Raw genomic sequence first — 72089 nt, 5'->3', positions numbered from 1 at the left:
TAGGCTCCTCAAAGACCCTGCTCCTGAGAATCATTGTCCAATGGGATTCATCTAGGTAGGGTCTACAGGACACATTGGTATACAATATCCCCAAAGAGGACCCCAGAGTTCCAAAGTGGTGGGAGAAGCCTAAGCTTGGGAGTTCATAAAGCTGGGCCTAAGTCCAGTTTTGGCCACTAAATGGCTATAGCCACTCAATGATGAGTACCATTCCCCATCTCAGTTTCTATATCTGTAACATGAGGGGATTAGACCAGATAGTCTTTTCAGGTCTCTTCCAGCTCTGCCATTCTATTCCCCTTCAATATGCCACACAACTCATGACCTCACTTGCCTTCCTGGGAATGAGCTTCTGGAGTGAACGCATGTGAAACACCTACCTTACAAGATTCCTGAGGGAATCTTATATTGGAAAAGAAGTCAGCTGAACCCAAGGCTTTTTAGCATTTCTGGCTCCTTTTCAGGTATTTCTGGCTGCCAATGTATGGATAATTTGTGAAAGAAAAAAGACCATGTCTTGGGCATGAGAAGGGATGTTTAGCAGCATCCCCCACTGGGGGTCTAGACCTAGCACCCAGCTACCCACCTAGGCCTAGGCTAACCTCAAACTCTGGTCCATTTGGTCCTACTGTCAAAACGTGGCAGTATCAGGCAAGAAGCAGGCTATAAGTTCATTCTCTGGTTTCTTTCTGCCAACCCTGCAGAAGCATGTCTGCAGGGGAGGGGAGAAATAAAAACCTTCCACCATGGCCTGAGGAATATGGGACTCCTAAAGAAGTCTGTTGACTTTCTGCCAAAGACACTTTGGAAGTTATTATACTTCCTACTTCCAATCTGCCTGGGCTGGTGTATGACAATGCTGGCCTGGAGACATGGCTAACTTGTCAGGGACTTGCTTTCTGATCTTGGCTCACCAGAGAAGAACTATGGTTATACTCTCTAGGCCTAAGGTTCCACTCGCAGTGGAGAATGATAACTGGGTTCTGCCACAACTGGGCCCTGTGAGAGGGAGCCAGCTTTCTTTATGACTTGAGCATTTCTGGCTACCCAGCCTACCTTCCAGCAGAGCTTGGATACGGCCTACAATGATTTCTTGGCTTGGTCCCATCCAACTGGGACAGAGGAGGGGAAAACCATGTCCTGCTTGGAATGTGCTCAGCCCTCCTATGGCAGCCCCCCCTCCCAAAGCCTTTCAGGATCCCTCTGGTGGTTGGCCTCATTTGCCTTCAGCAAGCTGGTGCCTGGCCCCTTGAGGGAAGGAGCTAGGCCTCAGAAGTGGCTCCAGTCTCAGCACTACACAGCAGAGCCCTGTTTTTTAATGCAGACCAGAGCAAAGTGTAAACAAATTAGCAACATACGGATCCCATTTCTCTTCCAGTACACATCGGCTCAGTTACAGAAGGGGAAGGAGCTCGGATGTATTTTTTTCTGGCACTCTTCTTTAGGCACAATGAAGTAGGCATTCTGTTCTCCAGCCCCTAAGCACTTCCCCACCCCCTTTGCCTTTTCTGTAAGAACATCTTTAGAGCCAAGAAACTTTCTGGATGGCTTCGTGTCCAGTGGAAAAATGGTTCTGCTTGTGGCTAGCACTCTAAGTCATCCTTCCTGTTGTCTGAATCAGGGTTCTGAGTTCCTTTAGATGGCATGAGATGGGACAGAGTGTAGGCAGGGCTGGGGAAGCCTTGGCAAGCCTATGCAGGGGCTTCCTGTCTTGAGGCCCTGCTAGAAATAGATCTATCAGACAGCACTCTGAACTAAATCCCATGCTTTGCCCCCACTGGACCTCTCCTTGAAGGTCTCCCTTAGACCTTCTTAACTCCTCTCCCTTAGACAAGGCCCCCAGACCAGGCCAATCCCCAAAAATCTGACAGAAGAGGAGCAGTTGGCTTAGCTATGTGTTCCAAGTGGAGGCAACCCTTTTAAAACTAAAGCTTTTGCTCATATCCAGTGAATATAAGCAGATGAAAAGCAATCTTGCCATTTGCAACAATATGGATGGAGCTAGAGAGTATTATGCTAAGTGAAATAAGTCAGTCAGAGAAAGACAAATACCATATGACTTCAGTCATATGTCAAATTTAAGAAACAAAACAGATGAACATAGGGGGGAAAGGGAGAGGCAAATCATAAAACAGACTCTTAACTATAGAGAACAAACTGATGGTTACCAGAGAAGTGGGTTGGGGGATCGGTTAAATGGGTGATGGGGATTAAGGAGTAAGCTTGTTGGGATGAGCACCAAGTGTTGTATGGAAGTGTTGAATCACTATATTGTACACCTGTAACTAATATTACACTGTATGTTAACTAACTGGAATTTAAATAAACATTTCAATAAAAATAAAAATAAAAATAAAGAAAAGCAATGGTGATATAGTTGTCTTAGAATCATGAATGCTAACACCACATCATCTCTATAGCAGAGGCCTAATCCTTTGCTGTATGAGGACTGAGTCCATCTATGGAGAGCAACTGCCTGACCATAGAGAGTATTAGTTAATTAAATGGTCAGATAAGAACTATTGCAAAATATGTGGAAGCTTCAAAAAGAAAACAAAATTCTTCACTAGGTTGTGCCAATATTGTCTAAGGGCAGACGGCTGGCCATGCTGACCTTCCCATGGCCTTTTCTCTTTTGACACTTTGCCTTCTGTTACAGAGGCTTATGGCCACAGCAGAACCTAAGAGTTTTAAGCCAGAACCTGTCTTACTTGGCCAGGCCCACAATTTCTTTGAGGCTCCACTTCTCATCAAGCAGCCAGGCTGCTCTGGGAGGCTAAGCCATACCATGTCCAGCAAACAGGAGCCAGGCTCTGGAAGTTAAAGGGACTCCTTACTTCAGGATCCCCAGGGAGATCATCTAGGGTCTGGAGTAAAGGGTCTTGGGATATCCAGACCTTGGGTAGGGTTGGGGATGAGGTTTCTCAGGAAACTACCAGCCATTTTCTGAAATATGAAGGGCCCTGAGCATAGAGAAGGATAGTAGAGTCCCATGGAAGATCTTGACCTTCCAGGATCTTGGCTCCCTGCAGACCTTTGTTGTTACTTGGGATAAAGCTTTGGCTACCAGCCTACACATGGTGTCTAGGTGAGCAGTAGGTAAAACTGTTCTAAGGCCCTGACTTACTCCTTGTAGCCTCTTCTCCAGCCATTGCATAGGTTGGTTCTGGCATTCTTTTGAGCAATTCTCTTTGATGGGGTACTATGATTCAAACTAGAGTCATGCAGACCTAGAGTCAAATCCAAGTTTTGCTGATCCCCAGTTATGCTACACTGGGTAAATTACTCCTCTGAGCCTCTGTTTCCTCATCTGCAAAATAGGGATAAGAAAGTCCTGTTCTTTGTCTGTTCTGAGGGTCAGTGGTAAGTGGGGTTATGGGTTATGGTGGGGGTATGCAGGTCTCAGGAGGGTGATGGGAGAGGGCAGGTGGATTGCTGGTCAGGCTGCTGAGAATAGCTCTTGGTGTTTCTCCCACAGCTCACTAAGCCTGCGTTATTTCACCTATGGGATTCTCTTTGGTTGTGGCTGTTCCTTCGCCTTTCAGCCATCTCTCGTCATCCTGGGCCACTACTTCCAACGCCGTCTGGGTCTGGCCAATGGTGTGGTGTCTGCTGGGAGTAGCATCTTCTCCATATCCTTTCCTCTTCTCATCAAAACACTGGGGGCTAAGATCAAGCTCGCCCAAACCTTCCAGGTGCTGAGTACCTTCATGTTTATTCTTACGCTGCTTTCACTCACCTACCGGCCACTCCTACCCAGTTCCCAGGACACCCCAAACAAGAGAGGTGTCCGCACCCTGTGCCAACGCATTCTGTCTCAACTTAGAAAGTACTTCAACATGCGAGTATTCCGTCAACGTACCTACCGCATCTGGGCCTTCGGGATTGCTGCTGCTGCCCTTGGCTACTTCGTTCCCTATGTACACCTGGTAAGGAATACTAGGGTGGACCCACCTTACCTCCAAGAAGCTGCCCTTAGCCTGCCCGAGGTCCAGAGGGTAGGGGTGAAGGACAGTGAAAGGGCAGACCTGGGACCTTTGGAAAAAGAGACCAAACAATGTTTGAAGAGATGCAGAGTGAGAAAGAACAGACTGAGGGAAAACCTCAATGGGAAAAGGGTAGAGTTCCTTAGGGGAAAGACCATGCTTTATCAGTGGGGTTCCCACTGATAAATCTAGATGATAGGTTTTCAGGAGAAGATAAGCATCATTGGGATGGAAGACTGGCCCAGATGACCCAAGGATAGGGTTTCCTAAGAGTGTGTTCTATGGAATGCCGGTCTTTGTGGTCAAATGATTTGTTCAGGAATCAACATATAATCAATATTTCTAGCTTCACATTGTTGCAATCTTTTAAAGGTACCAAAAATCCAGCAGTAAAAGAAATCCATTTAGCTTTATTTAACCATTATCCACCCAAATTCTACTTCCACAGAACTGTCAGTTGTAGTCCAGTTATTATCTTCCATAGACCTCATGTTTCTTAAAGCACACTTCTGGAAGCAGTATGTGGAAGTTGGTGGATCTTCTCCCCTGGTGACCTGCTGTTGCCCCAGGCTATCAGTTCTGGGTCAGGGAATGGGGAGATTTGGGGGGAGCCCTTGGATTTTCTTAGTTATTAAGGCTGTCTGTAGTCTGTCCTGCCAGGGCTTGGAAGGGGCTTGGAGATACCCACTCCCCTCAGCTATTGCTCAGAAGCCCAGAATCCAAAGAGCCAAGGCATACGAAGCCTTTTAAGCAATTAGAAGCAGCCAGAAACTTGTTCTGGAGCTAGGGCTACAAAGAAGGGGGTTGTAGGGGAGGGAGCTCTTGCCATGGTCCAGGAAAGTAAGCAGTAGAGGCGCTTGGATATGCAAACAGTTAACCAGTCAGCTCTTTTTCTTCCTCCTGTCCCTGGGGGTCCTGGTGCTATGCTTTTCAGATGAAGTATGTGGAGGAGGAGTTCTTGGAAATCAAACAGACCTGGGTGCTCTTGGTGTGTATTGGGGCTACCTCAGGCCTTGGGCGCCTTGTGTCAGGCCGTGTCAGTGACTCCATTCCTGGACTTAAGAAGATCTACTTGCAGGTGAGTGTGACCACCCTGCCCTACCACAGTAGTGTGGGGAGGGCCTGCCACAGATGCTAGGTAACCCCCTGCCTTTGGGATAGAATGGTAGGTTGTGTCATTACTGTGCCCTGGGCCCCAGCTTTGACACGAGCTTATTGTTCAACATGGGAAAGTCGATCAAATTCTCTGAGCCTCAGTTTCCCTTCTTTCAACTGAAGACTGTCATCCTTGTTCTGCTTCCTTCATCAAGATGGAGTGAGGATCCAGTGAGAGGAGTGTGTAAATGGAAACTCTAAGAACACTTTCAAAGAAAGCATTTATTAATAATAGCTCTTCCATCTGAAATAGGGAAACTGAGGCCAGGAGTTAGATGTTGTCCCCATTGAGGACTGATCTCCTTGCTCTCCCATACTCTCTTGGAAGGTCTTGGGCATCTGTAGTATTCTGTGGCCCAGTGTTTCTCTCCTTTAAGTCCAGGTTCAAGCCATTCACTCCTTATACTTCCATGGTCACTTGTACCAGGCATCGGCTCTCAAATGCTATCTTCCTGATGGACACCAAAAAAGTGCCAGAAAACATAACCTTACTTCCCCTCTATGGGCCTCACTTTCCTCATTTGTGCAATAAGAATAATTCTCACCTTTCCTATCTCACCTTGCAGGCGAGGATCAAAATTTCTTTTGACAGGTGTGACCAGGGTTTGGGAAGTAAAAAATGTTAGAGCCATGTAAGATTTTAATCCTTTGGACAGTAACACAGTGCCTCATATTGTGGGCAGTAGCCACCTAGATGCTAGAAAGGCCACTTTCTGTGTGAATTGGGCTCTGGTCTGGCTTGAGACTACTGTTGAAGCTGTCTCTTTGTCTACCTGGCAGCAGTATTGCCTTTCTGACCTTGTTCATGCTTTTTGCTCCTGCAGCCGGGTTTACCAGAATGTACATGAATGTGGAACCCTGTGAAGGGGCAACAGCAGCCCCTCAAAACATGCGGTCACAAATGATCCATTAAAAAGGTGGTTGAGTTCTGACTCTCCTGGTAAAGCCCTAAAAGCCTTTCCAAGGGGCCCTGACATAGTCGGGATTTCTCTGTCTTCTGACAGACCCAAGTGTTTTCCTTAATACTCTCAGATGTCTTAGACAAGAATATGATTCAAGTTTTCTGTTGTGTTTAACTCTGTGTTAAATTTGCAAAAGCTGGTGAATCTGCTTTGTCAGAGCTAGGGGTGCCCTTATGGTTCATCCAGTCCAACTTCTCATTATACAGAAACTGAGGGAAAGACTCATATAGTCATGGCAAAGTTGAATTCATATGTAGCACTTTTCTCATATTCCACTTTACGCTAAGTGATGGATGGCAGAGCTATGTCCCAGAGATAAATGACTTGACTGAAGTCAACTCAAAAGACTGTGATTGAGGTAAACCAGTTATGAAATTCTGAATTCCTGTGCAAATATCAGCGAGTGCCTTATCTGGGTAGCTTTTTGCATAGGAGAATGTGTGGCTTTTTCAGCCTCTTCCATATGCCACCCCGGCAGGTCTTCCCTGTCATTATCAGTTGCTCCAAGATGCTAACCGTGCTGGAAATCAGGGTAAGCTAGCATTTGGCCAGGACTTTATCTTAAGGAAAAGAAGCAGCCCCTGCCTAGCCATATAGCTCATTTCTCACCACAGTCCCTAGGAGAGAAATAGGGCCCAATCAGCTTTTGCTTTCTATTGTGCAGAGGGAGTTCCAGGGGAGGTAGAGGCATTGATTAGTCAGAAGCAGAACTAGACTTAGGGCGTAGGGCTTCTGCTGACCATTCCCCCTACCTACCCAACACCTTCTCTCCCCTTTTCCAGTCTTACTTGACCCAGTTTTACCACTTAGAGTAATACAAAATAATCTTAGAATGTTATAGCTAAAATATATTTTTATCAATTGTAGTCCAACTCCCTCATTTTACAAATTGAGGAACTGAGGCCTAGAAAGGGAAAGTGATTTGTCCAAACTCATCTTGCTGGCAAATGTCTCAGGCAGAGAGAACAAGACATGGATAAACTTCTTTCTCTTGAGCTACTCAAGATACTCCATCACAGGAATTTGCCTCACTTTCTCCCTGGGTCAGATGTAGGAGTATAGGCCTGGGAGAAGAAAGGAGTGTATACAACTTCAGATTCTGAAGAGATATCCACTAGACCCTGTGGTTCCTACTACTGGCAAAGACCCAGACACATGTATCTGGCATCAAGCCCCTGGACAGTCTGTTAGAAAGAAACGGTGACAACCTGCAGGACAACCTCACTTTGGGCCAATTCTTGAGGTCTGATTCTCAGTTCAAATAGGGATTTTAATTTCTAAACTTGGCAAGGCCTCATGGAGGATGTTAACAGGCAGCTAGATAAAATTAGTAGTAATGACAGATGACTGAAATCAGTTAATGGGGTCCTTTGTGTTTTATAATGGTATTAACTCTTAACTGCCATACCATTATGACTTGGTTGATAGGTGGGTCTTGTTTTATCTTATAGTTGTGCATGAATCTCCTAGAGGAGAAACTGGGATATCAGGGTTCTTATTCTTAGATTCCACCTAGGTATCCCAAAACAGCCTAGGCAAAGTTCAAAAATCTTCCAACAAAGAGATTTCCTCAGATGGCACAGCCAGGACATTTCTTATCCTCTCTAAAACCCAACTGATCAACCTAGCAAACCCACTGCCAATACAACACAGAAAATCTTCAGGGTTTGAAACAGCCTTGACCCTCCTACCCCATCTATGTGGTGATGTGGTGACTTACCCTTCTTGGGTAAGTTTCCCTGCCTGTGTGAAGGATTAGAAAATCCTGGGTCCTGTCAAGGACTTGGTAAACGGATCAGGTCTTAGCCCTGACCCTGGGATGACCTGGCTCTGCTGGCTAGAGTGGGTGGGAGGAGGGGGTTTATTTCTCTGCCTACAGCCCTGGTCTTCAGTCTGGCTCACTGACACAGGTTGCGGATGACCTTAATCAAAAGACCAGCTGTGTTTCCAGTTGCTCTTCTCTCTGTTGAGTGGGAAAAACTAGCCTTTGGAAAGGCAGTTTCTTTGTTTTGGAGTCAATTTGCTCAGTCCAAAGAAAGCCCAGTGGCTAGTCAATGCCCCTGAGCTGGCTTCAGGCTCCCTAGAACCCCTCCTAGTGTCTTGGTTCTCCTTAAAGTCCCCTTTGTTGCCCTTTGCATGGTGCCCAGCCAAGTCCAGAGGACCCCACAGCCATGCTATCTGAGATGGTGGTGTGTCCCATGTCCTAAATCATAAGGAACCTGGGTGAACCTCCCAATGGTTTCCTTCATGACAATGTGTTTTCTAAAAGCAGCCACCCACATAAATGGGCACTGGGTCCTTCCTCATTTCAGGAAGCTGTGACTTCCATTCATGCCCCCATCTAATCATCATCCAAGTTATCCTCACTTCCTTCCCTTCCTCTCCCATATCTTGGATCTGAGAACACCAGCATGGTCTGATTCTGACCCTAATGCCTGGGGCAGCCAAACGCAAGATCAGAACAACAGCAATTTCCTTTAGCTTAGAGTCCAGTGAAAAGACAACTTCTTAAGGACAGGGGCCATACCCCCTAATTTTTAAAAAAAATTTCGATGGAATCACAGTTAAACAGGAGCTCTCTTAAAAACCTTGAATCCTTCAGTGCAGGACTTAGAAGGGGCCTAAGTAAGTATTTAGCCTAACTGCTCTCTGTTGACAGCCCCCGTTCCAATTTATAGATGGTAGAAATGAAACCCTGAGAAAGGAGATATGATTTGCTATGTGGTCTTGACTGACAAGCACAACATGACCTAAGGCCCTTGCTCCTCTAGGTCATCTCCTTCCTGCTCCTGGGCCTGATGTCCATGATGATTCCCCTATGCCGGGGCTTCGGGGGCCTCATCGTTGTCTGCCTCTTCCTGGGCCTGTGTGATGGCTTCTTCATCACCATCATGGCCCCCATCGCATTTGAGCTGGTGGGCCCAATGCAGGCCTCACAGGCAATTGGCTACCTCCTTGGCATGATGGCCCTGCCGATGATTGCTGGGCCCCCCATTGCAGGTGAGGCTGATATTACAGGGAGGGCATGAGTGGGGGAGTCCTGTCTTCCCTGGGCCCTAGCAATCCTGAGCACCTCTGCTTGAAGTCCCTTTTACTCTTATTTTCTATTTAAGCAGCCTTGTTAGAGTGCATGAAACCCCTTACCACTATTGGTGGAAGAGGCTAAGTACAGTATATGTGCATGGATTCATTTTTTGGGAATGGGCTTTTCATGGCTCTCTATCCGTTTCAGTGGGGTTTTATTTTAGACAGCCTGGCTGATTCCAAGAGGGTAGAGAGAGAAATGGGTTTGGCCTTCTTGATCATTCTATTGGTCCAGTATCTTCTCTCTCTCTCTCTCTCTCTCTCTCTCTCTCTTTATAGGAAAGGAATTATTTGCAAGGTAGTTGGGCAGGAAGAGAAGAGAAAGTGGACCCCAGCTTTATTAAGGCTTAGAGATCCCCCCTCCTTCTCCATTGGCTTCTGAACTGAGCCTGTAGAAGAGATTTGATTAAAGCCAAATCCCAGGACTGAGCCAGTGAAGCTTACTTCCAGCAGGCAGCAGGCAAAGTGTTGGCCTGCAGTCCTTCAGTACTCCCAGTTTCCTTCTCCACTCTCCAAGAAGGGCATTGTTGATATCCCAAGGAACATAGGAAACAAAGAAAAACCAATGAAAAGAGAACTCCATTTCTTTTCTTTAGGATTTATTGAAAATACTGATTCATGGGCTAGCCTCTCTGGGCTGGCCAACTGGGCTAACTCAACAAATATCCCTTGAACACCAATTCTGTGTAAGGCGTTGCAAGGGCATGTCATGCTGTGTGACAGTGACAAAAGCTTCCACCCAGGCCCTTGTGCAATAGCCACACTGCTCACTGGGAGAGGGGAGCCTCCTCCCAGCCTCTGATCCCAGAGGTGGATCCCAGAATCCACAACTCTTTCTACTTTTCTTACCATCTAAGCAGCCAAAGGTTTACTTGCCTTTCCTCAGTAGTATTTCTGGGCTCATCTTTACTATGAGGTATGCCACATTAGCTTCTGAAGGCAAGCAGGGGAATCCTTGCATACCATGCCAACCATATTCATGGTATTGGCAACTTATAAGAACCCAGAGGGGCCAACCATAACTGTAACCGGGATGAAGAATATATATATATATATATCCTTCTCAGGGTAAATGGGAGCTTCAGAGAAAGAGAAAATAGGAACTTAGCTGAACTGTTCCACAAGAATACTCTAGTCTAAGTTGGGGGTTGAAGGGTATATCACTATGAATCAAGACAAGGCTTGGCCATCTTTTGTGGAACTCTTTTAAACTAGGTTCCCTCCTAACTCCATACCTAGGAGCGACTGGAAGTTAAGCTGTAGCTTCATGAAAGTGAAAAAAATGAAGAACTTTAAGAGAAGCTTCATTAGCCCCTTTCATAATAAGCATTAACCCCAAGGGCCTGCAGCCCCATTACCTCAGGGAGGAGCCACCTGACTTTGCAACGGAGGTTTTATTTATTTATTTTTTCACTAGGAATGTTTAAATTGAGGGGGGATTTGGGTCAAGGTAGTGCAGGTCAAGGTTCTCTGGATAGGCATTGTTATGGCCCCTGAAAGAGGCAGAGAGCACCTTTGGGCAGGAGGGCAAAGCTGAACTTGACTTGTCTTTCTTGACTGTTTCAGGCCTCCTCCGCAACTGTTTTGGGGACTACCATGTGGCCTTCTACTTTGCTGGTGTGCCCCCCATCATTGGGGCTATAATCCTCTTCTTCGTACCTCTGATGCATCAAAGGATGTTCAAGAAAGAGCAAAGGGATTCCAGCAAGGATAAGATGTTGGCCCCTGATGCAGACCCCAATGGGGAGCTGCTGCCGGGTTCCCCCATCCCTGAGGAACCAATCTAATGCATTTTCCTTGCCATTGTGTGTTCCTCCCCAACCCTTTCCCTTCACCCCACCCTGCTCAGCATTTACATTTTTGCCATCAGCACACTTGTTCTCAAACATGCACACACAGCAGTTCAGCCACCTGACCAGCCCCTTGGAGCCAAAGCTCATGTTAAACTCATTAACCAAATTTTCCCTGTGAATGCCTTTAAACTTGCCAGGGTCCTTCTCTCAGGATCTAGGAAAGCTTGGGATCCCCCTTGGCCTTTGGAACATCTCCATATACTTTCTAATACCTGGAGATGGTACCTCCCGGCCCCAGCTTGCTAGTCACCCACTAAAAGCAACTTCCAAAGGTGCTACCGTGTCCCTAGGAACCTGGTGGGAAGACCCAAGCCTCTGTGTGCTCAGGAGTTCCTTGCCATCTGTCCTTGGGAGCCATTGGTAAGGGGGCAGAGAAAGGGCAGAGAGGTAAAATCAGACAAGGAGATTTGCTTAGTTTCACAGTCGCTGAGGGCTGTGGCTTCCCAAGAGCTATGGGTGACATCACTTTAAAAGTGTACAAATAAGCCTCCCTACCATATAGTTGGTTAACAGTCTGCTTCCTTCTTCCCTTCTTCGTTTTTCTTTTTTCCTTTACTGCTTCTTTTTCTATTTCTTTTTATGACTGTCATAGATGCATGGGTGCTTGAAGACAGAAGGGACCTAGAGCTTGGGCCAATCAGCCTCACCTTGGCCTAGCCCACCCCTAACATGATCATCAATTCCACTCATCTCAGGCTGAGCCACATCTCACTTTTTGGCTCAAGCTGCTATAATTATAAACTGGAAGAGTCAAATATCACATAGGGAAGGGAATTTAAACACCATAAAGTTCCACTCACTGATTTTTACAGGTTTCCCAGGCCAGTGCATTAACCTGTAGGCACTTCCAGCTCCCCATCTGTGTATTCACCTGTCAAAATGTGAAGAAGTTCCTTTCATCTCAGCAGGCAGAGGAGGACTGATGATGGGGGAGGGTATGGTTGGGGGAGGGGCAATAATTATTGACCTGGCAAAGGACCAACTTCTCCATCTCTCATTAGTCATGATAGGTTAATATTTCCACCTGGTCAGGGTGGGAAAGGGGCTGTTTTAGGGAAAATCCCATTCCCAACCTGGATCCCCAAAAGGTAGAGGCAGGAGCTACATGTAGGATTTAACAATTTCTTTTAGGAAGAGGAAACCATCTTAACCTTTACCACCCAATATGTCTCCCACGCTGGGTATCCTGAGCCACTCTGCTTAGTGGGCATTAAAGGTGCCAGGAAAGTAGGCTCTGGACCATCTTAATCCTTCTGAAATAGGTGCCAGATGCTTCCCTATGCTCAGATTCTGAGCAACACTCTTACTGAAGAGCATTCCCAGCGAGGCTGTGTCCAAGCTAGCACAACTCACCTCCTTAGGAGATCAGCCTCTCTCCTTACTTGGCCTCTTTGTGTCTCTTTCTCTGTATTCTGGGCCTTTGTCTGTTGTGCTCCTGTTACCCTAATCTTTCATCACCTTTTTGTCAGGCATCCTTGGCTGTTACTTGGAGCTAACAGTGACTTACCACCCTAAGCCAGGGCCACCCAGGGCCAGGAGGATGAGGTTGCCTGTGAGAGGCTCCAAAGAAGACAGTGGTCCCTAACCATGACATTTTCCGTTACAAACAGGCAGCTGGGACATGGTTGGCCTATGATGGCCTCATTCAAGGCCAAAGTCCTATGCCCCCTCCATTGGTCCTAGTCCAGCTTTTATCAACTTCCCAAAGGAAAACTCACTGGCTCTTAGCCCTGTGGGTAGGAAGGGGCCTAATTACTATCCTCCTGGCTTAAACAGCAGTGGAACAGGAGAAGCTGAGCCCCAGGAGCCTTGTAACTCCAAGGAGAGACCACTGAAAATGTTGGAGCAATAAAGCCCCTGTGCCCATTCTTCCTGTCCCTCCCCCACCAAATCATTGGAGGGCAGGTCTGCAGGGCCTCCTTTGTTGTTCAAGGTGAAGAAAGCTCTTAAAAATCAGGCTGCCAACCACTTCTCTCCAGATGAAGGAAAGACATTCACAGGTCCCAAATCTGCCCTATCAGTTGTCACATAACATAGTGGGGTGTCAGTTTACTTCTTCCACATATGTGCATGTACATGTGTGAGCTTGTGTGCTTTTGGAGAGAATGTCGGTTGGTGAAAGCAGCTCAGTATTAATATTTAGGGTAGGATGCAGCCTCTAATGCACCACAGTTAAATCTAGGAGAACGAACAAAATTTGGGAGCTTGAGATCTGGGACATTTAAATCCTCAAAAGGTTTGGAACAAAATAAACAGATCTAAAAATCTAGATTTGGTATGTGTGTTGCCTACAGGGTGAAATAGTCTTAACCTAGTTAACAGCAGGAAGTTTGGTTTCAAAACTGAAATCTCATTTCAAATAAAATTTATGCCAGAGTCTATACTCTCTGTAAGAGCAGAAATTGGAAACGGATCTATAGGGGGTTTGGAGTTGGGCGGACTTTTCAGGATTAGATTTTTAGGGAGCTCTGAAGTGGAAAAGTAGTCACTTTACAAAATGAGAACACAGTTAGTAGCAGAAGCCAAGTGGAGGCCTCACGAAGGCCACCACCTTGCTACATACATGCCATGTTGAAAATGGGCAAAGACCTTAGGAACAATCCATTTTAATCCTCTCCCTTGTTATTGATGGGAGAACCTGAAGGAACTGGTATAGCTGGTTTACACAGCCGGACAGCAACAGACCCTGGAATTGGTGATGCGGAAGAAAGACCTACAACAACGACAAAGCTGGGAGTAACTTTGTCCATCCTCTGCATTGATTTAAGTGGGGAAACTGAGGCCTAGATACAGCAAGGGACTGAGCAGGTTCACATAGTTCATCAGTGACAGAGCATGCTGAGACTTGAATTCAGGTAATTGACTTCCAGTCCAAACCCCTTATTTTACAGATGAGGAAACCAAGTTAATAAGGGAAATGACTTGTCTACTTCATTTAACAACGATGTAGCGAGCCCATTTCCACAAGGGTGTCAAAAGGACAAGCTCCAAGCAAAAATGAAATCTGAGCAAAGTTTGATTTTAGCATATCCCCCCCTTTTTTTTTCACGATTACCCTCATTCCCAACCAACACATACTTCTGGTGTTCTCTCTTCCCAAGCACTCCAGACTTTCATGCAGCCTTGGCCTTGGAAAGCTGGTCCCACTTACTGCTCTTCCACCCCCAGGAAACCAAGAGGTACAAATAAAGTCCATCTCTCTGTGGCCATACACTGAACAGGGGAGGGATAAAGAGAGAGGACTGGTTCCCTTTGAGAGAGGGTGGTTTACTACTCAGCTCTTGGTGATTGTTGTTTCTCCCCTGACTCAGTGCAGACATCCTCAGGCTGCCACCCTCCTCATCTCCTCCCAATGAGACTAATTACTCTGTCCTGCTGCCTAGTCCTAGGTTCTCCCACCCAAGTTCTGCTGCCCCCTCAGCCCCTTCAGTAGCCCCAAGGCCCCAGGCTGTGTTTGATCACTCAGATCATCAGATTTCAAAGCCGTGGAATCCCATAATTTTTATGAGCACATGCTCTCCTCCAGGGCCTTTTCATGTCTGAAGAGGGAGCCAGCAAGCTCCCCGCCACTTCTCCACAGCAACAGAGCAGGCCAGCTGAAAGGAATTATGGGTACCCCCAGGAAATCCTTGATGTCCGACAGCTGGTGCCTAGATAGGGTGGGTGCTGGTTTGAACCAGAACCCTTGAAGGAAGTTCTGAAAGTTTAATGGGCTGAAATGTACAGGAGACTCCAGAGGCACCAAGAAAGGGATTAGATAACCAACTCCAGCAGGGATTGAGGAGGTTTTGCTTTAGAAGGCTCTCAATTCCTGCCTTTCAGCTCTCCCTAGTGGTCACCAGAAGCAGAGTTCCATGACTGATTTTCAAGTCATAAATATTTTCTAGGGACCTGCTATGTGTCAGGCACTCTGCTAGAACTCGGGGATTTCAGAATGAAAGAAGCAGAGGTGGAGAGAACTAAGAGGAAAAAAAAAAAAAAAACACAAGAAGGAGTTTGTACTATCTTTTATCTGAGATACCTTTTTCTTTTCTGGATCCCAGCAGCCCAGAGCATACTGACCTCAGAGCCTTTGGGACAGTACAGGAACAACCAGGGCCCTTCCAGGACCAGGCCCCAGCATTTCCACCTCCTCACTGCCTGGCGATTGGCCTCCTCCTGGCCAAAGCCACCTGGAAGAACTATGCACTCCTCAGCATTGGTTTCCTGCTGAGCCAGAGCCCAGCCGGATAAAATTAGCCCATTGCTCACATCTAACAAGTGTCAGAGCTGAGCCCAGCAGCACTCTTGCCTGGCCAGTAGGACGCCTGGATTGATAGCACCTGTCGAGGGCCCCCCAGCCCAGAGCCTCCCTGCGACCCGGGCCTACCTGCTCCAGGGCTGGGAGGCTAGAGACAGGCGAACACTACCCTTTTTCCACTGCACAGCCACCCTACACTGCCCTTGAAATGACTGGGCTCTGGGATCCGGGGATGGGGTGCTAACCGGTACCACTTCCCACCAGGTCTCCCCACCCACCCGACACTCACACTTGGGGAGTGCCTGGTGATGGAGATGGGGCTGGGGTCCCTGGGGCCCTGGCTGCAGCATCCCTTGGTTCTGCCACTGGCCTCTGGTCTCCATGGGTGGGGAAGGGCACAGCTCCTGCCCCACCGTGGCCCTCCACCCACTTCCGTGTCTGGGAAAGGTAAGAACCTGGGAGACCCGCCGTGGACATAGAACTGACCCTGCTATTCAGATGGGAATCAGGACCGCCCAGGGGAAGGGGGCGGGAAGGAAGGCGGGAAAATCTAACCCCAGGCCCTGCCAACTGTTCCGGGAGCCAGATGAATAGACTGCCCCTGCCATGTGTCCAGGGCTCAGGTCCTCCTCGATCCCCCGCCCCCACTGTCCTGCCCGCGCCACCACCACCAGGGACTGCAGCGTCGCCGCCCCCACGGAGCGCTTGATCCAGAGCCCTGGGGGTGATCCAAGCTGGATGGGCGGCCCTCTTCTCTCTTCCCCCTACCTGATCTGGCCCCAAGGCCCCAAAAGACGGAGTCGGCCTGCAGCTGGCGAAGGATCTAAGTGATTCTAGGCAAGGGGCTCTCGGAGATGAGGGGGCTGGGGCTGGGAATCGCCTCCAGGAAACGCTTGGTCCAAAGCAGACATCCTCCTCCGCCCTCCTTTCCAACCTCCAACCCTGGGTCGGGCCTGCGGGGCTGCCTCCTCCACGCAGGTCAGCACAATGGGGCTGCTTCTTCCAAAGAATTGGCCCACCCGTCAATCCCACCACTTTCCCGTAATAGTTGTCCCAGAACCCCTGGGGAGGCGTGGCCAACCACGCTGGAGGGAGCTCCCAGCTCAGGTAGGCTCCCTCACCACACAGTCCTTGGGTACCATGCAGGGTGAAGGTGAGCCCCCACCAGCTGCCCTAGGTTCACACAGGCGAACTAGCTAGCGGGATTTCCTAGGCTTGAGAAACCTCCCCCAAACCTGAACGGAGACCCAGGAATGGACCAGGTCGACCCTAAGACCCAGCTCCTCAATTTGCTCCCCATCCGACACTCCTCCACCCACTTGCTTCCTCCAGCCACTTGCCTAAGTAGGAGTGAAGGAGAGGGCCACTCCCCCCCCCCACACACACACCCACATACACTCTTCCTCCTCTAGGGTGGAGTGTTCTGGGAGGCGCAGCCCTGCAGTTTCATCTGCCTCAAAGCCTTGCAAGGGTCAGAGTTTCCTCCTGTCAGAGGGAGATCTTTCAGCTCCTTGCCTCCTCATTCGTCCTGCCCCTCCCCCACCGAACACGGACACAGATGCTCCCTTCAACAACAGGGTGCCCTCACTTTTGGGTGGGCAACTTACAGTTCACAGATGCTCCCATATCCCTCATCACATTTGACCCCTCCCCCCAACCCTGAGAGGCAGCTGCTCTTATACCTGTTTTACAGATGGGGAAAGTGAGGCCCAGAGGGGAACTAAATGCCAGTTTTCAAACCCCTTCTCCAAGGCTCTTTCCACACTTCCTTACAGAAAGTAGGGAAGTAAGTGAATCTTTCTTTTCGCCTGACTTCTCGGAAACTCTGCTTGGTGCTCCTGGAGACAGTACCTGCTGCCCCCAGGCCCACTCTGCCCCCTCAAGGAAAACTCTGGACAGTGAGTGGCACCATAGCCCCAGGATGGAGGCATGAAGGCTGAAGAAGATGAGCCAGAGTCCTTGTGCACCTCCCCACCCCACCCCACGCCAGCCTCTCCTATGGAGGGAGAGGTATGAGGAGGGGAGTATGGAAGAGTAATTAGGAGTCTCTAATCTGCCTTTCCCTGGGAATACACAACATTGTCTTCAGGGTTCCTCTGTGTCTTAAAATGGAGGTAAAACTCCAAAATGAACTCTCCTATGCCTTACTCCCTCAGTCCTCTTATTATTCAATAGAATAATCACCACTGAGTGCTAATTTCCAGGGCCTTGTTTAATTCCCACAGACCCCCAAAGGACCTTTTGTCTGGTTTGGTTATTGCATGGGGGGAGGACAGTTCCTGGGAGGCCCTGCTTTTATGGGAAAGGATTTGTGTGTCTAAGTGGTCAACATAGCTAGTTCAAAATGTCCCTCTTTTGTAGACTTCCAGTGCTTTGCTAAGCCTCAGAGAGGGGATGGGAAAGAGTAGCAAATAACATGCAATTAAAGGCAGGGAAGCTCCTAAGGCAGCACCTGTGGAAAGGAAAAGTGGAGAACATGCCTAAACTTCTGTCCACATACTTTAGTGAGGTGGACTTGTCCTGTATATGCCTCTCAGCAATTGTGGCCATTACCTTCTTCCTCATCTCCCCTGCCCCCAGGTGAGAGATTCCCTATATCTGCAGGGGAGCTTGGTCATCTGGCAGCCCCCACCACTCGGAGGTGCCACATTGTTTGGTAGGCTCTAAATTCCCTGATCCCAGTAAGTCCTAGCCTAAGCCTTCCTTTCAGGCTGAACAGCTTCAAGCATCCAAGCCAGGTCCTTCCAAGGTTAGAACTCACCTGTCAACCAGGCTGGGCCTGGAAATCAAGGAAAGCCAGGTTTCAGGGAAAGTCAAGTTCTAAGCAAAGCTATTTTTAGTTCAATAGCTCTATAAATAGTTGTAACTAATGAACTCCAGGAGCCCTTTAAATATACTGACAGAGCATAGGGGCTACAAACAAACTCACCTTAATTCCCTTTTTCTAGCCAACTGAGTTCTTTCTTCACAATCATTAGTCAATACAATTAAGGGCTGTCATACCAGAAGGAAATCAAAGATCCAAAGAAGGTCAGGATTAAACCAGTGGAGAACTTCAGATCCAGAAATTTTCACACTGTATTCTGTGACTCTTAGGGGATTCACAGAGTTACCTCAAATCCACTGAATTTCTGGGAATGGTTTTTCCCTATCCCACCTACGAAAACAGATAAAAATGCTGAATATTATACATAAAACAAATTTAAGAAGACTTTGAAAGGTGGAGATAAGAAGTCAGACCAGCTAGGGACCTCAGGACCGGAGGGGTGACTCACTTGAAGTGAGTGCTCTAGGTTTCTTTTTTGCCTTATATATCCCAGACTTGGTGCTGGAGAAGCTAGAAACCCAAAAATGCCAATGGGCACTGACATAAAAAGTCAATGAAAATCTTTCCCTCTTTAGCCAAAGAATCATGAAAGGGTCAGCCTAGAAAGATAGAAAACTTCTACACAATAATAATTTTACTTCAGTCAAACACCATGGAAAAAACTGTGGTCCCAGCCTCACCCCAGCCAGCAAAGGCAAAGTGGAGAGCTTTCATCATGCTGTACCAAATAACCTCTCCTCCATTCATCACCATGGTGGTGTCACAGTAGGCCAAGTATGGAGCTCAGACTTTCATCCCAGCCAGGCAGAAACACATGGTATCCTTGTCCCTTGCATCCCTGGTGGTATAAGAGGAAATCTAGTGGGGTGCCTGAACTCCCACCCCCACATAGCAGTAATGAGAAGCCCCTCAACACTGGGGTATCAGTAGTGGCCCAGTGGGGAACCTTAACTTGACAGTAATGAGGTAGTGTACCTTTCTTCCACTAGCATACTGTCAGAGGAGGCCTGCTAAAACACATTTTTTTTTTTAAACCCCACAGTTTCATTACATACTACTAAAAATGTCCAGGTTTCAATAAAAAATTCATTCATGACACAAGGACATCATATCAGACCCAAGAAAATATCAATTTGAGTAAAAAAAAAATAATGACAACAACGAAATGGCATGTTAGCACTATCTGACAAGGAACTTAAAGCAGTCATCATAAAAATGCTTCAGTGAGTATTTATGAGTATGCTTGAAATAATTCAAGAATTAGAAAGTCTCAGCAAATAAAAATAAGATATAAAGGGATACCAAATGGAAGTTTTGGAACTAAAAATAGAATAACAGAGATTAAAAAAAAAAGCTCAATGGATAAATTCCACAACAGAATGAAGAAGAAAGAGGAAAGAATCAGAGAATTTGGAAAAAAGGCCAATATAAATTATCTTGTCTAAATAAGAGAAAGGGGGATGTCTGGCTGGCTTAGCAGGTAGAACACACAACTCTTGATCTCTTGATCTAGCGTTGTGAGTTCAAGCCTCATGTTGGGTGTGGAGCCTACTTAAAAAAAATAAAATAAACAAGAGAATGGAAATAAACTGAAAAAAATTAACAGAACCTTAGGGAACCGTGAGACTACAACAGAAAAAAAAAATTAATATTCATGCGATCAAAGTCCCAGAAGGAGAAAAGAAGGAGGGTGTGGCTGAGAAAGTATTCAAAGAAATAATGGCAAAAATCTTGAAAGCAGTGAGAGAGAAATGACACCTTAATTATAGAGAAAAAACAATGAGAATAATGGATTTCTCATCAGAAACCATGGAGGGAAGAAGGAAGAAGGGAAGAAGTCACAAATTTTTTTAAGTACTGAAAGAAAAGAACTGTTATCTCAGAATTGTATATTCAGCAAAAATATCCCTGAGGAACAAAGAGCAAATCAAGACATTCTCAGATAATGGAAAACTAAGAGAATTTGTTGCCAGCAGACCTACCCTAAAAGAATGGCTAAAAGAAGTTCTACAAACAGTAAAGAAATGACAAAAGAAGGAATCTTGGAGCATCAGGGAAGAAGAAAGTACAATGAAAATAGTAGAAATATGAGTAAATACAACAGATTTTCCTTATCCTCTTGAGTTTTCTAAAGTATATTTAACAACTGAAGCAAACATTATAACAATATCTGATGTGGCTCTCAATGTATGTAGAGGAGTCATTTAAGGCAATATTATAAATAGGGGACAGTGAAGAGACAATAAAGGAGGTAAGGTTTCTATACTTCACTGAGGGTGGTAAAATATTAACACCAGTAGACTATAGTTAGTTATGTACATATCAAACCACTAAAGAAACTATGTAAAAAGTTTATCTATAGATAAATAGAATAGAATTCTAAAAAACTTAAAAATAAAACCTACAGGAAGGCAGGAATAAAGCCAGAAATGAAGAACAGATGAGACAAACAGAAAACAATAAAATGTCAGACTTAGGCCCTGACATATCAATAATTACATTAAATGTAAATGATGTCAGTATATTAATTACAAAGATTAGTAGAGTAGATTAAAATGACACAGTATTTGTTGTCTACAGGAAATTTACCTCAAATATATAATGATAGGTAGGCTGAAAGTAAAAGGTTGGGAAAAGATATATCATATATACATTAATAAAAAGAGATGAGAGTGGCTGTATTAATTTTTGATATGGTAGACTTCAGAGCAAAGAAAATTACCAGAAAGAGAAAAGGACAAAACATAATGATAAAATGTTTAGGCTACCAGGAAGATACAGCAATCCTAAACAGTGCTTCAAAAAAGTTGAAGCAAAAACAGAAAACAAAGGGGAAATAGACAATTCCACAATATAGTTGGAGACTTCAACACTGTATCTCAAAAACTGATGGCAAAACTAGACAGAAAAAAGTGAGTAAGGACTAGAACTAAAAACACCATCAACCAGGAAGATCTAATCAACATTTAAGGAGCACTCTACCTCACAACAGCAGAATATACATTCTTTTCAAGCACCCATGGGACATACACCAAGATAAACCATATTCTGAGCCATAAAACCAACTTTAACAAATTTAAAATAATCGAAGTCATACATTATGTTTTCTCAGTATAATGGAATCAAATGAGAAATCAAAACCAGAAAGACAATAGCAAAGTCTCTAAAAAAATGGCAATTAAACAACACACTTCTTAACAATGCATAGATCAAAGAGGAAGTCTCAAAAGAAATAAAAAAAAAAATACAGGCAACAGGGTGCTGGATGGCTCCGTCAGTTAAACCTCAGACTTGGTTTTGGCTCAGGTCATGATCTCAGGCTTGTGAGATCAAACCCCACCTTGGGCTCCAGGCACAGTGCAGAGTCTGCTTGAGATTCTTTCCCTCTCAGTCTGCCCCTCTCCCTGCTCATGCTCTCTCTCTCTCAAATAAACAAATAAAATCTTAAAAAAAGATAATCTTTGATAATAAACTTACAATTTAAAAAAAATACAGGCAACTGAATGAAAACCAAAATGCAAAATACTAAAATATGTGGGACAGAGCTAAAGCAGTACTAAGAAAGAAGTTTATAGCACTAAATGCTTACATTCTAGATTGGGAATTATTTCAAATCAATAATCTAAGTTCCTACCTCAAGAAACTAGAAAAAGAAGAGCAAAGTAAACTCAAAGTGAACAGAAGGAAGGAAATAATAAAAGGTAGAAATCTATGAAATCAAATATAGGAAAACAATAGAGAAAAATCAATGAAACAAAAAGTTCTTTGAAGAAATCAGTAATATTTATAAAACTCTAATAAGACTGATTAAAAAGAGAGAAGATCCAAACCACCAAACATCTTGTATGAAATAGGAGATAACATTACAGATTCTGCAGCCATTAAAAAGATAACAAGAGAATACTATGAACAACTTTACATTCATAACTTTAATAACTACAGGGAAAAATTAGACAAATTCATCAAAATCCACAAACTACAAGAACTCAACCAAGAGGAAATACGTTACACAAATAGTCCTATAACCACTAAAAAAATTGAATTTATAATTTAAAACTTCCCCAAAAGAAAAGCTATATGGACTCATTGGAAAATTTTACCAAACATTCTTCCAAAAAAGAATTAACAGCAATTTTATACAATCTCTCCCAGGAAACTTAAGATGAAGAAACACTTCTCATCTAATAATATGAGGCCAGCATTACCCTGATATTAAAATCAAAGACAATACAACAGTAAAAGAAAAAGAAAATTATAGACCAATATCCCTTATGAATATAGATGCAAAATTCCTCAAAAAATATTAGCAAACCAAATCCATTAATGTATAAAGAATTATGCACCATGCCAAAATGAGATTTATTCCAGGTGTGTGAGGCTGTTTCAATATTCAAAATTCCATCAATGTAATGTACCACATCAGCAAATTAAAGATGAAAAATCATATGATACTATCAATTGGTACGGAAAAAGCATTTGACAAAATCTAATACTCATTTATGATTAAAGACTCTCATCAAGTTAGTAATAGAGGGGAACTACTTTAATCTCATAAAGAACATCTAAAGCATCTACATCTAATGTCATACTTTATGGGGAAATACTATGTTTTCCTGCTAAGATCAGGAACAAGGCAAAGATGCCCATTCTCACCACTCTTATTTAAAATCCTAATGGAAATTCTAGCCACTGCAATAAGCTAAAGAAAAGAAATAAAATGTATATAGATTGGAAAGGAAGAAATAAAACTGTCTCTATTCACAGATGCCAGAACTGTCTACATAGAAAATCCCAAGGAATCTACAAAAACTTTATAAAACTAGTAAGTGAGTTTAGCAACATTGTATTATGTGAGATCAACACACAAAAATCAAACACACTTCTATATACTATATGAACGTGAAGAAACTGAAGTTGAAAACACAGTAACATTTATAATCATTACAAAGAAAATGAAATACTTAGGTACACACCTAAAAAATCATGTACTAGATCTGTATGCTAAAAATGTCAAAGTGCTGGTGCAAGAAACCAAGGAAGATCTAAATAAGTGGAAAGACATGCTGTGTTCATGGACTGGAAGATTCAACATGGTAATGATGTCTATTTCCCCTAAACTGATATAGAGTTTTAATTCAATTCCCATCAAAATCCTAACAAGATTTTTTTTTTGTAAATATGGATAAGATTATTCTAAAAATTATCTGAAAAGGTAAAGGAATTAGAATAACTGAAACAATTTTTAACAAGAAGAATAAAGTGAAAGGAATCACTCTGATTTCAAGACTTATTATATAGCTATAGTAATCAAGACTGTGGTAGCAGTAGAGAGATAGGTATGTAGAACAATGGAATAGAATGGATACCCCTGACATAGTCCCACACAAGTATAATCAACTGATTTTTTACAAAGGTACAAAAGCAATTTAAAGGAGAAATAATAATATTTTTAACAAATAGTGTTGGAGCAATTGGATATTTATAAGCAAAAAGGAAAAAAAACTCAAAATGGATCATAGACTTAAATGTAAAATGTAAAACTATAACACTTTTAGGAGAAAACATAGGAGAAAATCTTTAGGACTCAGGGCTTAGAGAGGAGTTTCTTAGACATGACACCAAAAGCACAATCCATAGGGGGAAAATTAATCAATAAATTGGATGTCATCAAAACTTAAAACTTTTGCTCTGCAAAAGACTCCATTAATAGGATGAAATGACAAGCTACACACTGGGAGAAAATATTTACAAACCACACAAACCACATATCTAACAAAGACTGATAGCCAGAATATATAAATTAAACTCAACAGAAAAAACCCAAACAATCCAATTAGAAAACAGGCACAATATATAAAGAAATATTTCACCAAAGAGGATATATGTAAGGCAAATAATCACATGAGAAGATGTTCAACATTACTTGCATTAGGGAAATACAAACTATGATCACAATGAGATACCATTATATATTTGTCAAAACAGTTAAAATAATAAATGGTGACAAGGACAAAAGCTGGAAGGATGTGGAGAAAATAAATCTCTCATACACTGCTATGAGATTGTAACATGTTACAGCCACTCTAGAAAATAAGTTAGCAGTTTCTTTAAAAGCTAATCATACATTTACCATGAGACCCAACAGTTACACTCCTGGGCATTTATCCTTGAGAAATGAAAACTTATGTCCACACAAAATCTCTACACAATTGTTCACAGCATTATTTGTAATAGGCCAAATCTGAAAGCAACCAAAATGTCCTAAAATATAGATGAATGGTTAAACTGTGGTACATCCATACAATGAAATACTATTCAGCAGTAAAAAGGAACTAACTACCGATACATGCAACAATCTGGATGGATCTCAAGGGTATTATGCTGAATGACAAAAAGCCAATTTTAAAAGGTCACATACTGTGTGATTCCATTTATATAACATTCTATGAATGACAAAATTATAGCAATGAAGAAGAGATTAGTGATTGCCAGGCATTAGAGGTGGTGGTAATATGGGGGGAGCAGGTGTGAATATAAATTGGTAGCATGAGGGAGATCTTTGGGGTGATGGAATAATTCTGTATCTTTATAGTTGTGGTGGTTATATGAATCTACATGTGATAAGATGGCATAGAACTACACATGCACATTGTACCAATACAAATTTCTTTGTTTTGCTATGTACTATAGTTACCTAAGATGTAGTCAATGGGGGAAACTGGGTGAAGGGCATATAGTATCTCTCTTTATTATCTTTCCAATTTCCTGTTGATTTATAATTCAAAATAAAAGTTTAAAAATTTAATTAGCTGGGAAAAAATAGTCCAAATCCCTTATTTTACAAATAAGGAAACTGAGATGCCAAAAGGACAAGTAACTGGCCCAGTGTTTTACAACTGTCAATGTAGCACTGAGACTTTGCAACTTTTATTACTGTCCTGAAACCTAACCTCTCAAAACTCATTTTCACCAGTGTACTTTCCAGCATCAACTTGTCCACACTTCCATCACATACTCTTATACCAAAGTTCTTCCAGTTTTTGCTGGTCAGATTTCCCTTAAGAGTCTTCCTACCTACTGGCATTTCCCCTCTAGATGGCTTAACCTTTTTGTTTTTGGCAGCCATACACTGCCAAGGTAGATTTTCTGATCTTGACTCCTCTTTACACTAACCCTTAGGATCTGGCTCAATCATGCTCAAGATTTCTTAGAAGCTTCTTGCCAACTTCATGATCTTTTCTGTTGAGAAATGGCCCATTCATTAGTTAGGCCTAGCAGTTCAAGTCCACTGCCAATCAGTACATGGTGCCACCTACTGAAATAGGGAAAGGATATTCCACAAGTCTAAAGTACCTGTAAAATAGTCAGGTTGAGGTGTCCAGCAAACAACTGGGGAACTAAAGTTCCAGGGAGAGGTCAGGCCTAGACATACAGATTTTTGAGTTGTTGGGGTATGGAGAATAGTTAGAACTATGAGGAAATTTCTTCTGTAATAGGAAGATAAACAATTCTTACATAAAGGAACAATACCATAGGGGTGGATAAAATCAGTGTTAACTAGAGAAGAATCAAGGGTCCAATAGTTCTTTTTTCTCTGAGCAATTATCTCAGGTGGTTGAAGCCTTGAACTGTCCTGAGCATGTTGAGGAAAGCATCAGGGCTTTGTGTGATGGATGGGGTAATGCAAGAAGGGATTCCCTCTAGATGAATTGTCTCAGTGGTCTTTTTGCAGGCTGTTCACTCCTTTCAGAACAAAGAAAAATCTCAGTTCAAGTCAGAACTGGGGATCGAATTACAAACTGCTGGATAAAGTGTCTAAAATGTTGCTAAGGGATACCTGAAAGCTGCTGTTCCTAGACAAGAGGACCCCAAATTATAAGAGAAACAGGAAAAATTCTAGGTAAGATTCTGGGAGTCACTGGTCTCTGGCAAAAGCTTTCCCTGGGCCTAAGATCCACATTTTCCACATTTCTTTGCCTTCTCAGTATTTTCCAACTCTATCAAAGTTTTTTTTTTTTTTTTTGTATCACTCAGCATGTGTGGAATCTTTGTTGAGCCACATGCAAGTTTTAAAAGAACCATTGTGAGATGCTTCTTTTGGCGTTTATCCTATTTAACTGATTTTTTTTGTGTTTAGTTTTTTTTTTTTTTTGCACCTGGCATATCTAATTACTTGCCTATCTAGCTATGGTTGTAGATGCTAAACAGTGGCTATATGCTGAGCAAAAAGAAAAAAAATAAATAAAATTGCCGTAGCAACAAATCTTCAGCCATTGATTTGATTTGTTGTTTCACAGGCAATAATGTGTAATCCTAGTTTACCTGGTAAAGCAGGAATCTGTTACATGGTTTTTTTTGTTTTTTTGGTTTTTTTTTTTACTGTCTCACAACGTACAGGTCCCATCTTATTCTAGAACAACTCTGTCATCCTGCCTATCTCCTTCACACACACCTAGTAGGCTTTCTTGGACATCCAAAGAACATTGTTCAGATGCATTTGTATTTATTGAAGCTGGTTTCCCAGACAACATGCTCAGTGTTCTTTAAATGTCTCAAAATCAGATGTACAGACTTCACAGCCATTGGAGGCTGGTTCAGCCACCTCTTCTACACTGGGTAGTACTGCTTTCCTATCTTACTAATATCTTAGATAGAATGTTTCTTAAAGTGCTAGAGATTTTACCTATGTGATCTCTAAGCTTCTCAACAAAGTAGGCGTTATCCCTGCTTTGCAAAAAGGAAAACTGTGACTCAGAGAAGTGTCATTTAAAACCACACTGCTTGTAAGAGGCATTATGAATCTAAGTCTGATGGGCTCTTAACCTATGTTCTTTTCACTGCATCTTTAGGTCTCCAAATAACCTCTCTAATGGGTCATTTGCTTAATACAATCATTGTTGCTCATTATTGTTAAGGCCCTGGACCTTATATTGCCTCTTAAGCAAAGTTTCTGGGGCCATGTGTCCGTATCCAGACACAATTCTAATAATTCAGTTGGATCTCCAGGTGAATAGATTCTTTTGAAGGAGCAAAGATAGAGGGAAGTTTCAGGGGGCGAAAGCCAAGAGTCAACTTTCCCAGGCAAGTGTCTTACACAGGAGTAGGATCCATATCAAATATGCTATTTGCAGAGTTCTTTGTCACAATAACAGTGATATAGGAACTTAGTTTCCACACCCATTGAACAGGGCCTCTTCCCAAAACTTGTTGCTTAGCCTGAGAGGATCTGCAAATGAGTCTGTTCCATGTGCACTCACCTGCAGCCCTGAAAATCTCAGGACTGGGGATCCAGAGGGTATGTGGCTATGAAATCACCATCAGACCCATCCCAACAGTTAGTGGTGGCATGGCAGAGGGATGACGTAAGCCTGCAACATGGACCTACCTACTGGACTAGGGAAGCAATATTTGCCACCATAACAAGCAGAAGAGGAGCCAGTTTCCATGTAGTTGGTCTTGATTCTTATGCTGTAGTCCATAACTGCCTTTCCTTTGGCCCTATTTTATTTGGCCCTTTGCTCTTATATCTGAAATCCAAAAGATGAACTTTGACACCAAGGTTGGGACCCCTACTGCATGGTTAGGTTAGGGCCTCATATCCCCTAAACAACTAGAAGCAGCCAATCTGGAGTTTCCATTTTTTCAACTACCAATTCTTTCTCAGGATGGTTTGCATGTAGACCTGCATCGATGCAGGCAACTGATCTGGGTGACTGTCACTCATAAAATGCCAGGGCATATTAGTTAATCCACAAATGTATGTTAAATTTACTAGATTCATCTGAGTTTGTTGAATTTAGTTTGCCCAACAGTAAAATCACTGACAAGTAAAGAAGTCACCTAGAGGCATCCAATGAAAAGGATTTTAGTAATCGGCTCTTTAAAAAATTAAAAACTGCTGTCCCTTTGGTTCATTATGTGGGCAACCCCGCCCCCTACAGTTATTAGCCAAGAAAAACAGAGCAATGCTGGCCCAGTTATCAGTGAGAAGCTAGTTCCATCTTATTTGTTGCACTGGGTCCCCGTTAACTGAGGATTTCTCGGTGATGGCAGAAAAAATCATTCAAATTGGATTATAATAACATAAAGAGCCGCCTTGCTGTTTATATGAATCTCACAAACCAAGTTTCAAAAGCTTAGAGCACTGTAGAGGCTTCTCCACTGGGTACTGTGGACCCAGCTTCATTGTACTTCCACTTGTGGAAGGAAAGGGGCAGGGAAGGGAGAGTCTTCTGTGGTGTCATGGAAAATGCAGCAGCCCTAGAGTCAGATCTGTTTTGTAGCTCTGATTCTGCCACTTAGTAGATATTTAAGTCAGAACACTTCACTTCCATGATTGAGACTCCAACAGCTTCTCATCTCAGAAAAAAATCCTATCCTCCTTTCCTAGACTATAAAACACTCACAGACTGGCCCCTGACTCATTTCTTCTCCCCCCTCTTCAACATTGCTCCTTTTCCTCCCTCTAAATAATGACCTGAGCTCATTTCCTGGGGCTGGAATGTTCTGCTTCCTGTTCATTCAGGTATCAGCTTGTGTCACCTCCTCAGAAAGATCTTCTCCAACCACCCTACTCCATCTCAGTCACAATCACATCAGACCATTTTAATTTTCTCCCCAGCATTTAACCACAGTTTTAATCTCTATTTACAAAGGTATCACCTGCCTCTCCCTACTAGAATGTAAGCTCCATGAATGCAAGGACCTTTGTCTTATTCACCACAGTATCTCCTACACCTGAAATGTTGGGATGCAGGTTACAATAAATTTATTTTGAATGTTTAATACTAGCAGTGGGACCCAGAGGATGTCACTTAGCCTCTGATTCTTTTTCAGTTATAAAGTGCAAATATCCGATTGCCCACCAACTGTAATGAGTATCAAAGAGGACAAAAGTGAAAAGGCCTAGCCTGCTAGCTGATAAACAGGTACAGCACATCTATTGATCTATTAATCAATCCATAACCATCTCTCCAGCTCCCCTTCCCTTTCAGGGCCATGCTGGCAATTCACATTTACCTTTCAGTAGAACCAATGTGTGTATACAGTGCTGGTGATTGGAGGGTGGATGCTGGAAATCACAAAATGCTTTCGAGTGGGTCCCACAGTACCTCTTTGGAACAGTTATGGGTACGTATTGTCATCCACAAAAATGTCAGGAGTCAGGAATCTAGCCCACTCAAGTTTCTAGGCTCATGTTTATAAGTTGGCATTTTAAACAAGAAATAAGGCCTAAGCCAGGCCTAGTTAATATATTCTGGACAGGTAACTTGTAAGGTACTCAAAATCAAATGTACCACTCCAGTAGTGTGGACTGAAGGAAATGGGGTAGGATGGAAAGAAAGAATGAGGGCTCTTCCAGCTTTTTTTTCCAGGTGATTTTGACCTCAGACTTTTAAAAAATAACAGAGAAAGGGCCCAGCCAGTGTCCATGTCTGTACAAGTGTTGTTAGATAATATCTATACTAAAATGAAGTTTGGAGTGTATTTTTATTTAGCAGATTAGGCTGAATGATTTTCCTGTTTAAAAATGTAGATGCTGGGGCGCCTGGGTGGCTCAGTTGTTAAGTGTCTGCCTTCGGCTCAGGTCATGATCCCAGGGTCCTGGGATCGAGCCCTGCATCAGGCTCCCTGCTCCGCGGGAAGCCTGCTTCTCCCTCTCGCACTTTCCCTGCTTGTGTTCCCTCTCTCGCTGTGTCTCTCTCTGTCAAATAAATAAATACAATCTTTAAAAAAAAATGTAGATGCTACTTACTGGTCCCCAAATGTGGAGAAAAGGGATTAACTCAGATGCTGGAGAAGACAGCATTAATTAATTGGGGAGTTTCCTTTTCATTAGAGCAATAGGGAAGAATTTGGGCTTAGTTGCTGAGTTGGTCTCCTTCTTAGAAAACAATCCTGTACCTTTGTGCTAACAGAGTTTCACACTGTTCCATTCTTTCCCTTATCCATGAAAGGGCAGAGCAGAGACATAACAGAGTAACTCTTCCTGAATTTTTACCTTTAATCTAGAAGGGCTACACCCAAAATACTGAAAAAAAGCGAGGTGATGTGCTCCTCTGGCCTCATCCAAGCAAGCAGTCAGTCACATGCTGGAGACATATTTGAGTCACACACGATTGAAACCAATATCCATCCTCTACTACTAAATGGATTTTCAGATTCCTAAATTAAAAGGCTACAGAAAATGTTACATTATATTCACACAGAAAATACAAGTAAAGCCAACGTAAATGAATCAACTTTTCCCCAAACCTCAACTCCAAGGGCTCTTCTTTCACAGGAGTTAATATTTCACTCCATGTTGTCGAACAAAGCAAAACAAACTTTCAGCAATCGCGTCAGAAAGACTTGGTGTTAGGAAACACTTGCTTTCACTTGGGCTGAAGTCTGATTTGGTAGCCTCTATCCTCATGTCAGCTTTCCCCCTTCCACTCGAAGTCATTTAAACATAATATATCACTTACTTTCTAACTAAAGTAGAAACATAAATCCAGGTTAGTGGTTTCTAACAAATGCCAAGAATATTCAAATGTAGTGATTTCAGATGACAGGGCAACTGCTTGGAAATTATTTGTACTGTTTTCACATAACTGAACTAAGAGAATCCACATAAAACTTGGGGTGCTTGTTCCTGCAATAAATAAATGTGACAACCACTACTTACTGGCTGCTACATAATGCTGAAGTTGTGGTGGACTGCCCTAATTTTTAATCATTGGGCCCTCAACCGGCTAAGGTCTTTTGCCAATTCTTAATGGTTAGATCTCAAGCTTTGATAGGGAGTACATTAACCTCAAAAGGGGAGAATGATGGTAGTTTTTTAAGGTTGGATAGACACTTTTTTTTTTTTAAAGAGATTTATTTTTTTGAGAGCGCATGCAAGCGAGTGGGGGCAGGGGTGGAGGGAGATCTTCAAGCAGACTCCCCGCTGAGTGTGGAGCCCAGTGCGGGGGTTCCAACTCACAACTCATGAGGTCATAACCTGAGCTGAAACCAAGAGTAGGACGCTTAACCAACTGAGCCACCCAGGGGCCTCCACACATCTTAAGCTACAGTTTTGACACACAATTAAAAAAATGATGCCCATTTAGTTTTAGGGCAGTGTAGGTGAGCAGATAAGATGTGCATATCTACAGGTGAACTTTTAAAACCCATCACCAGTTGCATCCTACTTACTATAACCATTCTCTCCCATATTCTAGAACTGCACTGTCCAATATGGAAGCTGCTAGCCACTTGTTTCTATTGAGCATTTAGAAATGTGCCTTATTCAAAATGAGACATACTCTAAGTGCAATATACCAGATTTTGAAGACTCGATTTGAAAAAAAAAAATGAAATCCAGTAAATCTCAATTATTTTTTAATACTAATTCAACATGTTAAAATATTTTGACCTTATTGGGTTAAATAAAATTATTAATTTCACCTGTGTCTTTTTACCTTTTGTATTGTGGCTGCTTTCCTAGGAAAGCTAAAATTACATATCACTTGTGTTATCCTCCTACTGAACAGTGCTAGTCTAGAACACTTGGTGTAGACAGGGGACAAGTGTGAATTTATTTAAAAAGTAGGTACATCACAGTCACCAACACCGTCCATTGATAAACTCAGCAGTAGTTCAGAGGCTTTAGGTCCCCATCCTGCCAAAACCAAGAAATCTCAGACCAGCACAATGCCTAGAATTTAACGGGAGCACAACACACATTACCTATTAGCTGATGAAACTAAATTCAGATGAGCCCATTCTCACCCCATTACTCTTCACTGCTCCTCTCAAATATCATTTGAATGGGGATGGAATATTTATAGCATGTCTATCTTTTAAGGTTTTTGTATTATTTTATTAACTATTTACATGTCTCCCCACTGAAATGCCTGCTCCTTTTGAGTAGGAATTAGATCTTTCTCCTGTGCTTTACCTGTTGAATGAGGAGTGATAATCATTTCAAAGTACTCACCTCACCAGCCATTTACTTACTCTAAATACTACTTACTGCACCTATTATTTGAAATGCCTTGTTTGTGATTGCCTTTAGAGCACACATTCTTCTGAATATGCTTAAAGGTGGCAAATCTCCATCCATTGAGAAAAAGATAATTCTTGGAAATAGCCAAGACTTGTCTCAATACGGCAAATAAGGTGAAGAAACTGAATAGGGCTGCTTCTCTCAGTTTATAAAATTGTTTCTGAAAGCAATTTTAAACAAGCCCCAAGTATCTTCTGAGCAATGACGACATTCTTAGAATGCCTATGGCTGCCCAAGGCAACTTCAAACGACATTTACCTGGATGCCAATAAGCTAGCTGGAATACTTTTCAAAAGCTGCCATCTTTTCCAGTCATTTCATATTTCAAACTGAGTAAAAACTGGGGCCAAGAGCACATGTAACAAGGGGCTGAGATGACTCTTAACATTAAAGATTCCCCAAATGTACTCCATCCTCCTAAAATGTTGGAAATGAAACACCTTGATATACAGAGTACTAAGGTCTATTTGTTAATGCCCACAGTGATTTACTGAATTTACAATATATAACTTTTACTCCTCAGATTTGCCCTTAAAGTTTTCCTTGGCAAACTAGCTAAAACCCATGTTTTTTCTAAGAAATCATACCTTATAAGCTATCTAGTCTAGGGCTTGGGATAAATACTTAAAAATCAATTAGGAGCCACACAGGAGCAGGGTGAAGAAAAGTACAATGAAAATAAGCTATGGATGGGGTGCCTGGATGGCTCAGTCGTTAAGCATCTGCCTTCGGCTCAGGTCATGGTCCCAGGGTCCTGGGATCGAGCCTCGCATCGAGCTCCCTGCTCCGCGGGAAGCCTGCTAAAATCTAAAGATTTTATTTGTTTGACAGAGAGAGGCACAGCGAGAGAGGGAACATAAGCAGGGGGAGCGGGAGAGGGAGAAGCAGGCTTCCCGCGGAGCAGGGAGCCCGATGCAGGGCTCGATCCCAGGACCCTGGGACCATGACCTGAGCTGAAGGCAGATGCTTAACGACTGAGCCACCCAGGTGCCCAATAAATAAAATCTTTAAAAAATTTTTTTAAAAAAGAAAATAAGCTCTGGAATCAGAGATGACTGGAAATACTTGGCCACTTACTATGTGACCCTGGAAAATTACCAAAGACTGTATCTCATCTACATCACCTATAAAACAGGGTGGTAATAATGCATCTCAGAGTCACTATGAGAATTAAATAATTTATAGTACCTGATACAACGTCTAACAGCAATCAGAAAAAGTTAGCTCTTTTTAATACAGCTATATTAGCAATCCATTTGGAATGTCTTACATTTAAATCTTGCCTGAATTCAAAGATCTCAAAGAAACTGGACCCCAGATTTCCTATTTTTTTTAAATGATCATTAAAAGTACAGTTTATACCCCACTCCACTCTGATTAACCAGATCCTCTGTTCCAGGCAATAGTCCCTTCCACCGAATTTCTCTCAAGATGCTTGTGTATTGGCTTACTTTGTTGTCGAGAATGTCAACTTTTCAGTGGCAGTCTTGAGCTTCAAAGAATAGAATCATGAACAACACTTAAAATCCCTGGGACAGTCATAAGAGCTGACCACACCAAAGTTATCCCAAGGAACTGAGTTCCTATGCCAATGACAGGGCTTGGTGGGCACCAGAGGAAATGAAACTAATAAAATTCACCATTGGCTAAATGAATACCAGTACCGGGGGAAGTCTTACCCAGGTATCAGAATGTGACAACTTACTTAAGAAACAAGGACATCTTAGTGGTTTAAACAACACGTGTAAGAGGTTGGAGATAGGGACAGAAAACAAAAGCTACATGAGCACATCTACACACCTACACAAGTTTTTGTATTTATAGAGGTCAAGCAAGAGAGTAGGCAGGGCGATGGTGAGAATACAAGTAACAGCAAAGATGCACCTACTTAAAATGTCATTTACAGAAGTCTTTCTAGGATTCTTGTATTGGAATATACCTCAACCTTTTATTTTACCACTCGAAGACTAAGCCATTAAACTACACAACATAAAATGGAGGTTATATCCCATAAACCAGTATCTGCTCAAACTCATAGCAGCGAGGAAATCAAAATCAAGGTTGCATGAGAATTCCACTTGATTCTAAAACTCAAGTCTATTTGACATTAGTTGGAGGCAACAGAACTTTGATCAGATCAGATTCCCTTTTAAAGAAAAACCCGAGAGATGATCAAGCACAAATGATCACTTCATGCATTTTATTGATAGTCTATATTTTAAATCTGCAGTATGACATCTTACATAGGGAAAAAGCTTCTTCCTAAAAGATAACTATTAATAATCAAACCAGCTTTAATATGACTGACCTTTCAAGGTCTTGTTTTGCATTAAACAAGTTAATTTTTAGCAGGTATAAAGCACTGTACAAAAAAAAAAAAAAAAAAAAGGAAACTGGGTACATTCTCAAAATTTAATACAGGGCTTCCCAACCAGGAGTCTTCTGGATAGATATTGGAGAAGGGTGTTATGTTCAGATTTAAATTGAAAGAAAATGAGAAACCAGATAAAGCAAGCCGACCAAATTCACTTCACTTTGTGCTCCTTTCTGCTTTTTTGAAAGTCTCTCCCAGAGGTCAGGAAGCCCTGGTATAACAATCACTTTAGTCTTTACAGAACATACATTTATGTGCTTCATGTTCAAAGACATAAAGGCAGCTTTTGTTACTATCCCCCCTCCAAATCCCTTCAGGTTCTTTTGGCTTCAGAAAGCTTCCTAAGATTGCTGCCCAGTTCTTTACATATGAATCCAAGTAAACATCTATACCAAAGCAGCTCTTCCTGGGAGAAGATAAAACAGGCACAGATACATAACCAGGCCAACTGCGTACCTATTCAACTTGATACCTGATCACATGGCCCTATATCTTTAAAAGCAGCACCAGGGACAAATGGAGCTAACAAGAGGTAAAATCCAAACATCGGACAGTTAAAACACATACAAATCAATCAGTTAAAAGAACGTTAGCAGAGGGGCACTAAATAGAGTTAAGGCTGGGCAGCTGGTTCAACCATACCTTGGTAGTGGAATAAATCTGCAAGATGAGGAACTGAGAGGAACCCTGAAATAACGAGGCACAGTGGTATGGTGGGGTTCACTTCCATTGCATGTATTTAAGGTTATCATTCAATCCAGGTGACTATAAAGCAGCTTGTGGGTCTTTAGTAAACAAATCCTAATCAAAACCAAGTATCTCACTGTAATTGTATTTGAGAGTGTTGGAGAGTGTTCATTTCCTTCAAAATCGAATGAAAACACCTACAGAGACATGAAAATAATCCTAAAAACTGATACAAACTGTTATCCCTTGAGAGTTCCAACACTTCAATAACAGCTCTATTCTGTGCTGTATTTTAAATACAAAGTGGAGTTATTAAATCATGTGAGATCACTCACCTGTTGGGAATATTATAGTATTTTAGAAATGCTCCAGTTAAGAACTCAATTTCAAAATGTTAAAACTTCTAAAGGGCAAGTACTTAACTCATAGTTGTTTCTTAGTTGCTTACTAAAAATCCAATTTCAAAATAAGTGAAATATTCGTTCCTCGGACCTTGTACTTTTAACTTTCCAAATGAAGCATATTTTTTTTTGTTGATTTACATTTTCAAATGTTTTTCAAAAGCATACAATTTACTAGTTAACTCCATGAATTACAACACTGTTATTGAATAGTAAACATACTGAAGAATTATACTATACTTAAGGGAAAAAAAAAAAGCCTGACACTTTCACATGTGCCTTATCAATCTCTTGCATCACTAAGGTACAGAATACTTTAGAAAGTAGCAATCAGCACAGTCTCATAAGAAGAATAAAAGTGCCCTGCAAACATGGCTTCTATGTACTTAATATTGATAATACATTTGACAGGGAAGCCAGTAAGGTAAAACTTGAAAAACTCAAGGCAGATCACTAATATTTTGTGTTCACAAAAGAACAAAGGAGAATAAAAAGGGGTGGAGGGGAATATCCTCCGTTTTTAAAAGAAAAGTATCAACAACCACCACAAGGTGCCACTGTATTCTAGCAAGGGGTAAAAATGGCCTTTTAAGAGGCATTCTACAATATTCACCTCCCTATCACATGGGTATTTTGGGAACTGACTGAAAGTCATGACTGATGCTTGACCCAGTTCAAGTCACGGACATTTGGGAAGCAGGTGGTTAAACAAAAAAAAGCATATTAAGTGAAAACCCTTCATAAATACAGTCTGAGACACTGACACCAGGAGAGAACACTTGGCACAGAAAGGACATGTTTTCCCAAGGAGGGGGAAATTACTTGAGGTAACACTTATAGCTAAGCAGTTTCCTAATCTTAAAGTTTGGATAAACTCAACGATCATGTTTTTATAGAGATTAGATGTGCATATGTGTGTGCATGTGCACACACACCACACATATAAAATCCTGGTACTAAACTTTGGTACCTGTACAATTGATAATTTCCTATACTTCCAACACTAATGTGAACACTTCTCTCAACCCCCACCTCCATTAACCATTACCACCACTGAGGTATAACTAATGTGTTCTTTTTAGAGCAAATATTCCAAATTAACAACATGGCTCATCTTCTAGTGTTGCTATAGATAAAGTCTGCACACTTTAAACCTAACTTGCTCAATTTTGTTTAGTATTAATAAATCTCAACCTTGTCAGCTGCTTGGAGTTAAACAACGTAACACCTCAAATGCTTCATACCAGTAAGTGAATTTTTAAAAATATCTGAAATACTCAAGGAAACTCAGTTTTTAGTATTTTTCCCTATGCTTCGAACAATGTAATTTCCCAACATTGTTTTTTCTTGTTCCTATTACTGCATGAAGTTCAAACTAGGTCTTCAAGACAGAACCTTTCTGTAATAAAGAAAAAAGTGCAAAGATACAAAATGAAATGTAAAGTCTTTTGCAAGAAAATGCTCCCTCAAGAGAATAGGTGTTTCGGATGCTGGTGGGAAAAAAAAGACTCTTGCTCTCCATTGTACATCTGACACCTACGAATGACTTTGTCTTCAATGTCCACAACACTAATAAGTATAGTCATGGACTTTGTAAAAAAAAAAAAAAAAAAAAATTAAGTAGCAAATTCCACTAAAATATTTGTATCCATTCTACACAATCCAATGGAAATGAGTGCTATTGAAAAAGGTGTCCACATGCACATGTCCAATATGTGCATTCTACTGAAGGCTAAAAACTTAAAATTCTATTTCCAGTGTTTATGAATAGCTTCAATATCTACATTCATAACCAGCATTCGGCATGAGTTACCTCTTACTTTAATACTTCACAAATGAGTAATACATCTTGGGAGGTTAGGGAGGTACCTGTTGTCAATAACTTTGTTTTATGCTTAGAATGTGCTGCAGTCGTTTTTAAACTATTTAAAATGAACACCCTTATAATGGGACGTTTTATACCAAGAGGAAAATGGGTTTTAAGCCAATCAGGACTACCCTGCAGATCTGAAAATCGTAGATTACACCCTTAGGAAAGGAGAGAAGGAGGCTCACAAATATAAAGGAATCCTGACTTTTACATGGACAATTTTTTTTTAAAAAGATAAAATGTATTACATAAGCGCCATAAACAGTGAAATCTGCTTATATTAAAAAAAATAAGTGAAGCTTTGTTTGGACATTATTTCCTTGCAAGAGCAGTACATATCCTTAGTAAACAACTACCATATTTACAAGTTAATTTCCTTGATACTTAGGTAGGAGTGAAAGCCAGAGGAAAATATGAAAGGATGAGCTTTGAAATAACCTTTACAGCTAAGTTGATAACAGTTAAGGTAGCCAGATAATTTCTGAAGCAGACCTGTTTATTTTGTAGAGTATCTGACTATGCATGGGTAGTTTTCACTTTAAAGACCAAGGATGTGTTCAATTCCTCTTTGGGCACACTATCTTCTCCCAGATAAACAAACAAGTCCTCCACAGTCAGACTAATCCTAACCCCAACTGGCCTCAGAAGAGAAATTCGGCAAGAGTACTGGGGTTCTTCACAAACCTAATCTCATTACTAAGGAAACAACACAAAATGCGTGTCCCATAGATTGTGAGTCAGCAGCCTCATCTTCAAATATGGGCAGCACCATTAAAATTTGAATCTCAAATGACCCAACACAATTCACTTTCAACAAAGGATAAACATCCCTTAGTTCCTCAATTGGCCTTTAAATGCGCGATGTTAGGTCTGTGTTAGATGGTAATGAAATATTAACAAGTGTGCACTGGTACCTTAAATGACAAATCTAGAAAATAACGCAAATTTGAGACTTTCCTATTAGTACACACATCTGTACCAACTTCAATTCTTATGCTAAAAGTGGTTTATAGTCTCTTTCCTCCACCTTCTTTTTTTCCTTTTCTGAGGAGCAGACTTGTGAAAACATCGATGTAACTTGCGCTACGTGGTAGTGGTTTGTCTGTTTTTAACCAAAACTCTACCAAATTTGTTAATCTACTTCATCAGCTCAAGCAGAATACTGTGTCAAGGACCTCACCACATGAAACCAGTTCCCGTCTGTATGATTACTGTCTTCATAAAAATTTGAAATTCTTCAGAGCAGTTTTCTTTACTCCTCCCGTCTTTCGTTTCCTGCCTAAATCCAAGTTAAAGTACCAAGTTTCCATTGGTATCTTCAATGCAGTTCAATTCTGCACTCTGTCCTTTCCTTTGCATGTCACAGTAGCTGTTCACATACATTAAATACTAGATATGTTCTGCTCTTGACATCTACACACTTACAAAAGCAGCTTTGTACTTTGTTTGGTGTGTTTTTTTTACTATGTTGGCTCACAAAAAGCAGTTTTTTTCATTTCTAAGCATGGTACTTTACAATTTTTAATGCATTAATACAACAGTGCATTGGAAAAGTACTGAGCCTCTACAAAATAGCTTTACATTTTTAAACAAATGAATGTGATTTTTTTCACTTACACAAGCATAGGCTTTTTTAATATTTCCACAAGATAAATATCTCAATTAAACTATAAGCTCACTCTACAGTGTGCCACAGTGATGGGCTTAGGAGACAGTTATACACTTAGAAGATCCTAACCTTAGTGTTATTTACACTGACGTCCAATATCACCTCATCTGAAAGGTGAACAAATGATATTCAGCATGTAGCTGAATTTGTGCCAACTAAGAACTGGGAATGGTAGAGCTTTAAGCAATCACTTATGAAACATGTACTGTAACTTAGTCTAAACTGGGAATTTCCTTTGCCCTTCTCTCCTATGGCGTGGGAAACGTTAAAGATCAACGTGAAACGGATAAAGAGCCATTGCTAAGGCAAATCTTTTAAGATAACAAAGGAGAAACTGATAAGCGTATATGACAAATCATCAGTAATATCAATTACTGGCACTGAAATCAGATTTTTATGTCCTAAAACATTGCTTTTTAAATATTTCCTTTTATTCTGGAACAGAAATTGGAAAAAGGACAATGATTCACTCAGAAAGCAATGACTCAATTCAGGTTGCTACTTTACATTTAAGCACCACTCAAAAAGTGGGCATAAAGCAAGTGATTCCTGTTTGCCCATCACTATACCAGCTACATAGCTGAGAGTTCAGAACTTAATTACACAACGCTTTCTCTGTTACCAGAAGCTAAGACTGCTCTGCGACAAATAGGACAAGTAGAATTCTCAGATAGCCAGCGATCGATGCAGTGGACATGGTACTCATGGGAACAAGGTAGTTTACGAAGTTTGTTGCCTTCTGTATATTCTGTAATGCAAACACTACAGGTTTTTAATGCATCGTTTTCACCAAAACTTCTCATGGCCAAGTTGTCAATCTGTTCTTTGGTGAGTCCTCTAGGTTGGTCATCATCATCCTCATTTAAGAGGAAAAACTGAGCCAGACTAAGGAAGGGCAAAGAGCCACTTTCATCAAAGGTTACCGGGGCCCTGTGTCGACCCTCTCGTCTGGCACCTGATGAGCCTGATGATGAGCTTCCTTCATTACTGCCTTCAAACACCTCTGAGCTAGTTTCTGAACTTTCACCACTGGAACTGGAACTAGGACTGGAACTGGAACTAGAACTGGAACTCGAACTGGAACTCGAACTGGAACTCGAACTGGAACCAGAACTGCTACCACCACCAGAACCCCCTCTTCCATTCCGTGACTCTGCCCTTTCCACATTTCGACTCGAGACTGAGCCACTAGGCTCGGAATCACTATCACTGTACATGAAGTAGCTTAACTCACCAAAACCTGTCATTATCTGCCTTAACATGGTCTGAATTGCAACAGATGTAGTCTCACTTAAACCAGTATTTAAGATTCTACGAATCGGAATTCTGATGGTACTGACATAGGTTCTCACACCTGCCCGTTCGGAACGTGAAAATGTACGCCTAAAACCTCCTCGTTCACTTTCATAAGTGACAGTATTGTTTGGCGTCTGAGACCTCGACCGAGTTCTGCTAGCTATGCTATCTCTCTGCCGGTATTCTCCAGGACGAACTCTTCTTACTTGAAGATCAAGGACTATGGTCGGAGGTCTCTGTCCTGATCCTGTAGATTCACCACTGCTGGTTGTGTCTGAAGAACCTGCTCCTTGTGAGGCATTTCTTGTTCCAGAAGCTGCAAAAAGACCTCTACTCAGCAAATCGGGTCCACTTATTTGCTGTCTCAATGTCACATGGTGCCGGGTTCTAGAACTTCCCTCGGTCTCATTTACTAAAGGATGCTCGAAAGTCTGAGATGAGATACTATGATGAGATCTTCGTGGAATTTCACTCATCGGATGCAGAGGTGACCTACTTCTTTCAGCTCTCGCTCGGGTTCTCCGATGGTCTGGGCTCCTGCTTCTTGCCCTTCTCTGACCTCTGGTAGGTGCGACTTCTCCCGTTAATGCTTCAGTTGAATTTCGTTCTGATCTGGATGGCCTTGCAGATGTTGATTCAGATCGTGGATTTTCCACTTGCCTTTGGCTGTTGTTGTCTGTATTTTCTCCACCAGAACGTCTTGCAGATGGCTCATTTTCATTCTCTGGATTTTGGCTCCCATTATTACGGTTAACATTGATCTCTAAACTGAATCTGAAATCACCACTGTTTGGATTAGTCCGGCTCACTGCTCTCCAAGATTGGTTTCCTCTTTGCCCACTTCTTGTTGTATTTCCAGTTTGTCTGACAGAGTTAAGCCAGTCTATTATAGAGTCACCATTAGACACATCATCTGAAGAGTCTCCACCTGTTTTTAAAAAAGGGAGGGGAGAGGGAGAAAAAGGAACTACTAAAATTAGGACAATCATGTAATAGTGCTCTGAAACTGTGTTAGAAAAAAAGAACAAAGATTCTGAACAGATTTCACATTTACAGATTTTTGTGAACTATACTGCATAGATTTGCAAGTAAAGGCAGGAATGTTTCAATTCCATTTTGAAAGAGCAAGTTAATCCCAGGGAAATTGAGAGGAAGTTTTTTTTAAAGGGAATCTGGAGGAAGTCTATTTTCAGAACTGCATCATATACAGAGCCTAGGATACCACTGGGGACTGTCAGAAGACATTTTTTCAGGCCTCTGTCAAAACATTCATCAAACAAGGTAAATGCCAGTTAGGGTAGAGGGCTAGTATTTTTGTTCAAATCGCATTTTTGTCACATTTTCATTAGTCTACAACATTTCCTCTAGGATCTTGACTTAAGTGCCTTTGATAATACCGGACTTTTAAAATACAAGACTGTGGTAGCCATTGCAAAAATATAAACAGGGTTTACTGATTCAGAAGTATTTCAATACTTCTTCATATTACCAAGATTTTAAATTAACATGAAATTAGGAGTCCAGACCAAAAATGAATAGTCTGAACCTAGCATGGTACATATAACGGCATGCTCAAGAACCAAACTGTTATTATATAGCCTCTTATGTTAGACAGTCAAATTCCCTACAATCCTACTTAAAATTAAAAGCAGGGTTTCTCAACAGTGGCACTATTTCCATTTTGAGCCAGATAATTCTTTGTTGTGGGGGCTGTGCTGTTATGAATTTCAGGATGTTAGGATGTTTGGCAGCATCCCTGGCCTCCACCCACTAGATACTAGTAGCAAACCCCCAGCTGTGACAACAACCAAAAATGTCTCCAGACATTGCCGATGTCCCATGGGCGGGGGTGGGGTGGGGATATAACCCATTGAGGGCCACCAGGTTAGAGAACACAGCCTTTCTTTCTGCTGGTGGAGAATGCACAGGTTTATAAGGAAGAAATAATTCAGCAGGTGGGAGGAAATTTCAACGGAGGTGCAAACTCAAGGAAAAAAAAAAACAGCACATTTAAATAGGCCATTTCTCACTATGTCTCAATTAATACAAACCCAAAGGTGAAGCAGAAAAACAACATGTTGACATTCTCACCAAATACCAAGAAAATGCCAGTTCTCTTTCTGTTAACAGTTCCTTAGCACTGTTTCTGGATAATCTCTGGCTGACCTTTCCTGGACTTCCTTATCTATTTCATCCTCTACCCACCCCCCAAAGCAAAATATACCTCTGTTTTCATCTGAATTTTGTGGTGGTGGGCCCTCTTTAATTTGTTGTAGTCTTCTCAGCAACTCTTCCTCAGTACTTTCACCTGAAAATAGTTTAGAAATATGTGCCAAATTACAAATAAAAACGGAGATGAAAACCAAAGAGTAGGAACCTGGGTAAAATTCACTTCTTTGGGGGCATGACATTACAACTGATGCAAGTTTCTTTCCAGTGTACTAAATGCTTTTGCATACGATTTCTCATTCTTTCGAACTGTAACTCTGCGAGGTAGATATTATCTGCATTTTAAAACAAGGAAACTGAGACTAAGTGAGAGACTGCTGTATTAATAACTGGCAGGGCCAGAATACCAACTGGGGAGTTCTGATTCAAGTCTGGTACTGCTGGCTCAAAATGCACTCCCTCTTCGAAGAGTCATGCTAACTAACACCTTACCTTTTAAAATTTAAATAACGCAAAGGTTAGAATTAAATAGAAATGAGGAGGACCAGAGATAATGAATTTTAATTAGGATCAAATGGGACATAAATGGGCAAAAGAGAATAACCAAGCACAAAGTTCTGAACTGACAATTTTACCCAAGGACAGCTTTGGAGGACTACAACTGGAACATAATCTAGGAATCAAAGATGACAAAAAAAAAAAAAAAAGTCCGTCCTAGGGACTAACGTTCTCTCATTAGCTCTTCCACACTTAGATTTATCTCTAGTAAATTAAATAAAGCTAACTAAAAACAAAAATTTATTCAGTTCCACTTTTTCAATTCAGCTCGCTCTAAATTCATAATATAAATCATAACTAGAAGATGTGATATAGGATAATTCCAAATAGGAGTGAACAGAACCAGGCAATTAAGTACAGCAATAAATGTCATTCTGTACCCCTTGTATTAAAATGACACTTCATGACAGCTGAAGAAACAGATTTTTAAAACAAGTTTAAAAAAAAAAAAGACCAGCAATTTACATATATAAATCTTTACACATCGCATACCTGGGGTGCCTAGCAAATTGTTATCCCTCATAAGTCTATAATCTTCTTCACTCAGGTTATTTACAAATTGATAGAAAGCTTCTTCCCGATCCAATCGGTCCATCTGACTTCTGCGCTGTGCTGCAGACTGATCACCACTTCCTTTATCGTTAGAATCTGAGCTTTCCATCTTGATGAACAAGTGGAAAATTATCTACAAGGAGAAATGAGATCAATCTTGAAAACCAAAGTTAGCATGTGTTCTGTAGAACAGTTTTAATTATGTGAAAATCCAGAATGCAGGTCAAGAAGTGAATTTTAAGACCTCATGTGAATAAAATTTCATAAAAGAAAACTCCTGAAAAGGCCCTGTTATATCAGGAAAAAAGTAGGTCAGGAATTAGCAAACTATGGCCGATGGGCCAAAATCAGCCCTGGTGCCTCTTTTTTTCCTTGAGAGCGAAGAATGATTTTTACACTTTTTAAAGATTGTGTTTACAAAAGGGAGATGATATTCTGTGATGTATGAAAAGTACGTGAAATTCAAATTTCAGTGTTCACCAACTTTTACAGGAATACAGTCGTAGACCTTCACTTACATATTGCCTGTGGCTGGGCCAAGTAGACGTGAGAGACCGAATGGGGCCCGCTCGCTGCTTTGCACTGGGGACGATCTAGGCCTTATGAATCGCAGTAATGTAACCTGACCGCGTGTCAAGTGCCATGCAGATCACCATACCGTGACATTTTAAGAAATGACCAGTGTGTTCTCATGTCAAATGAAGTCAAAGTGCACTCTGAATGTCACCCTCAAAGGCAGAGTAGGGTATGGATTATTTTGTTGTGAGATGGAAAAGACTGAGACTTACTATGCAACGGCACAACTTAACCGTGCTAAAAGAAAATACACGTTCATACTATCAGACCAAGCATTCATCACCATGTTCCCAATTCACAGATAAAACTAAAGTCTGAAAAACTGGAAAATTTAAAACAAAGTATCTCATCACCAAATATTTTCTCACAAGAATAAAAAACAAGGCTTCAACCACAGTAAGTTTCCAGGTGGCTTATTTGTTGGCTAAGCAAGAAAAGCTGTATTATTGATGGTGAGTTAATTAAACTGTGCTTGATTGCAGAAGCTCAAGAAATGGGTCCAGAGAAAGTTGTTTAAGATTATTAGCTTTTTGGTGAGAAGAGCTGCTCAAAAATTCGAGGATATTGGGATATGTCATAATCAATTGAAAAAAGAGACAGCAAATGATTTTGAGTGGTTTTTCTTGGGCCTTGATGAGTCGACAAATGTAACTGATTATTATCCAGTTGTTTATTCATGGAGTCAAGTGTTGATTACTCAAGAAGTTTGAAGTAAATACAGAGGTAGCCTCTATGAATAGTCTGCATGGAGCAACTACAGGTGATATTTCAAAAAAGGTGAGAAAACACTAAGCACAGTTTGAAGTGGAATCTGCTAAGATGTGCTACAACTGAAATGGTGCTACATATATGTGTAGAGCAGCAAAAGACAAGTTGGACAAATTTCTGAAGCCTCTGAAAATGTAAAGTGTCTAAAGTCTATGGGTAATTCCTTATATTATTCATCAGCAGGTAGTCTGTAGAAACTATTTGAATCTATCATATTGCTGAACCAGTAGTGTTAATGGTGAACATTATTGTGGACTTAACCATCACCAGTTCTCTGAATTTTTGTCAGAAAAAGAAGCTGAATATCCTAACTTGCCCTACTATTTGTTAACAGCACCTACACGCAAAACTTACACTACAGGAAAATCATTTCAGCAACAACTAACACTGGAATCACAGTGTCAGGCAAGCTGCTTCACGCACTTCTTACGCTACCAAAGAAACGAGAGCTCCGTTCCCATGCAAATTTGTAGCAGATTTATTTTCTAAGGACAAATCACAGTTCCAGAAGCATTTTTTGGACCTCACTGCAAGTAAAGAAAATTTCCTTATTTCAAAATCCATTCAACTGTCCATCTAAGGAGCTTCCACCTAACCTTCAATTCAAAGTGGTAACTCTGCTGTGTAATGATATGCTAAAAGGTAAATATCAAATGAATTCTATAAATGCCTTCTCCAAGGGATAAATATGCTTCATTAATTTATGCTTGTGGATTGATTAGACAGCAATATAGGCATACCATGTTTTGTTGCGTTTCGCAGATACTGTTTTTTTTTTTAGATTTTATTTACCCATTTGACAGAGAGAGACATAGCGAGAGAGGGAACACAAGCAGGGGGAGTGGGAGAGGGAGAAGCAGGCTCCCCGCTGAGCAGGGAGCCCGATGCGAGGCTCGATCCCAGGACCCTGGGACCATGACCTGAGTCGAAGGCAGACGCCTAACGACTGAGCCACCCAGGCACCCCAGATACTGTGTTTTTTAATGAATTGAAAGGTCTGTGACAACCCTGTGTGGAGCAAGTCTGCTGGTGCTATTTTTCTAGCAGCATTAGCTCACTTCCTATCTCTGCCTCACATTTTGGTAATTCTTGCAATATTTGAAACTTTTCATCGTTATTGTATTTGTTAAGGTGATCTGTGATCAGGGATCTTTGATGTTGGAATTGTTTTGGGGTGCTGTGCACCACACCCATACAGGCCGGCAAACTTAACGGATAAATGTGTGTGTTTTGACTGCTCCACTGACCACCTGTTCCCCCCTCCCCCTTTTCTTGGGCTTCCCTATCCCCTGAGACACAATCTTGAAATTAGGCCAATTAATAAACCTACAATGGCCTCTAAGTGTACAAATGAAAGGAAAAGTCACACATCTCTCTCACTTTAAATCAAAAGCTAGAAATGATTAAGCTTAGTGAGGAAGCCATGTCAGAAGCCATGTCAAAAGCCACGGTAAACCAAAAGCTAGGCCTCTTGGGCCAAACAGCCCAACTGCGGATGCAAAGGAAAAGTTCTTGAAGGAAATTAAAATTAAAATTCACTCCAGTGAATACATGAATGATAAGAAAGTTCAGCAGCCTTATTGCTGATATGGAGACAGTTTTAGTCGTCTGGATATAACATCAAGCCAGCTCCACCATTCCCGTAAGCCAAAGCCTAATGCAGAGCAACGCTGTTTAACTCTCTTCAATTCTATGAAGGCTGAGAGAGGTAAGGAGGCTGCACAAGAAAAGTTTGAAGGCTGCTTCATGAGGTTTAAGGAAAGAAGTCATCTCCGTAACACAAAAGTGCAAGGTGAAGCAGCAAGTGCTGATGCTGAAGCTGCAGCCAATGTTGTGCCAAGAATCTCTACCAGCAAAGATTACAACTCGCTGAAAGCTCAGACGATGGTTAGCACTTTTTACAATAAGGCATTTTTAAATTAAGCTATGTGTTGTTTCTTAGGCATAATGCTATTGCACACTTAACAGACTACAGTACAGTGTCAACGTAACTTTTATATGCACTGGGAAACCAAAAAACTCATCTGACTTGTTTTGTTGCAGTATTTGCTTTATTACGTTAGTCTCGAATTAAACCTGCAATATCTCCAAGTTTTCTGGTACCTGTATGTGTGAAAAGACATTATCAAAAATGAAATATGGAAAATCTCATCTCAAGTCAGTAACACTAGAGGAACATCTGCAAATAACTTTGATGAGGAATATCTTTAGCCCGATTAAGCAAAATGTCATCCCTCCAAAAGAGAATGCCATTCTTCTCGTTATTCGACCTATATTACAAAAACACCAATCCATTATTATTATAACATTTTGAGTTTTATCAAGAAAAACTTTGTAGAAATTTGGGCTTCTCTTTATATCTAAATAACTACGTAATATGCTCAATTTTGCTTTCTGATCAGCAAAAGAACAAATTACTACCTGGCTTTTCTATTACTCTCAATTAACCACTCCAATGATCAACAACAGTAGTAAGCAATCTAAAACAAGACTCCAAACAAAAACTTTCAGCCTCTAGTTCTTTTCCTTCCAACCCCAAGTTGCCCTTAAGTTCACACTGAAAAAATAAAAGTTAAGTCCATGAAAATATGAAAATCTGATTTGTGGAAGAAGTAATCTATATTGGTATACTAAGATTTAATCCCACACAAAACACATAAAGTATCTGGATGTTCATAATTCAATTCTAAAGGGAAAAATAAAAACAAACCCTCTTTCAGATAATGAAAAAAACAAAACAAAACAAAGAAGCTTCTCTACCTGTCTGGTTTTTTATAACTTGAAACTTTAAGAAGATTGGAAATCAACAGCTTAAAGTTATATAGGCCAGGCAATGAAAAAAAAAAACAACAACAGAAGGAAGCCAAATTTTTCCATATGTAGCTAAGGAATACAATTTGGTATTGGGAACAGTAAGCAGCTAACTTAAAACGATACAGAAAAGCTCAAAGGAAAAAGATACTTCAGCCATAATTCTTCAAACCAAATAAAACCACCAGTAACATTCACTAATGTTCTTAAGTACTTAATATTTTGAAAGTTAACAACATGAAAGTTAGGACAAAGTCCACTTGTGAAGGATCAGTAAATAGTTCTAAAAATAATTTATAATTTTTTTAGAGAGAGAGAGAGCATCTGTGGGGGGGGGGGAGAGGGAGAGAAAGAATCTTAAGCAGGCTGATGCATGGCTCAGTCTCACTACCCTGAGATCACGACCTGAGCCAAAATCAAGAGTCAGACACTTAACCAACTGAGCCACCCAGGTGCCCCCAAAATAATTTATAAAAAAGTACACCTCCATAGGGTTGAAAGGCTTTCAAAACATAAATCTTCAAAGAAGACAAAAATGTCTGGTAAGTTCTGACATTTGAAGGACATGAACCAAAGATAATAGAAAACACACACACCAAGTACTGTTCTAAGAACGGCACAAAGTCTTAAGAACAGTGTCAGGGAGGTTAAAGCCCATGTGGAACAGAAACTTGCAAAAATATGGGAGATTTTAAAAATGGCTTTGAAAAACATAATAATAATAAAGGAAAAGAAAGAAGAAAAAAGAAAAACAATCTGAAACAAGAAAGGGGTCTTGTGTTGAGTGGGTGGGGAAACAGGTATATGAACAGAAAAAGAAAAGTAGAGGCACTGAACTTCTGTTTTGTTTCTATTTTATTCAACGAGGAGAATCACCTCCCAACCGGAAACGGTGGAAAAACAAACTTCTCAAAGAGAGAATCAAGACCCCAAACTGCAAAACTTCTAATGATAATCTTTGAGAAATCACAGACAACAGGAGAGATGCTAAAAAGACTAGTTTTTAGAAATGACCGAATCTTCAAATAAAGTGAAGTCTATAAACTGTAGCACAGCAAAATCTGACAATAAACCTGGGGGGGGGGATTCTGCAATAGACTATCAGATATATTGCAAACATGTAGAAGTAAATGTGTTCACCAGAAATGGGGTTCACTGCCAAATTAACCTCATTTGCTTGACCTAGGGATGGTTCTCAACCTTGGCTTGCACATTAGAATCACCTGGAAAACTTTCTCTGGGGTTGGCCAGACAGCAGTATTTTTAAAAAATTCCACAGGTATTTCTATTGTGCAGTTAGGGTTGAGAACCTCTTCGATAGGGGCATGTGAGGAAAACACTGCTGACCAGTCTGGCTTGATTTCTGTAGAGTGTGAGGAGATTTTACATCCTTAGCATCACAGAGAAATGGAGGTTAGATCAGTGCTTCTCTAACTTCAGCATACAAACGAATCAACTGGAAATCTTGTTAAAATGCAGATTCTGATTCAGAAGATTTGGGATGGGGCCTGAGAACCTGCATTTAAAATAAGCCTCCAAGGGCTGCTGATCCTAGAATCACAGTCTGAGTAGCAAAGAGCTTGAAGACAATACAGTTTAACAGATTCACAGCTGTCAAATACCACCCTCAAAGGTTATAGAGCAATGTTAACCTGCAAACAGTCCTGTCTTTAGCATTTAAAAAAGAGCCATGTTAAAAACATGCTACCCAAATCTAAGCAATTCAAAGCTGGGAGTTAGTAATGAAGATGTATGCATATGACAAATAATACTCTGAATTCTCAGTGGATTGTGAGGATGAGCTGAAATCAACAAAAACGATGGTAAATGTGCTTTCCTGAACACTTTATGAAGAACTATCAAGCTAAAATAACCCACATTAAGAGTACAGAGTAGGGGGAAAACCTACTCATGTGACAAAAGCAGTTCACATGAAGACCTGAAGGTTTTTAATTAACAAAAGCTCAATAAAGAGCCCGTTTGACCTGGCTAAGGAACCTAACTAGAGTCCCATATTGCTTTCACAAACCACAGTGCTCAAATAAAAGTAACAGACCCACTGCAACCTGTTGTTCAGCTCTAGAGTGACCAAGATGATAAGCCAGGGAACACCATAAAGGAAACGCTGAATTACCTTGTTATGTCTAGCCTGAAGACAAGACTAAAACTGGGCATGATTACCAATGTCAAATATTTAGAGTTATAGCATGAAAGAAAGCAGAACCACAGAATCAAACTAGGGCCACTAGTTGAAGAACTATGGAAGCAGGTAATTCTCTTAATCCAATGGTCTAACGATTAAATTGTCCAAAAGTGGAGATGCCACCAGCCTCCTGAAGCAAGCAAACTACCCATTCTCTGGAAATATTCAAGCACAGGCTGGATATTAAACGAAGATTCCTTATTAGGCAGGAGTTTGAACAGACTGACTTCAAAAGACCCTTTGGACTAAAATGTCATTAAGGATGGGAGTCTCTTGGTTTTCTATTCTGGGCCTAGGGTCCTATGAAGCTACATATTCCAGCACCACAATTTTGTTGTAACACTTTGACAAGACCAATCCACTTAAGTTGTTCCATCCCTGCCCTCCAACACACCTTGTACTTTACTACCTTCACACTTCTACCAACCCTGTTCCCTCAGCCCTTTCTCAGTCTCTCCCCATTTCACTCACCCTTTAAGGTTCCATGAAATCTTACCTCCTAAGAAGCTATTACTAGCTCAGCTAGCAATTTTTTCATCTCTTCACACAGTGTTTATGCCACTAAGAGTGGCACATTGTGCCTATGTGGTCTTTTATATTTTTGAAATAATATGAATCTTATTTACCCAACATAACCAAAGTATCATTTCAACATGTTATCAATATAAAAAAAATTAGATGTTTTACATTCTTCTTTTTAAATAGTGAGTCTTTGAAATGTGGTATTTTATATTCATGGCACATCTCAAGTTGGATACTAAATTTTCAACGGTTAAAGTAAAATGTAGTCCTATCAAAACAAGGTTGTGTTTAATGAGAAAATATACACTGCTTCAGTTTTTATTTAACTTAGTTAAAATTAAAGAAAATTAAAAGTTCAGTTCCACAGTTACACCAGTGACATTTCAAGTGTCAGGTAGCCACATGTGCTTAGTGGCTACCCCACTGGACACTGCAATTTGAAAAAAATTGTAAGGTAGAGAAATCGCACATATGGGAAGAATTTCAAGGTGTTCCCAATATACTGTTTACACTCTATAAACCCACGACTTCTACATCCTCTTTATGTTTTCCAAAACTAAAATAATGTTGAATACTCTACAAATACACATGGAATAGATGATTCTTTCCTATGCTCACCAGTCTTCAAGATTCATTCTTGACCTTTTAGAATTTCTATCATTTCCTACATGCTACGTAGAGCTAAAACACTATACCTCTATTCAAAACCCTACTGACACTGTGATTTTAGGGACTGTTGGATCCTAAATAGCTCTTGCCCGGTGAGCTGAGGGGTTAGTGGATTCCATGCAAGAAGAATTTTTATCCTCGTTTAATTTTATCTTTAAATTCAATGTTTTAACAATGAGACACACTCACAAAGCAACACAGGATTGTCCAAATCACTATTACTTCCACAATCACATCCTGCTATCCTTGCCCCCTCTCATACATGTACCAGAGAAAATCAAGGAAAATAATTTCCCCACGTGACACCCCTGCAACACACTTTTTTTATTTCAAAACTGCAACCAGACCAGCAAGGCTTCATTAAACAGAACACACAATATTTTTGCTAAGGTATAGGTTTCCATTAAAAAAGCAGTTTGTTGGGACGCCTGGGTGGCTCAGTCAGTTAAGCGTCTGCCTTCGGCTCAGGTCACGATCCCAGGATCCTGGGATCGAGCCCTACATTGGGCTCCCTGCTTCACGGGAAGCCTGCTTCTCCCTCTGCCTCTGCCTGCCTGCCGCTCCCCCTGCTCGCTCGCTCTGTCAAATAAATAAAATCTTTTTTTTTTAAAGCAGTTTGGTTTTTTTTGTAGTTGATTAGGGGACAGGGAGAAAAAAATCTGATTTGCTCCCCTACATTTGCCTCCTTTCTGCCTTACTCTGCATTTCCCCTAGGCTGGGAATGGGGGTCAAAAGATTTCAGCACTGACAAGATACCTTTACCCTTTGAGGACATTTACGGGTTGAGTTATGGCTGTAACACCTGCAGAGTTCCCCTAGACTAGAAGTAATTACCTTTTGGGGGAGAAAAAAAGGAAATCCTGAATGTAAGCAATGCCCTCAAACACCTTGTAAAATAATCTTACACAGACAACCCCCCAACCTCTCGACCCCCACCCATGAAGTTGGTCTTATTTTAAGCAGTCCCTTTACTACCTAAGTGGCACAAAATGAAAAATACAGTAAATTTAAATCACAAGTTCTGCCCCTGGTAGATGTAATATCACCACTGGTGAGTGAAAAATGAACATTTTAATGGCTAAAGCATGCCAAAGATGCCAGGACACCATAATTCAAATGATCAAATGGAGCTCTCTCCATTTTGGTGTCAAATTTTAATAAAGAATTATGTTACCAAAATGGGTCTCTAGAGTCTACTCTATGGTGGACACTACAATACACTTCCAGTTTACCTAGTAAAAGGAAAGAAGGATCCTCCCACACTCCTGGGCTCCTTCTATCATCATAAAAAAGAGAATCTTCAATCTACTCAGTTATCTTACTCTCAGGTATAATACTCATGTGCATAAGTCAGAAATTTTGGATTAAGTATATGATTAGCATCAGCCACTTTAAACTTAAATATTTCTATGAAAAGCTTACCAATAAAACAATCTAAGAGAATACATAATTGTTAAATCACTTAAGTCTCTCCCTAGTTATAAACAATACCCACCACCATGTATTTACACAGCCCTTCCACTTATATTTCATTTAATCCTCACAACAATCCCGGGAAGTAGAGGAGTATCACCTCTATTTTGCACCTAAAGAAGTATAGAAAGAGAAAGTGATTTACCAAAGGCCATGTGGCTAGTAAGTGGAAAGAGCCAGTAATTAAATCCAGGTCTCCTAATTCTAAATCTAATCAACTTTTCACAAATGAACAACTGTCTCCCAATAATATCCCAGAACTATAGACTTTAAAACACATTCCTTCAATCCCAACAGGCATGTCTAAAGTATTCAACCTCACTATAAGCTTTTTATACCATGTCCACTCTGGGTATGAAAACTTCCAAAACAACAAAACCCCTTTTATAAGCCGTATGAACCAAGCAGGACTTATTTTTAAATAAGTCAAGTTTTAGTATTTTTGTTTTAAAAACAAAAAATAGCGTATTTTATTAACCTTCTTTCAGAGTACTGTGTGCCAATATATCCAAATCCATTCCTGGAAACGAGCAGCCGAATTAGAAATTTTGCCCAGTCATTTCAGAAACTACTCGTTTGGTCAATGAATGTGTGACTGTGTCAGGTAAATTCACCTCCGGGAGGACAAGCCAGCAAGAAAACCAAACCTGAGGTTTATTCTGTAATCAGGGAATTTAAAACAGATTTTATTCACCTTGAAAATTTGAAAGCACTGTTGGTGATCTCCATTTCTTCTCTAGTCATTATCATATATTTGTATAAGTTATGCAACTTACTATGTTTCTGACCACTGTTAAAAGTATTTCATTAATTCTCCTCAGCCATATACTCCAAACTTTAAAAAATATAATTTTGTTATATTAGGGTGAAAAGTCACTTAAAACATATCATTCAGGGGACACCTGGGTGGCTCAGCCGGTTAAGCGGCTGCCTTCAGCTCAGGTTACGATCTCAGGGTCCTGGGATCAAGACCCGCATCCGGCTCCTCGCTCAGCGGGAAGCCTGCTTCTCCCTCTGCCTGCTGCTTCCCGGGCTTGTGCTCTCTTCCTCTCTGACAAATAAATAAATAAAATCTTAAAAAAAAACCATATTGTTCAGTACAAATGGGTCTGGAGACCTGGTGCTAAGTACACACATATTGTATTCAATAGACATACCGCATCACAGTACCCAATGAAGGAGACTTATGGCACCAAAATATACTGTTAAACAAAAGACTTTACAAAACTAAATTCTGAAATTCAAATGTCTGTGTGAATATCAATTTAAAAATAAGCCACATCTATTAAGTCTAGAATAAATAATCTGTTAATAACAAAAGGTAGAGTGAGAGGAAGGAATCAAGGTAACCTAATTATCAACTAACTACCAAAGTATCTTGAGCATTTTCATCTTTTGTGTTCATATAAGCTCCAAACTCAATAGTGTTCTAAAGCAGAACATGCCACTTAAAAAAATCACAGTATCAAGATAAAAATGTGTCATACTGAAAAAGAACAAGCATCATTCCGTTTGCAACAGAGCTTCATGAAGAACCTCAGAGAATAAATGAAAACTAATGACATGTGATCCTTGTCAATAAAGAAAATAGTTCAGTAATACCACTGCCAAAATGAAAAATATCTCATGCAGTTTTTAGAAAAGTCAAACACAAAGAACCACTGAATTTGAGGTCAGGGTATAAAGTACCATTATGTATGTAGTCACCAGAAGTGTTGAGAATTCTTCATACATAAAATGTTTAATTAAAATTTTATAGCATTTATAACAGACAAATAAAAGATGATTAACAACCAAATAGCTTTTTTTAATCCTATCAGTAAAAGGGATGGAATTTAGTTCTGTGAAAAGGAAAAAATAGGAGATACTGGGTTCTAGTCTTGGCTGTAACATTAACCAGCTATGTGGTCAATTCACTTAACCTCTTGTGCCTCAGGATCTTCATCAATATTAAGGGCACTGGATTAAAACCATCCATAAGGTACCCCCCAGTTCTATGAATCTGTGACTATGAATAAAATATAACCCAGGTCACATTACGGTAATAAAAATAAAACTAAAGAAACAACATGAATAACTAGGATGCAAGCTTAAAAAGCTGTGCTTTTCTCACTACCATTTCATTTACGCACTTCTACCTCCCTTTTTTGACTATCTTACCTTTTTCAAAACAAATATAAAGCATCCCTCTCTAAAAAACAGGACAGGGTTGATGTTTCACTGCCTTTATCTACTGCATGATACCTGTCACCATCCACACAATTTGTTGATTATTTCCAATACTGGCCTGTCAGAGGATGTTACCAAGACTTCTACCACTGTTGATATTATCACAGCAATACAAAATTATAAAATATTATTGCATGGCAGTGTTACTTTAGCCTCATTTATATTCTTCTATCATTACCACTTGAAAAGGACAGCAGAAAAAAAAGGATTCAGAAACGTCCCTCAAGTGTCTAATCTCTTGGCAGGAAGTCTACTGACTTGCAGCTCACAAACAGTTCTATCACAATCCTCTAAAAAACAGTTAAATAGAAAGACTATTAATAAGAACGTCAACAAATCAGAGGACAGAGATCAAACCAAATGCTGCCAGTTCACAGGAACAAGGTAGTTAAAAAAGGAAACCATTATGATGACATTTCTATTCACTCAAGTACTTTTAGACAGTAAATTTAATCTTCGATTACCCATTTCATGTTTTTATTATTGAGCTGTTCTAATTTAGTATTAGAATTTGGTCTTATCCACACAAACTCAATTGTGCCTTCTCATTATTCCCAAGAAGTCAAAAAATGACTCAAAAACCCAGAATGTTCATGTGTTTATAAAAAAAGTTATTAATGTAAAATCTCTGATTACCAGCAATTTTGGTGTTAATCGATAAGGCACTATCTTAATTTAAGAACATGAGCTTTCCATCAAAAATTAACTTCTTAATAAGTGAAGCAAAGTTTTGAAATTAAAATCCCTTGACCAAAAAAGAAAATATTATCTACACAAATGACTTATGTTATTTGAGGAAAACAATTTTGTGTTACAGAACCAAACATGCTGACAACTGTGCTTCCTGAACCAGTGTTCCTACACAGAAATGATGACAAAAGTGACCATATGTCCCCTGTTTGTCCAGAAGAGTAGCAATCTACACCTGTTATCCCACAGTAATTATTAATACGGCCCTCTTTCACTCTCAAAAGCGTTCCTGCTTGGATAAATTAATATGGTCACCTTAGATGTAACTGACACTAACAGGAACTTTGGTCAATAAAAAAAATGAAAATTGTAATGAAGAGTTAACTTCTTTTCCTCTACAGTTAAGTGGAGAGTAAGAGGAAAGAGACCATTTTTCATTCTAAAGAAAGTTTAACACATTGAACACAAATATCTCCCCCCCCATAAAGTATCATGTTCATCACCATGCAAAAGTTGTAATAGCCCAATCTGTAGTCGTGAAAGTACTGCACAAAGTCCACAAATCTACATACACACCACAAACTGTCTATAGATATTTGTCTCACATGTATGTAGGTACTATTATGACTAATGAAATTATAAGTCTTGGTTCAGAAAATCTACAACAAAAAGATCAACTATATACTTCAGAAACAAAACCACAAGTTCATAAACATATTCCTGAATTATTTAAAACTGCCAAGATTTTCATATTAAAGAACATATCAATTGATGACAGGAAAAATGAACTGTTTGATTATCTGGGAAATTTCCATATTCAAGGGTGGGAAAAAAATAATGAAGGAAAAAATAGACACGGAAGTAATACTGCTTTCTTACACTGGTTATCAAAATGTCAAGGGATTATGTAAACTGATACTTTTTGAAATCGATGGGCCATAAGGTTTTGGAAATCTTTGTGTTACACAGAGATGATAAGGAAGTAGACTTACAAAAGAAAAACATGTCCGAGGCAGTGGCCCAAAATTCTAGCACCTCGTTGGTCTGGATTTGAGAGAGGACTTTTCACTTTCTAATTTGTTACCCACTCTATGGTAAATCAAGACACAAGAGGCTGGTGAGTGATTTGCTCTATTTTGCAATCTACTAGGGCTATGTATAAAGTAATATACACATTATAATTCCATAGATACAGATGTCCCATTTGACCTACTGTATTATTTAAGTCCTTACAAGATGTTCACTAACCTGAAAGAATATATCCAACCAACCTAACATTTTTAGGTATCACTTCACTAAGCTATTTCTTAAAACCATTTCTGATTTTAAATTAGGTGTATCAAATTATATCACAAGCAGTAATAGCTGAAACAGAAGCCATGCCATAAAAAAGGGAAGAGAGTAATTACTAAAAAAGTCTCACTTGCATCATAAACCAGACTCTATTTAAGTGGGAACAAAAGTTTTTGATATGACATAACCTATAGATTTTTTTTTTACTACAACCTTTATTTTCTTTCCATCTGCAATCTAATTAGAGAGCAATTAAGTCTAGAGGCATAAAAGTTTAGTGACTTCAGCATCAGAGAGACCTGGGCTAAAATGGGGGCTCTACCACTTATTAGCTATTTAATTGAGGACAAATTGCTTAACCTCTTTTGAGTCTCAGTTAACTCTGTAAAATAGTTAATATCCTCATGAGGCTTTGCTGTGAGGATTACAAAGTCATGCAAGTGAAGCACAGGACAAAGCACATTAAGCATTCAATACAAGTTAGTTATGAATTTAGCCTAACTAACTCCATCCCAGTCTGCCTGGGGCAGTCCAGGTTTGCACCTGTTGTCCAGGCATAATTATTAATAATGTCTCTTTTGCTCTTAAAAGCATCCTGGCTAAGACAATAAATTAGGTGGTTACCTTAACAATGATGATGATGAAAGGAGTTAATATCAGAGTATTACGTATCAATTATGACTTTTTGGATCTTGAAGGAAAAAAAATGACCACCACACAAAATAATGTAGGATTATATTCCTGTAAGATATTCTACTGATATTTCATTCAGTTATGCAATGAACATTTAAATGCTATTTATTTAGACCCATCCCACCGCAACAATGATTTAAGGCAGCAAATTTCCATTTTGTTCTTTCTGTCCTATACGGGTGCTGGTAAACTTCAGACATTATTTTAAAAGAGGAAAACTCACAAATAAAACACTAGTGGAGTTCCAGCTATTCAGACACACTACCCTTTGAATTTCCAATAAAAAATACCCATTCTCATCATGAAGAATGCCCAACACCAACAAACATATATCAAATAAGCCCATCCAATTACAGGGCCTGCAAACAGAATCAATATTTTTAAACATGCATTCTACACAAAAATCATCAGGAGACGCAACAAAAAATAAATTACCTGACTGTTATGACATAGTATTGTAATACAATAAACTGGATTTTAGTTTTCTTCACTCTCTGCTCTAGAAAAAAAAAGAATCCATTATTCTTCCTCTTTCATAAGATATACATTTTCTATGAAATAGACACATCCTAAAAAAAACATCCTATATATTTTAAGTTACACACCCCATAACCCAACCTAATTTAATATTACTATTAGGATATTTGGGGAGATGGAGGTCAGAGGAAACCATGAATCTTGTGTTAGATATAAGATTTCCTTTAAAGGCTGAAAGCCAATCTACCTTTTAATATAAGCTTGCTTAAAATAGGCCTTTCCTTAACAGACCAGTAATATCTTCAGATTCTGATAGTCACTTTCAAGGACTTATTTGGCACATTATAGTAGCGTATGGCAGGAACTAAAGTATGAACGATCATCAGGACGTTTAGGCTAAAGAATGAAACATTTTTCAGTTTAACAGTCTCCTAAAATCATAGTTTAAAAAAGTATTTGGATTGGTCTTCCTGGGTACTTCATTTTTATAATCTAGAAACTGATTTTTGGGGGGCGATAATTGTGCCTGCCTGGTCTCAAGTCATCCAGGATGGACATAATGTACCTGATAGGATGATATGAGTAATTTTGTCTTTAATCACGAAGAATCAAATAAATGATTCTAGTAGTAGAAACGACTAGTAGTACGTTTATTTCTTCCTCCCTTCAATCATCCAAAGCGACTGCGGTTAATTCTGATTCAGGAAATGCGGGCTCTTCATTTGCACCAAAAAATTATTGTGGGACCTTGCAAATGGTGGATGACAACCTGATATAAACGCTTCCTCTTGCCCCCAAAAGAAAAGAATGACCTAAATAACAAGATTGCTAGGCCTCAGATTCCCGGACTAACCTGTGGAATTAAGTATGGGGAAACTGTCTAGGGAAGGAACGTGGCTGTCTCCTCCATCTTGAAATTAATCAGCATAAGGGAAAAAGGGACTGAGTATTCAGGAAGCAGAAGCCCAACCGGTTAATACTAGTTACTAAAGCTATGGCGTACGTGGCAGGTACCGCCCGCAGAAGCCGAGACCCTTAGGCTTTTCTTTTTGAGGGGGGAGGGGTTGGGTTGTTGGCGGATTGAACCGAAATTAAGTTGAAAATCATTTGGCCCAATTCCCACCCTTACCCAGGGAAAAACAACAAACACGCAACGGCTTTTCCCTGCCTTTTCGGGGGATCCCTGCAGTGATAGCTGGCAAAGGATATGCCAGGGTTATTCGAGTAAGGGAGTAAACCACAGTTGCCCCAGATCCTCAGGGAAGATGTCATCGTGGCCCCAGGGGCGCCTAATTGATAGTGCCCAGCAGAAGGGCTCAAAATGGGGTTTTGCAAATCCTGGGAAATCTAAAGGCCCAAGAGTTCCCAGCATCTGACTTAGAGCAGCCTGATTTTTTTCCCCTTTTCCCAAACCCAAGCCCGCCATATCAAAGGGGGGTGGGGAGGCGAGGGAAGCCTCCAGAGAACCAAAGAGAAAAACCTGAGACGATCAAAGATTCTCACGCCTGAGGCCAACACTCAAAAATCGCCTCCCCCAAATTCTTAAGGCTGTGGAGGGCCCCGGCTTTAGCTCGCACCGCCACGGAGAGGAAGTACTACCCACCTCCTTCCCCTTCTTCAAGAGACTGTGACTATACACCCAACTAAAATGGCAGCGGCGACTACGCCACGGAGCCCCCCGCAGCAATCAGCGCCTGGGGTCCGGAGGCGGTGCTGAGCGTCCGCCACGACGCGACACTCAGGCCATTTTGAGAGAACGCGGCAGCCGCGGCTCCGCTGTCTTCCCCTCGCTCTCCATCCATTTCTCAAGAGGATTTCCCAAGGTTTCACTTACTCGGTTTTAGTGTCGGGTCCGACTCTGTCGGTTCGGCCGCCGCCGCCGCCGCCGCCGAGGCTCCTGCGCGCCTCCCCTGCCGCTGCTCTCAAGCCCGCCTCCGATGAGTCGCTGGTTGAGACCCGCCTCTAGCCCAGCGCCTGCTCGGAGACGTTGCTCAGGCAGCCATTATCTTCCCCATTGTTACCAAGCAGCGACAGGAAACGACTGCCCACAACAGGAAGTGATGATGCCGCGTCCCGGCTCCGCAGCCCCACTCCCAGCCTATTAGCCAATCCCAGGCGATTCCTCGAAAAGGCTCGGCGGGAGGAAGAAGGGGGCAGCCGACGACGCGGCAAGGCGGGCCGCGGTCTGGAAAAGGAGAGCTGCTGTGACGCCCACCATGTGACAGGCCCCACCCTCCTCCGCCATTTTGAATTGTGGCGAGAAATTCGCGTTCTGAGGACTGTGGGAACCTGAGCTTTCCCAGTTTTTGAAAACTGAAGAATGTCACCATCTGACTGCTTGAAGCCTTTCTCAGAGAGCGCGAAATGCGGTATTAGTCCAACCTGACATCGATCACACAATTAGGTCAGACTAGTTTGTACAGCATCTTACCTTATATTCAACATACATTTATTGAGTGCCAACTGTATGTCAAGCATTGTTGTAGATGTTGAGAATACAGCGGAAATTAAAACGGACCAAAAGCCCAGTTCTCGTGGTTCTTTATATTCTATTTTCTCATGGTTCCTCATACTCGGGGAAGGGACAATAATTACTGTATATCTATGTGTATCTATTTGGTGATAAATACTAGGGAGAAAAAGCAGAGGAAAGGGGGTGGTGTGGGAGAGTGCCTGGTGGGGGCAAACGGGAATTGCGATTTTAAAGACTGGTCAGAGATGGCCTCTCTGAGATGGTAATTTTCTGAAATACTTGAAAAGGGGCGATGATTGTAAAAGGGTGGGAAAATCTGATAACGTTGGAATTTGTAAAAGGATAGTTACAGAAGGCCTTTCTTAGATGGTAATGCCTGAAGGAAGTTAGGGAACCAGCCACACAGCGTCCAACTCCGGTTTTCACAGTTAATTTAGAAAATCAACCTTACCCAAGTTTTTAGGGTGTTTCCGTGTTTCTTTTTCCATTTTTCTGTTTTCTCTGTTTCCAGGTAACACTCCAGCTACACGCTTTCTTACTATTCTTCCAACAAAACCAAACTTGTTCCCACCTCTACAACTTTATATAGGCTAGAATATTTTCCCTTCATGTCTTTGCTCTTATTAACCCAGCCTCTCCTCAACTGTCATCTCCCCAGAGGAGTCTTCCCTAATCACGCTATCCAAAATAACAACTTCCCCGTTCCCTTACCTACGTAATTTTCTTTAAAGTACTTAATCTGAAAGTATATTATTTATTTGTTTACCCCACCCCTTAAGAGCAGTAAACCTCATTGTTTTGTTTATTGTTATAACGCCAGCGAGCTCATAGTAGACTATCAGATATTTTTTGAGAGAATGCGCCCCCTCAGCGTGATGGCCATACCATCAGCCTGGAATATAAGTATTTCACTCCAAGCAGTTACAATAATATTCTCATATTTCCTGCTCATCTTCCCACCAGGCTTGATATTGTCATTTTTAACAGTATGTGTACATAATTTAGCTGCTGTGGCTCTACTCAGTTTTTGTCTTATATGATGTAGTCATGTACCAGAACTTTTACCTAGAATGTGTAAAATGAATTCTTCAGTGGCCTGTAAGGGCTATTAAGCCTGATATTGAGCTTCTGGTAATAACATTAGCCACTCCTTGACATATTCTTGAGGCAAACATGGCTTATCGTGAAATTTACAATCATAAAAGAAGTAGGAGAAATTCACTTACATGTGAATATGTCTATATCCTTGGGGACGTGGAAGGACTTTCTAAACATGACACAAAATTAAAAAAAATACTGTTAAATAAGACTTCATAAATAAAAGCTTCTGAATGTCAAAACACAAGGTTAGCGAAGTTAAAAGAGAAATGACAAACTGAAAAAAATAATTTCAACATGACATATGAGAACTAAGGGGTAATACTAGTCTATAATAAAATTAAAAGAAATGACAAATTGGTAAAAATGTTACATATATGATAAACATATATGACAAATATCACAAGTCTATAAGGAACTATTAAAAATTTATTTTTTAAAAAGATAAACACCCCTTATGCTAAGGACATAAATAAGCAATTCAAAAAAGGAGAAAACATTTGCCTGACAAGCATATGATAATAGGTTCATATTCTCACTAGTAACCAGATGTGAAAATAAAAACAGTAATTTCTGCTTTTCCTCTTAGAATGTCAAATATTAAAAATTTGATAATATTAAGTTTTGATGAAGATCCTATGAAATAGGCACACCTGTATGGTACTGGTACAAATTGATATAACTTGGCAATGCATATCAAATGCCTCAATGTCCTGTTTGACCACCAAGTCCACATACAGAAATTTAAGGAAAAGAAGTGAACACATTTGCGAAGACGCATATAATGAATGTACAAAGATTTTAATCATAGTGAGGCTTATAATATTGAAATACTGAAAAATCAGGAAACTATTCAACAATATTAGTGAAACACTTTACAGTATATCTACATAATGGACTCCTACATAGCCATTAAAAATTAGTAGCTAGATCTGGAAATATGTTCAGGTTATGTTTTTAATGAAAAAAAGCAGTTTATAAAGTAGCATGTGTGATTCTATTTTTATATTAAAAAGATATGTGTAAATATGCATAGAAAAAGTCTAGATGTGTATACATGCAAATAAAATATGAAGGGATGATTATTAGTCACCTTTCTTCGTTCCTCTTTTTGCATTGTCTTGAATATTTTGCAATGTGCATGTATTACTTGATATTGGGAGAAGGGGCTATTTTCATTTTGAAAGAAACGTCTGTCTGAATCTGAAAAAGAAAAAAAAAGAGTATCTTCACATCCACCTATTTTTTCTATTCATCATTTATTTATACCCTTTCTCTCTTTCTTTCTTCTGTTCTTTTCTTTTTGTCTTCCTCTCTTCCATGTATTCTTCTATGCTGTTTTATAAGCAAGGAACTGCTTACTTCCAATATCTTGGAAGTGACTTCTCAAAACAGTTTATCCTATGATGGCATTCAGTGCCGCCCTAGAACCCAAGGAAACAACCACTGACTAATTTTCATTCAGCTTCCATTCAATCTAATTGCATTTCTCTCCCATGTGCTTCTTACACATATGTGTGATGTTCAAATGATTTTTACCCCTTCCTGGTGAGATGTCCTTCAAGAGGAAAAAAATAAAAGATTTTCCCAGTCCTTCTTGTGTTCCTTTATTCAACAAAATGTATTGATCATCTGCTATATGCTGGTCACTGGGAATAGATCAGTAGACCACAGACAGGAAGACCCTACCCTTGTGGCAAGACAGACATTGAACAAATACTTACAAATGTAATGAATATTACAAAGGAGACATGTGGGTACAATGGGAGGGGTATATAAAAGGAACATTTAACCTGGAGATGATGCCACTTTTAGCTGAGACCTGAGCTGAAGTAAGAATGACAATTAGAGAGGGGGAAAAAAGATTAAGGAGGAGCTCTGGAAGAGGGAATATCTGTACAAATTTCCTGGGGTGAGAAAATGGGGAACTGAAAGAATATCTCATTTTCTTTAGAAAATCATTCTACGTAATTTTCGTCTTAGCATTCATCTCACTGGAATTTATCTATCTTGTCTATTTGTTTATGTTGTTTACTATTTGTATGTCTATGTTTCTAGCCTGTCAGTCTTACCACTGTCCTATCCCCAGTGTTAAATTCCATGGGAACTGAAGCTTTGTCCCACTACTTCACCGCTGTATTTTCTGAGCCTAAAATACATAATGGACAATCAATATTTCTTGAATGAATCAAAGAATTAGCTTGTAGTTCATATTAGACATTCTGGATCTTAAGGGCAATGGGAAGTTGTTGAAAAGTTTTTACAAGATCATTTTAAAATTATCTGATAAAGCGTTTTTTTTAAAGATCTTTATGACTGCCATATGCTCAAGATTGCATTTTCTTTATAGTAGTTATAGTTACTATTTTTTTTAAGTAGGCTTCACGCCCAGCATAGGGCTTGACACCGGGCTGGAACTCACAACCATGAGATCAAGACCGGAGCCGAGATTAAGAGTTGGACACTCAGTGGACTCTGCCACACAGGGACGCTGAGCATACTTACTATTTTTAAGATTCAAAAATCCTTTATCTTTAGGAAGATCAACTGGTTTTGTTTTTTAAAAAATGACACCCACAAAATATCTATTTATTTAGTTTAACTGATACTGCCCATAGTGTCTAAGGAGCTTTTTTTTTTTTTTTTTTCCCCTAATATTTTGAGTAAGAACTACTGGCCAAAATCAATTTAACCAGAAAACCAATGTCTGCATCTTAGCGATTCCATTTTGCCTCAGTTTGCTCCTTTAGGGGTTCACAAGATATAAATGAATTCTAAATATTTTCTTCAGTTTGCCCTGAAGAAGAGAATAGCAGGATGGGAAGGGATAAGCGAAAGGTAATCAGTAATTCATTCATTCATTCCATTAAGTCATTCATTCAACAATAAAGTGTGCCATGGCATTGTACTAGGCCTTGGGGCTATAGATATAAAAGATATAATCACTGTCCTGAGAAAATTCACATCCAGAAGAAAAGAGGCAGGATGTAGTTTCATCTACAGTCAATTTGTAAAAATATGTGGAAGCTAAAGCTGATGTGTTGGTTTCACTGTAGGGGCCTAGGCAACACTTTTGAGAAAGTCATCCACAAATTTGTATTTATAGAATGTTAGAGGACTTAAAAATAAGTGAAAGATTAAGGAGTGAAGCACACAAAGCATAAAAGCCCTTTTATTCCTTACCATCTGTAGAAAGTATTTTTAACCTAAAAGACTTAAGAATGGCAATCTTGTATACTCACCTTAGGCTAGTAAAAAGATTACAGTTGTTTTCATTCCTAGTAGCACAATGCCATGTTTATACTAGTATTGCTATTGAAAACCTAGTTGCTCTATAACTCAGTTTATCTCTTTGAAAAAGGTATATAGTGATGGATATTGTTTCTCCTACAAATGCCATGTAATTAATAACTGGGGTTGTTCCCCTGCCCCAAAATATACTCTAGAAGTAAGAAGTATTATTGCAAATATTCAAACGCAGTAGAAATAAAATATGTACTGAGTGCCTGGTTAATTACATTAGTAGTAGGGGAACTCAGTAGATTTAGTGTAGTGCCTTTTCTCTGGCTATTACAGCAGCAATGAAAGAAAGGTTTCTCTTTACATTTTATGCTTTCTGGGAATATAAAAACAACCTGCCTGAGGAAGCAATATCAAGCACCTTATGTATCAAACATGAAGGTTTCAGATGCTCTGGTATAGAAAGCACAAAGCAGTTTTCTAAATCATGCCAAAACAACCAGAATGCAATTTTTCTGTAAGAAATTAACTGCAATATAGCAGGGAGAAGACAGAAGACTTGGATTAGAGAAGAAATACCCATCTTATCTCCCAATTAGTAATCTCTTTTACTAAATACATTGTCATTTAATTATTTTAAAAAAATAAACTGTGAAGAATAAATGTTTAAAGTAGACTAGGTTGATGTCTTTGGCATCAAACAACTTCTCTGTGGAGACAAGATGATTCTGTCCCTGTTTCATATCTCTATTTTCCTCCTTCACCATAAAAGCCTCAAGCCCATCTGGTCCAGCACCCACCTAAACTTTCATCTATGTAGAGGTCAGCTATAGGTCCACTTCCATCTCCATTTCCACTGTTTTGCATCCTCTCAACACTTTCCACTGAGCCCTCTGAAACCATGCATTCAATATTAGCATACACCCCTGCATTCTTAGTCTCTCCATTGAAAGGTCTTTCCTTCTTAGCTCTTTGAGAAGTGCCAGCTTCCAAAAGACCTCCTCTCCCCCAAGATTCACTGAGAAAAAAACCAAAGTGCAGACTGTTTTTCCTAGAAAAATCTTCATATCTCAAACCCAGAAGGAGAGATGGAAAGGGCACTTAATTAAAATACAGATTCCTAGGCCTCACCTTAAGATTCTGATTCAGACGTTTTAGGGTACAATTCAGTAATCTTCATTTTAAATAAACCCCCCAAAAGCTTCAGATGCAGGTTATCTGCAGAGACGTGCTTAGAAGATGGACTTAGTCCCAGACTCTGGACTCCAGGAAACAAACTGAGGGTTACAGAAGGGAGGAGGGTGGCGGGATGGGGTAACTGGGTGATGGGTATTAAGGAGGGCATGTGATCTGATGAGCACTGGGTGTTATACACAACTAATGAATCGTTGAACACTACATCAAAAACTAATGATGTACTATACGTTGGCTACTTGAACATAATAAAAAAATAAAAAAACAAGATGGACTTAGTTAAAACAATAATAGTTATCCTCCACTGTGTCCCTACTATGTGCCAAGAACATTATGCACATTATCTCATTTAACTCTCTCACACACAAAATGCCCCTTGAAAGATGTTATGAGCATTTTATAGTTGAGGAAAATGAAGCTCAAAGCAGCAAAACCAAAATTTGCATAAGATCATACAAATGTAATTAATGGAGATAAGTTTGTACTCTAAGTGCATGCGACTTCTAACAACCCAGATCTCCTAGCTTCTAAACCAGGGCTCAAGTGAATAATACATTTTAAAAAATACTTTTTTAAGGTGATTGAAAAGATAAAAAACCCTGCTCTGCTAGAGATGTTATTCTTAAAAAGTTCTATATATCTTATAATACTAAAGACCTTGAATGGGCATTTTTTTCAAATAAAAGTTCTCTCCTTTTCCCTTTTTACCCACCTCGCTCTATATATATAGCAGAAATCTGCTAAAATCACTTATTTCTTTGGTTAGGTTAATACTTTTTTTTTTTCTTTTTGGCAGGAAAAAAGCATTTGGAAATATCTAGAAAAAGGATGAAATCTCTGACTTCAGGAAAGCCTGGTCAGTACTCATCTGCTTCTAAACACTTAATCCAGCTGCGAGAAAATTGTTATCAATCTTCCATAACTCTGTATTTCAAGGAGAAAAAGAACGGTGTTTAAAAATATGCCTTACTACCTACACATATAAATAAATAATAAAATATTTATTATGCACTTAAAATGTGTCAGGCTGTATACGAACACTAAGCAGTCCTCTTATTTAATGTTCACAATAAACCTGTGATATATGTATTGCTATACCCACATTAAAGCTGGGAAAATTAAGGTGTAAAGTAACTCTATCAAGCAATACAGCTAGTAAGTGGAGGAGCCAGGGATACAGACCAAGTCTCTGTGACTTTAGAGTCTTGGTCATGTGCTTAATCCCTCTATCAAACCTCCACAAACCAACCTTTCAGAAAAAAACAGCACCTTTAGACAGAAAAAGAACTGCAAGCGAGTTATTAAAGACACACTCACATGATCCAGAGTAGGGAGTGTAAAGGAGTATTTTTATTTTGGTTGCTTTTGTTTTCTCCATGGAACACTGGGCCAGCAGATGCATCCATTTCTCACGTGTGAAGTGCCCATGCCCGCCCCCTCCCCCCGCAGCCACTTCATGTTGAGTGGTAGCTGACTTGCACTGGTTTGAGCGCTGAGCAGAGAAGAGGAATACCGCCTGTTCCTTTTCACTCAGTGTACTATCTTCTCCAGAGTGGTCTCTCAGTTAGTCCCATATTGGAAAGCACACATTCACTTTCAAGGGAAGAATTATTGCTTAAATCTGCCTGATTACGAATGCCTATACATCTCTCCTTCTTGACAGAGGTGAGCCTGTTTCTTAAAGAGCAAAGAGTAAGGAAACTTCATTTCTCTGATCCTGGATGCCAGAGTCTTGAGTTACCATTCCATTTTTGAAGAAAATATTTTATAAAAGATTCTATCTTTTCAAAAGATTTCTATCTATACAGTAACACAAATATCATCATACTAAGACACATAACTAGATTTCCTACTCTCTTCTCTGGTCCAGAACTTGATTCAACAAGAATCCTAAAATCGTAAATAGAGCATCAGACTTTGATAACAGCATAGCTGGACTGGTCACTTCCCATTAGTGTAAAGTTGAAATTGTACAGTTTGACTCATGCTGCCAGTAAAAGCTAACACAAGATGAGGTGAGGAACCTAAAAGACACCAATAATAGTTGGTATTAGCTCTGATCCTGAGCAAAACTGCCAGGTAGACAAAGCTTATTTGGGTTGTCCCTTCAGCATTGCTCCCCCAACTAGACTTTCAAACATCTAGTTGTCAGTGCTTAGGCAACTTTAGTTATTTCTAACCATATTCAAAAGTTTTACTATATTCCTTGCTGTCAGTAATTTTTTTCCTTTAAATTGACTCACCTTTTAAAATGTAAATCATTTATTTAAAAGGATATTCTGCATCAATATTATAAATGGAATACCAGTATCATTTGTCATAAATGGAAGATAGCCAGAAAAATCAGTACATAATTAGTAAAATATAGGATTTCGTTTGAATATCACCTAAGATCAAGCTGATTACATTTAACATGCTGATTAACATAAACAAGGGAAACCTTGTTTGTGGATTGGTCTTCCTGGCCTGAAACCCTGTCCAGAGTATTGCATTATATTCCTTCCTTCTCCTCTCAATTAAGCCAGTTGTATAGTTTTTCCTCTTAGGGCTCAAGCCTCCTTGGTGGCCTATTCCAAAGTGATAATTAGCTCAAACTGAATAACCAGTTTCCAGCTTAGGAAAAAGGATTGGAAGAGATTCTTTCCAGATAATAAATACGGGTTTTAATTTTTGCCTTCTTGAGGTAATTGTTGCCTTTTTTTCTTGAAACCTTGGAGGAATGACCTCCAAACCTCCTAATCATGAGTGCTAGAGCTCACCCTGGTAACTCTGATTCAGTAGGACTGAGGTGGGGTCCAGATACCTGTATTTAAGGAGTGCACTTGTCGTGATGAGCACTGGGTGATGTATGGAATTGTTGAATCACTATATTGTACACCTGAAACTAATATAACACTGTATATTAAATATACTGGGATTAAAATGAAATTAAAAAATAAAAAATTAAAACAAGCAAACAAATAAACCTCTCCAAGTAATTCGAAAGTGGAACCTGTTTGGGAACTTTGATATAACCAAAAAAGAGGTCTTTTGGGGGAGCCATAGCAGATTACTGGGGAACATATTTTCAGGTGAGAGTGCTTGTTGACACTTGTCAAATCACACTGTAGGCAGTTACTACTGGCAAGGTTAATTCTGTAGACTTGATTACCTAAAGAAGAATTTAATTGGGAGCAAATAAGGTATATTATTATTTTAAGAAAATTTCAAAGAAGTTGTGTCAGATGCAAGATTAGATTGATTGTGGGGGGGGGGGGAAGAAAGCTCAAATCATACGCAAATATTCCAAATAAATACCTGATAAAGATGGCATTTCAAATCAACTGAACGATAGATTACTTTTTAATCAGTGATATTGAGACAATTCATTAACTTTTGAACAAAAAAGTACAAAAAATATACCACATCTTCTTTATTCATCTGTCGATGGACATCTGGGCTCTTTCCATATTTTGGCTATTGTGGACATTGCTGCCATAAACATTGGGGTGCATGTGCCCCTTCAAATCACTATGTTTGTATTCTTTAGATAAATACCTAGTAGTGCAATTGCTGGGTCGAGTGGAATATTACTCAGCCATCAAAAAGAATGAAATCTTGCCATTTGCAACAGCATGGATGGAGCTAGGGGGTATTATGCTAAGCAAAATAAGTCAGCCAGAGAAAGACAAATACCATATGATTTCACTTATATGTGGAATTTAAGAAATAAAACATGAACAGAAGGGAAGGGAAGGAAATATAAAATAAGATGAAAACTGAGAGGGAGGCAAACCATAAGAGATGCTGAACTCTAAGAAACAAATAAGGTTACTGGAGGAGAGGTGTGTAGGGGGAAGGGATAATTGGACGATGGGCATTAAGGAGGGCACTTGATGTAATGAACACTGGGTGTTATATGCAACTAATGAATCACTAAATTCCACCTCTGAAACTAATAAAAAAAATGTACAAATCATAACATCCATGTGAATAAAACCACTTTATATAGATAAAAATGAAACTCCTGCAATTTGTGAAAGTGTATATTGGACCACTCTTTTTGAAGTAAAATTTGGCATTATACACCAAAAACCTTTTCCTTAGCAATTCTGCATTTAGGACTTTATCTTGAGGAAATAATCACATAAGTGCACAAAGCTGTAATATAAGACTGCTCATCAAAATATTGTTGTTGGGGCCCCTGGGTGGTTTAGTTGGTTAAGCGTCCAATTCTTGGTTTCGGCTCAGGGTTGTGAGATCCAGCCCCACATGGAGCCCCATGTCGAGCCCCACATCAAGCCCTGTGTGGAGCCCCTCATGGAGCCCAGACGAGCCCCATTGAGGCCCATGCTCAGCGTGGAGTTTGCTTGAGATTCTCTCCCTCTCCCTCCCTCTCTGTCCCTCCCCATGCTCACACTCTCTCTCTCAAATAAATAAATAAATAAATAAATAAATAAATAAATAAAAATCTTTGAAAAATGTTTTTAATAGTAATCAAAGCTAGAAATAGTCAAAATATTCAGAAATACAGTATTTGTTACATAATGTATGGTATGCTTGTACAGTGAAATACATCTCAGGAATGAAATATGGTTATGTTTGCCTATATTTATTGGTACGGAAATGTATTTATATGTTATAATATGAAAATGCAGGTTACCAAATAGAGTGTCCTCCTTTTTAAATATAGATACTAATATATACAAAGAAAAAAAAGTCTGGAGAGTTACCAAAATATTAATTGTGTTTATCTAGTGGATGGTGGGCTTAAAGGCAACTTTCATTTTCTTGTTTGTATCTTTGGACATTTTCTAAAAAAAGTTTATAAGCATGAATTATTTTTAAAATAAGGAAAAGCAATAAAGATGTTTCTATTTTTGCTCATACCATTTAGCTTAGCATTTCTAATTCTAGGAATTTTTCCTAAAGAAAGAGCCATAGATACACACACATGCACAAAAATAACACTCAAAGATTGTTCATTATTAAATCATTTATAATAGCAAAATATTAAAATGCCCTCTCTTCAATAATTAGGGTGTTTTTAAAAGTTTTTAAAATCATCTTAACCATTTTTAAGTGTATAGTTCGGTAGTGAACTAGGGTGTTTGTTAATAAATTATGGCACACCTTATGATGGAGCATTATAGCACCATTAAATGGTTTATTTTAGTTTAATGACATGGAAAATATTTGTGACATATTGTCAAATGAGAAAAATCAGTTTATCACATATGCATGGTATGATTCTAATTTTGTTTTAAAGACATTTTTTATAAGCATAGGAAAGATAAATCTGGAAGGATATATATTTAAATGTTAATATATATTTCTGGGTACTGTCATTAAAGGCAATTATTTCCCAAAGTGTTTGCAAGAAACATGCATAACTTTTGTCCTCAGAAGAAAAATAAATGTTATAGAAGAAAAGGAGATTTTTACCTCTAGAGTAATCAGTTTTTGCTCATCTTCTTGTGCATTGCAAATTGTCCATTAGACTCTAACTATCATGTGGGCAGAGATTAGGTTTTTAAAAAAATTTACCCTGGTACTTCCTGCCACATAGCATTCTGCGTTCAGTAAATGTTGACTAACTGAATTTGTGCATGTGCATACGTATAAGCCTATGTACCTATGTGGGCATGTATATTTAAATATGCCAACCTCTTTCTTATCAGTAATGAGAAAAAAAAGTGAAAGGGAGTTTTTTGAAAAGTGCTATAGGTCTCTAGGCCTTTTGTCATATATTGGGAAAGGAAAGTACTTGTCAAGGCTATGAGTACAAAGTGACTAGTAAGGATGTGTGGATCATACCAGTCAAGTTTGTCAACCTCAGCCCAAGCAATTGTTTTCTTATACTATCCTTTTTTGGGTAATCTTGAGTCTCATCCAAATCTTCTGTGGTTCTACTAATTAGCCTGTCTGGGCACTTTACTGGAAATTTTTTTTTTTTAAAGATTTTATTTATTTGACAGAGAGAGAG

At 40.1% G+C, this 72089-nt stretch overlaps 2 protein-coding genes across 5 annotated transcripts in view; one reads left to right on the top strand and one right to left on the bottom strand.

The window, feature by feature from the left end:
* Positions 1–13378, top strand: part of SLC16A2 (solute carrier family 16 member 2) — a 127638-nt gene extending 114260 nt beyond the window's left edge. The window contains exons 3-6 of the mRNA XM_032387835.1: positions 3479–3929; positions 4921–5064; positions 8875–9103; positions 10754–13378. Of these exons, the coding sequence (XP_032243726.1) occupies positions 3479–3929; positions 4921–5064; positions 8875–9103; positions 10754–10974 (1045 nt within the window). The 3' untranslated portion in view covers positions 10975–13378. The remainder of the gene's footprint in view (positions 1–3478; positions 3930–4920; positions 5065–8874; positions 9104–10753) is intronic.
* Positions 13379–34322: 20944 nt separating this feature from the next.
* Positions 34323–60158, bottom strand: RLIM (ring finger protein, LIM domain interacting). 4 transcript variants are annotated; one of them, XM_032387837.1, is made up of 5 exons: positions 59954–60158; positions 58078–58141; positions 43656–43848; positions 42661–42744; positions 34323–41364 (listed from the first exon to the last, which is right to left on the bottom strand). In XM_032387837.1, exons 3-5 carry the CDS (start codon positions 43822–43824, stop codon positions 39740–39742), a joined length of 1878 nt encoding a protein of 625 aa, XP_032243728.1. In that variant the 5' UTR covers positions 43825–43848; positions 58078–58141; positions 59954–60158; the 3' UTR covers positions 34323–39739. The 4 variants fall into 4 exon arrangements, with proteins under 4 accessions (XP_032243728.1, XP_032243727.1, XP_032243730.1 ...); XM_032387836.1 differs by lacking the exon at positions 58078–58141; XM_032387839.1 differs by lacking the exons at positions 58078–58141; positions 59954–60158 and adding an exon at positions 59723–59740.
* Between the last annotated feature and the right edge of the window lie 11931 nt (positions 60159–72089).

Source organism: Phoca vitulina, unplaced genomic scaffold (genome assembly GCF_004348235.1).
Source record: "Phoca vitulina isolate PV1807 unplaced genomic scaffold, GSC_HSeal_1.0 scaffold51, whole genome shotgun sequence".
Lineage (NCBI taxonomy): Eukaryota > Metazoa > Chordata > Mammalia > Carnivora > Phocidae > Phoca > Phoca vitulina.
The sequence above is the reverse complement of the archived record's forward strand: the minus strand, read 5'-3'. Positions and strand labels throughout refer to the sequence as shown.

What these genes read in the sequence shown, in the direction of transcription:
- RLIM (XM_032387837.1), bottom strand. Translation starts at nt 43,824, where the DNA reads ATGGAAAGCTCAGATTCTAACGATAAAGGAAGTGGTGATCAGTCTGCA. An exon ending in CAATTTGCTAGGCACCCCAG is followed by an intron (nt 42,745 to 43,655) that starts GTATGCGATGTG and finishes AACTATTTTCAG; the next exon opens with GTGAAAGTACTGAGGAAGAG. An exon ending in AAATTCAGATGAAAACAGAG is followed by an intron (nt 41,365 to 42,660) that starts GTATATTTTGCT and finishes TTTTAAAAACAG; the next exon opens with GTGGAGACTCTTCAGATGAT.